The 72,089-nt window shown below is 34.0% G+C and overlaps 1 protein-coding gene and 1 non-coding gene across 2 annotated transcripts; one reads left to right on the forward strand and one right to left on the reverse strand.

Annotated features, from left to right (window-relative positions):
* Positions 1-37,789: 37,789 nt before the first annotated feature.
* LOC121223889 (small nucleolar RNA R71) lies at positions 37,790-37,896 on the reverse strand. Its single transcript, XR_005921355.1, has one exon. It is a non-coding gene; the product is annotated as a small nucleolar RNA R71 (small nucleolar RNA).
* A 21,829-nt stretch (positions 37,897-59,725) lies between these two features.
* LOC107913276 (casein kinase II subunit alpha) lies at positions 59,726-65,302 on the forward strand. The gene is made up of 10 exons (XM_016841809.2): positions 59,726-60,282; positions 60,532-60,661; positions 60,733-60,927; positions 62,154-62,311; positions 63,534-63,624; positions 64,057-64,122; positions 64,347-64,429; positions 64,514-64,577; positions 64,657-64,725; positions 64,896-65,302. Exons 1-10 carry the CDS (start codon positions 59,909-59,911, stop codon positions 64,950-64,952), a joined length of 1,287 nt encoding a protein of 428 aa, XP_016697298.1. The 5' UTR covers positions 59,726-59,908; the 3' UTR covers positions 64,953-65,302.
* Positions 65,303-72,089: the final 6,787 nt, after the last annotated feature.

A 72,089-nucleotide genomic window follows, 5' to 3' on the forward strand; every position in this document is an offset into this window, starting at 1 on the left:
TGCCCACACTATTATGGTATGGGGCTAAAGCTCACACTGTTACTGTATCGGGCTAGTCCCACACTGTACTGATACTGAATAGGGCTCGAGCCCAGACTGTTACTGCATGTTGTATGCTGACTGTTTGGTAGAGGATTACACACTAAGTTTCGTAAACTCACCCTATTCTTTTAACTGTGTAGGTAATCCCTAGCCATAGGCGATTCAGTGCTGCGAGGGACTTGGAGGTGGCCACACAACTACTGTTGTTTACACTTGCTTTTATTTTTATTCAATTTATAAGTTGGGTTTTGTTTTTGTAATAAGACCTTTAAGTTGGTTTAAATTTTTAACTGGGATTTTACTTATATGTTTTAAACTGCTAGATAGGAGAAGATGATTTTTTTTTAAAATAATTACTAATTTCAAAGACACGAGTTTTGAACAATGGAATTTAAAGAAATAAAACTTCGGCGATTTTAGACTAACTTATTAAAACAATATCAAATAACAAGACAAACATTTTGTCTAGTTGATTTGTTAGATAATTAATAAAGGGGTTTATTTTAAGCTTAGAAACAATTTTTTACCAATGAGTTAAATTTTTGAAAGACAATTCAGTGTGACACGTCAAATTCGTCCATAACGTCTATGCTGGGTTTCGGGTGTTACATGGACAATACCAATTTTGGATTAATTACCACCTTGATGATTTCCTAGGGTTGCTAGGCCTAAGGTTTGTATCACGTTCTTCCTTTTCCAAATAGTTTATCCGTTGAGTAACCCTGCAAAACAGTTAATAGATCATACCTCCACTCGTTAATCCTCCATAGGAGGATTAGTTCCTTATGGCTTTCATAAACAATATGGAATAGATGAAAAGAGAAAACATGATAAATCGATTAAAGTGTAGAGTTTAAGAAAATGCCTGCTTTGTATTAAAGATGGAAATGAATCCATGGAGTTTGATGATCTCCACAAATTAGATCTCTTGAAAACAAAGAACAACTGAAAATAAATTCGAAAAACCTAAGAAAGAAAGAAAACTAAACTAAATTTAAAAGAGAGAATCTAGACTAATTCCATGATGTCCATAACATGTGCCAAAAGAGCCTATTTATAGATTATAAGTGGTCTTCATCCTTAACCCTAAGTTAGTTGACGTTCTAGAGCTTTAAGTTTGATTGTGCCCCCAAAACGCTCCTGTTTCATGTTTATCTCTTGTCTAGAGTCGATGTCGCGACACATCAGGACCTGTGTCGCGACATTGCAGATAGTGTACTCCTTTTGGGATATCTTTAAGGGTATGTCGTGACACTCTTGGTCTGTGTCGCAACATTGAAGGTAGTCTTGAGCTTTCTCCATTATGCTCCATATGTTACGACATCGGACATCGCGTGCTGAAACGTAGCGACTAGTATCAATTTAGTATGTCTTCTAAAGGTCTCCTACACACTCACAAAGTGCGTTAGCTCACCCTTAGGCCTCATTCGACCCTTAAGTTCAATAAAAAAACTCAATTTGCAAATTTTATTAACTAAGTGGAAATTTTAAGAAAATATAATTAAAACTTAGTAAAACACTTATCTTCAAGCTCTTAAAGTGTGAAAATTAGTTTAATCTGCTACACTAAAAATTAGTTTAATCTGCTACACCGAATTATGGCAGATCAAACTCCCCCACACTTAATTTATTGCTTGTCCTCAAGCAACACAAACATAAGCAAGAAATAAAAGTGACGACCCTTGATAAAATATGATACAAGTATTGACTTCGGAGCACATGACTTAGGCATTTCACATTCACTAACGACTTTAACATGATGAATAATTGATTTACCACATTTGAATACAAAAATCTAAGTTCAGTATGTTACAAAGTATACAAGCATTAAGGGTCTCACATGTAGGTATCCATCAATAAATCGTACAAGTAGTTTGATTATCTGAGCAGAATACAAATAGTTGTTTACGCGTATGTTTAGTATAATGTCCATTTATGTATAAGGATATTTAGGTCACATAGGACTTTTCGGCTTGTAACGTTTTGAGGCTTAGGATAGGTATGAAGTTAAAAAATAGTAAGCATCAAGAGGGTTACAAACACAAAAATAGTTTGGCACATCATATCGGTCATTATTCTTCCTCCTTAGTAACCCTTACCCACTCACTGCTTTTCTTCTCCTTCTTTCACCTTCCTTGTCTCCCTACATAGGAAATCATAGCATAATATAATAACTACGGGTAACCTACGAGTTTCTAAGCACTAATGAACGAGTTTTTTTATGATTGTAACTTTGTCACTTTCTTTTTTAGCTTATGTAACACCCCTAACCTGTATACGTCGTCAGAATAGGGTTACGAAGCATTACCGTACAAACTAAACATTAAACATACATTTCATTCATTGGCATAGACATGATATAAACCATTCATGCATATACATATCATCCCTAAATCGAGCCCTCAAGGCCCTAGAAAAAAAAGTTAGAAAAATTAGACTCAGGGGCCACACAGCCAAGTGGCCAGGTTGTGTGCCTCACATAGCTGAGACACACGCCCGTGTCTCAGGCCGTGTAACTTTCTGAGTTTGGTTACATGGTCAAGGCAAAAGCCCGTGGCCTAGGCTGTGTAACTCTCGAAATAGCCACACACGCCTGTATGTCAGGCTGTGTCACCTGGTTGTGTGTCACACACGGCTGAGTCACATACCCGTGTCTCAAGCCATGTGGACATGAATTTGGCAACAATCAAGCACTTTCCATTACCAAATCAAGCTTGTACCTAAAAGTATTTTGTGCATACAATCAAAGCATCGAAACCTCACCAAAACATGCATGAAATGACCAATTCAATAGACCAAATTCATTCAACCAATATGTCGTACAATGCACCTCAAATGCATTCATTCAAATCTTATTTGAACATGTATACGTTACCACATTTCAATCATGCACATCAAGTCCAATACCTTTTCAAAACATACCATATTAGTCATTGAAACATTCATTACCATTTCCACATTAACACATACTAATCAGGCATCAAAAGTACCAAGATGACACAAACCAATTAACATCACATGGTGCCAAAACAACTTATACATGCCAAAATCATCAACCAACATTCAACTAACATCAAACACAAGTCCACCTATACATGACACTATAATATTGGCCAAAACATCAAAAACTACCAAAATTTATGCTAGATAGTGTGATAGATCTCCGACGAGCTCCTAAATTGATCGAGCTTCCGATTATCTATAAAACATAGGAAAGAAAACTACGTAAGCACGTAAACCTTAGTAAGTTCGTAAAATATGAAACATAACTTACCATTTCATTAATTAACACAAGTATAAGCATAATGTAATCCAACCACAAGCTTGGCTCAAGCCTAAGCACCATCATCAATACACAAGTTAGGGCATTCATACATAACTCAATTGAATTTAACATATGGTAATTCATTTCCATGGAACATGCATCATTTGATTCATTCTTCATTTTCATTTTCTGAACATAAACATACTTCCATTTGGAAGCTTATATTTCAATCATTTTCATAAATACCTGATATAGTTCATTTTGAACACTTACCATTCCTGTCCTTTTTATGCCCATTGAACCACTTAGAATATCATCGGGTACTCAGGAAAGTTCACATGAAGTGTGCTAAAACATATAACTCTAACATTTCCTTTCCATCGTGCTCACACGAGCTGTGCATAGGCTTGCTCACACAAGCTGTGGGTTGAAATGTAAGCTACACGATGCTGCTCACACAAGCTCACTTATATGACAATTAACATAATAACATATAGTCAAAAATAAAATTTAAACGATATTTATTCATACGAACTTACCTCGACGACCAGGGCATAAAAACGAGATCGAATAATCCGAGGCTTTAGCTTTTCCTTGATCTAGATCCATACGTGGTTTATCTTGATCTAAATAGAAAAATTCTTTCCATTTAATACTTCTATTATTTAATTCAGTCCATTTTTCATATTTTTGCATAATTATTATTTTACCCCTAACATTTTAACTTTTTCACAATTTAGTCCTTAATTCCATAAATTGAATATTAAACATTTTCATCCCTCATTCAAGCTAACCGATTTTATTAAGTACCTATATCGACTTATAAAGACCATCATTTCATGAATTTAACTTGAAATTTTACTACTTTTACAAATAAGTCCCTAAATGTCATTTTTATAAAAAAATCACATTATAAAACTTGTTTATTTATCAACAAGGACTCATAATCTTTCATTAAACATCAAGAATCATGCCAGAAAATTTATGGCAAAACCCTAAATCTTTAATAGTTTTGCAAATCAATCCTCCGGCTAGCTAGGTTAAGCTACAACGATCCCGAAAACATAAAGATCATTAAAAGTGGGCTTGAAAAACCTACCATGCATTAATAACTTCCATGTTTGAAACCTAGCAAGCTTCCATGGCCATTTCCGATTAATTTTTCAAATTAATAAGATGATACCATCTTTTTCTTTACTTTTGTTTTATGATTTAATTACCCCCTTTTTTACTATTTTACCCTTTAAAAACATTAATAATTTCAATAAAACCTTACCATAAACATCCACTAACAACATAAATGGTATAATTACAATCTAAGTCCTCTTACGTTAAATTTTCATATCCATTTGACACATTTGACAAATGGAACTCTACTTTTGTACTTTTTACGATTTAGTCCTTTTCACTTAATTAAGCATGCAATCGTCAAAATTTCTTAACGAAATTTTTATACGACCTTACTAAAATCTCATAGGAATTAAAATAATAAAAAAATAATAATAATTTACTTGTTGGATTTGTGGTTCCAAAACCACTATTCTAATTTCACTGAAAATAGGTTGTTACAACTTAACTCACTCAAGAATGTTTTGTTTCTTTTCAAGAACTTTTTTCTACTCGTATTATTTTTTTTCTTTTTAAATAATTTTTCTTTTGTTTTGCACTTTCAGGCTAACCTATAGTTCTTATATCACACCAATATTTCCTATTTCACTCTTTTTTTACAAACTTTGTCATGATGATTTACTTAACCCTCAATACGTATCGCCAGACATCTATAGTTAGGCAGTGCAGGACTAAAGAAAATAAGGTAAATACAAATTAACATTTTTAGGCTTAATTTTTGTAATGAGGTTCATCAAGAAGTGTCAACAAGCTCAAAAGTTGGTACTAAAGGTGAAATACAAATAGATCAGATTTTTGGCTCTAGATGTGTTTCAAACAATGCCTTAGGTCATCCCTGAATATCTCAATATGCACAAATTTAATCAGCCAAACAAACTCAAATTCAAAAATTTATCATTCATACTAGCATACTCATTTTCTTGTATTTTCTATATCATTTGGTACAATTTATTGCTTAATGCTTATTTACAGTGTAACATATAGAACTTAGTAGTATAATAATAAAAAATTTCAAATCATCTACCATCATGTCAAATTTATTTGTAAACACATGCAACCTATGTACATGCTCTTAACTAATCACTTATATTTCTACAAGCTCAAGTGCACAAAAGAAAAGAAGAAGGTAGAAATTGATAACAAATAAACAAATTTTCTATGTTACCCCCCACACTTTAGTTGACATATTGTCCTCAATGTGTAGCTCATAAACAGATAAGGGAACCAAGTTACCTAATTGATCGTGGTAGCTCCAACTACTAATGGTGGGTGGTTCCTCCTTGGTTCGTGTAAAGCTCGAATTGTTTGTATCTCATTCGTGTTGGGTTCCTACATAAAAAATTTGAACAAACTACAAAAGAAAAAGTTTTATATATATTCCTAATCCTAAAAATAGAATTACATCATCCCTAAGGTAATTAATACAATCCATAAAATAACTATTCAATTTAGTAATGAAAAATACAAATCCCTAATAAGAAACACATTCAATTTTCCTAAGTTCATCTACTCCTAAAACTAAAATCCTACTAGAGTAACTCTAAATATTAGTCCTCATCTTCCTGAAATCCTTTTTTTCTCCTTTCCATTTTTTTGTTTCATTTGTAGAAGAACAAATTTCTTGAATAAATCATCACCAAGTACTTTCCTTAGGGGATTCATGGTTTTATCCATTCACTCGATAGGTACTCTTGCCCTTTTACACAGTTCGATAATTAGATGAGGGAAAAATATTCCATTTCCTATATTCCTTGTGTAGTCAACCATATTCTTGTACATCCATATGTTATGATGGCTTGAATTGGGATAATCTCGGACATTTTTCTTATAGGTCATATTCTCGAACAGATAAATTTCATCCACATCTTGGTTTTTGGTGTCATTAGCTCTTGATTGAATGTTTCAACTATTGTTGTTCCCATTCGATATGTCTAAATCTCTTTCCCTTCCATTAGAAATCACTATAATAATATGACACATCACAACATTAGAAAATAATCATTTAAGTTACCGAAACATTAACCCCTCTGAATTTCACAAAAGAACGCATTTCGTAGAATGGTCTGGTTGCTTCCCTTTGTTTTAATGCTAGATAAAATTCTTGCTCCATAGGAATTATTATAAGCTCTTCACATGACAAACAAAATTTTGTCTATTCTCTTTCAATTGCATTCTCCCATATTCCTTTGCAATTCCTCTTTGGAGGATCAAATCCCTACTCTTGACTAAATGTATACAACTGTAGTTGTTGCAAGTATTTATCCATGTCGCCTTCTTAGAACTCAACAGTTGGTCTTGAAGCGCTTACACTAAAACTGGCCATTTGATAACTTGTTCTTGCTGAAATTCCCTGCAAAATCTATTATACCTGCAATTTAATTTTTTTCTTTTCTTTTTCCTTTCTTTGTTGGTGATAAAAGAGAGTAGTAATGTGGTTTATTTGTATATTAGAAGGAAAGAATAAATTATTTAAGATTTATAGTTCATTTCTACTAAAGAGTTCAATAATAAGGATCCTAATGTAATTAAACTACCAAAAATGTCAGCAATTATTATTAACTCAGAAAACAGAGTTACGCAGTGGTGTCGCGACATACAGGCTAAATTCCCCTATATTTTGTGAAATCAACACCTTGGTCTTTTTCATCATCATCACTCTTTTCGTTTTTTAATTTTCCCTTGTGTCCCTATAAATCCCATAGAGCGCTACAGTACAACATCTATTCATCAACTACTATATTGATCATTCCTCCAAAATAATGTTTTACTCTTTGGCCATTTACCAGAAAAGTTGCCCCCCTTTTTCCAATCAACTCTATTGTACCATGAGGAGTTACCTGGTGTATAGTGTATGGACCTGTCCAGCTTAATTTCAGTTTGCCAGGGAATAATTTTAATCTTGAGTTGAATAATAGAACTTTCTGTCCAGGTAGAAATTTGTGCATTCTAATCTTCTCATCTTGTCGAAGTCTACTCCTCTCCTTATACATTTTAGTGTTTTCATAGGCTATAAAACAGAATTCTTCCAATTCCTGGAGTTGAAATAATCTTTCTTTCTTGGCTACCTCCAAGTCCAGATTTAATTCTTTGATTGCCCAATATACCTTCTTTTCTAATTCAATTGGTAAGTGGCAGTTCTTACTGTAAACTAGTTTATATGGAGGCATATCTAAAGGAGTCTTATATGCTATTCTATATACCCACAATGCATCGTCTAACTTTGCTGCCCAATCCTTTCAACTTGGGTTTACTATTTTCTCTAAAAATTTATTTTATTTCTCGATTGGACACTTCCATTTTCCCATTAGCTTGTGGGTGATAGGCGGTCGTCATTTTGTGTCTTACACTATATTTAGCTAAGGCTACTTCAAACTGCTTATTACAAAAATGAGATCCTTCGTCACTGACCAACGCACATAGTATACCAAATCTAGGAAATATGTTCTTCCTCGGGAATCTCACTACTAATATTGTATCATTGGCAGGTAAAAAGACAACTTCAACCCACTTCGAGACATAATCTACAACCAAAATAAGGTATTGATTCCCAAAAGAACTTGGAAAAGGTCCCATGAAATCAATCCCCCACACATCAAATACTTCTGCCTTAATTATCCATATTTGCAGTATTTCATCCCTTTTTCATATATTCCCAGTTCACTAACATCTATCACACCCCTGTATGAATTCATAGGCGTCCCTATTCATAATTGGCCAATAAAATCCTGATTGTAGCACTTTTTGGATTGTCCTTTTTTCCATCGAAATGACCTCCGCGTGGAAATGTATGGCATCTTTGTAAAATTTCATATATCTCTTCCTTCGCTACACATCTCCAAACCAATTGATCTTTACATTGCCAAAACACGTATTGTTCCTCCCAAAACGTAATTTTTTGATTCATGGGCTATCCTATTTTTCTGTTGCCAAGATGCCTGAGCGAGAAAGACCCCTCTTACAATATAATCGACATAGTCTACATACCATGGTGTTATATTCTTGCAAATAATTGTTCATCTACGACAGTCTCTTTAATTTCTTCACTATTCTCTACTTTTAAATTATTCTTGATTCTAGATAAATGACCTACAATCTGGTTCTCAGTCCCCTTCCTATACATTATCCATAAATCAAATTCTTGAAGCACTAACACCTATCTCATTAGCCTGGCTTTTGTCCCTTTTTTCTTCATCACATATTTCAATGCAAAATGTTCAGTATGTACTCTATTCGCCATTAAGTAGGGTCAAAATTTTTCACAGGCGAACACTATCCCCAGCATCATTTTTTTAGTTGTAGCGTAGTTGCATTGTGTTAGATTTAATGTTTTGCTTTAATAGTTAATAGCCCCAAATATATTATTCTGCTTTTGTCCCAAAAATGCACCTATTGCATAATCACTACCATCACACATAATAATAAAATGTTCTAACTAGTTAAGGGTGATGATTATTGGAGCATTAGTTGCTCCTTACTCTGCCTCCACCAATCAAGTTGGGATGCCATGTGATCAATTTCTTGCTCAACACTATCTCCTTATTCTATTTCGTAATCATTTGATTCTTTTATAATTAACTCAAACTAGTTACATTCTTGCTCTTTTCCATTTTTTATGTTTCAGTCCTTTAGTTTCTTCTTCATGGTGTTCTTCCTAGGTAGATTCATTAATGCTAAATTTCTCCAATATTTCCATAACTTCCTCCTGGGTTTTAGTCCAAATACTTCTACCAGTCATAATGTCAAATTTCTGTCTATTCTGATTGCCCAACCCATAATAAAAATGTTGTATCTGAACTGTAAAATGTATACTCCCTCCTAGTATGGATCTGAAAATTGTTTTAAATCTTACGCACGTCTGTCCCATTGTTTTAGTAATATTTTGCTTCAAATAAAATAATTGTGTATAAGTACTTAGTACCTTAGACATGGGTACTTCTCAGCGAAGAAATAGCTACACAAACTCAGTCCAGGTGGTTATGGTGCCTGGAGAAAGTGTTTCTAACCACTCTTTTGCCTTCCCATCTAGTGCAAATAGGATTAATAACAATTTGATAGCATCTGGTGGAACACCTGTGTAAGTGATAGTACTGCATATATGATCAAATCTCCGCAAAAATGCTATAGGGTCCTTAGTTTTTCAACCGGTAAACCAAACATTTTTAGAAATTCATGTTAGTAAAGAATGATTTAGTTTAAAATGTGAGTTCTGAATGATAGGATGTGAAATACTTGGTCAAAAATAGTCTATATCAAACAATGTTCCCAACACTTGCATGATGTTAGTAATTTAACTTACAGCTAAATAAATCGTATCTATGATCTAAGATTTCCTAATTATTATTTTAAAAGTGCAAAAATAAAAATAATACTAGTGACATTGCCTCCCCAGCAATAGCACCAACAACTTGATCGCCTGTGGACATACTGCAATAAAATATAGAAATATCAGGCGGTATCCGTAAGTGTACGGGTCGAGTTGTAATATAGTTTTACAATGAAGTAGGCGAGTACTTCGAGGATCATACCCAAGGGAGGCGAGTGGTAGATCAATTTTAACCTAAACACTAAAAGATATAATTAGTAATCTAAATAAGTTATAGTACGAGAACATACTAAAAGGGTTTTTAAGGTTTCTATAATGATAAAATAAAATAACATAAAATAAAATTCAAGTGATAGAAGAGTAAAATGAATCAAATATTGATTATGAGTTATTAGCTCGCTTCAGTGATCCCTATCACCCCAAAACTACTGCATCCTGCTTCTTTCGAGAGCTAGAATTAAAGATATCATTCTAAGTCTTTGTATGTCTACAAGTCTCAAGAAAAATACCTAAAAATATTCTTCCTTACTCTGTACAGGTCACAACTCTATATTTAGGGTGCTACAAGTATTTGCTCCAGTGCTCGCTCGTATCATTCGGTTATGATCCAACTTATTTAACCTTTTTAGAAATAAATCAAATCTATTGATATACTATGCATTCATCTATGTCTAAAGCTTGCATACAAATATTCAGAATAATTCAAACCGAATAAAACAGTAGATCTACTCAAAATATCACCATGATCATTAAATGTATTGTAACGTTGGGATTTGTGCAAGTGTACACAGTCATTATCAAGTAATAAGTAAGTATCGAGTTATCGTCTCCACAGGGATTTTATTTGTGCTAAGTCACTTAATTTGTAAAATTATATTAACAATTTGATAAATTAAAACATAATATAGCTGAGAAATGGTGATTAAAATATATTAAACTAAATGCAATGATCCCTAATGCAAATTATCCTAAGTATGCAAACTTTAAGAATGAAATAGATTTTAGTAAAATTAAACACAATTTGCAACAATTATAACATAAATAAACTAGGATAATTACTTTAAGTAAACTCAATTTATTATCAACATGCTTAATAATATTCGGAAAAACATTCCATGGCAACTCGATCTTTCATGAGTTTGGAAACCACATTAGGTCCTTTCGGAATCCTTTACTTAATACATACTCATTTTACTTATCCTTATTTACTAAGGGTTTCTTAGCATTCGTGTGAGGTAACTGGGACGTGTTAGGTTTGAAACAATGTAATCACACAAATCTAAAAACTATGCAGATAACAGAGCTTCGTTAGAGTTTTTATGCAACCTACAATTCAATCGGGTTAGGATCTAAATTGAGCATGCACATTTCAATTATGCGTCCATTAGCCGTCGTCTGGTTAGGATCGCTCAGCTAATTCAGGTGCATTTCAATCATGTATGAACGAAATACATACTTGATTTTAATTGAAAACATGATCGATTGAGGCTCAAACATTATAAGCATGAATCAAATAAATATTATTTAATCAAAATAATCATCCTAGCTTAATAAAATTAAGCTATCATTTTTGTAAACAAGAACAAAAAACACATAGCAAACATCTTTAAATTAAATTTAAAGAAATGAAAGATTAAACTCAATTCAGAGTGGCTGTCACCTAAGACTCTGACTGACGAGGCTCCTTCGCTTCTTTGCGTTGCTCCTTTGCTGATGGCTCTCCAAGGTGGCCGACCAAGGGTTATTTAATAGGCTTAATTGCTAAAATTCTTATGCAAGGATGATGAAGGGGAAAGATAGCTAAAAGAGTTGAGAGAATGATGAATGAGTGAGAGATGATGGGATAAGGGATGATTGAAAAAGTGAGAAATAAGCTCTTATTTATAAGTGAGGCAAGAAAGCTAGTTTGCTAAAAATAAGAGTGTCCATCCTTTGAAACTTCCTCCAAGAGTGGCCAGCCATGAATTGAGGAAAGGTAGCTGATTTTTCCTTGATTTTTGGTTAATTTGAGTGCCACAACAACTGAAGACTAAGACTCGATCATCAGTAAATCTTTGGGAAAATCTCTGGTTTCTTTAACTCTTCAAGGACTTTGTATAATTAAACCAAAAAATGGTTTATGACATCCATGTGCAGCCAAAAATTGGGTTGACTTGGTCCCCAATTTGGACGGTTTTGCAATTAGAAAAAAACTCTCAGACCTGTCCAAAAATAGTAAATAGTTTAGAGGACCAAATAATATAATTTAACCACTTTAATTAATCAATTTAGTTAATTAATTAAAACCCAATTTATTAATGAATTATTCAATATAACTTTATATTTTATTATTTAATTTAATCATGCATGGCTCACTTTATAGCTTAAAAATATAATATGCTCAAATTAATATAAAATAAGCCATTTTATGCATGAAAACTACATAATAAAGTATAAAATCACATTTTAATAATTTCTATGTCCTAATTTCATATTTTCGCATATTTCATTAATTTATTAAAAAATTACTTGGTTTTAACAATAAATTTAAGTAAAAAGGTAATGAATTATATAGGAAAAATCCTATATATTTTTCAGTTTACATGTATCAAGATAGATCCAGTAATTCCAACCCAAATGAAATTAGCTCATAGGTTGGGATTTAAAATCCAAAATCAGAATAACATTCAACACCATTGTTAACAGTTTAGAAATCACAAAAATTAATTAACTGTTGTGCGGAAGCGTGTAAAAGAGTAAAATTATTGTACTAAAAAATCACATTAAGTTCAATTCCCAGGAAAGAGAGGTGGATCGCAAGGATCGCTTAAGTACCAGGTCTTTCCTAGCCAGAATATCCCTCAATCGTAATTTAATAGCACAATAAATCACTACAATCACACACACAATTCATGCAGAATAATACAATAAAGAACACAAGAATTTAACGAGGTTCAGCAAATTTTGCCTACGTCCTCGGGCACTACCAAATATATTTCACTCCAAAATACAAGTGAGAATTTACAAAGAGAGAGAGAGAAAACAATGCCCTAAGTAGAGAATGGCAAGTTTGAGCTACAGAATGAGAGATGGTTATGCCTATTTATAGTTGAGGTTCAGGGATCAACTTGCAAAGTCACTTTACAATTAGGGACCATATATTGCAAATATTCAGATTTTATTATGCCAATATCTCGATACCCATATCTTTGACTTTCCAATATTTGATACCCATATCTTTGACTTTCCAATATTTGATACCCATATCTTTGACTTTCTATTATTTGATACCCATATCTTTGATTTTCCATAAATATGGATAATTCCCAATAATCTCCACCTTGAAGATTTGATTCGAGTAATCTTATCTTCACACAATTCTCTCTGCCTTTGTCAACAACACTTGATAGTGCCTTCTTCAACTGTTAAACATGCAGAATATTGATCAAGTTCAAACAATGTTCGAACTTGATTGTTGTTACCACCTTGGTCATCATATCTGCGGGATTATCTGGAGTCTTAATCTTCTGAAGGTGAATTTTCCCCTCATCAATAATTTCCCGCACAAAGTGGAAACGTACATCGATATGCTTTGTACGTGCATGATAGACTTGATTCTTTGCTAAATGAATAGCACTTTGACTATCACAATACACATTAATATGCTCCTGGACCAATGCCAAGGTTTTAACCATACCTTGTAACCAAATAGCTTCCTTTACAGCCTCTGTTACAGCCATGTATTCAGCTTCTGTGGTTGACAACGCAACTGTAGACTGCAGTGTAGACTTCCAACTTATTGGTCCTCCAGCAAGAGTAAACACATAACTAGTGGTTGATCTTCGTTTGTCCAAATCACCGGCATAATCAGAATCAACGTACCCAACAACACCTTTACCAAGTGTAGTATCCTGCTTGAACAGTAATCCAATATCCATGGTCTTATGAATATACCGTAGAATCCATTTCACAGCTTGCCAATGTCCTTTTCCAGGATTATGCATATACCTGCTCACTATACTAACTGCCTGTGAAATGTCGGGTCTTGTACACACCATTGCATACATCAAGCTACCTACTGCATTAGAATACGGAACTTGTAACATGTATTCTTGTTCTGTATTTGTCGAAGGAGATAGTTGTGCAGAAAGCTTGAAATGAGAAGCCAACGGGGTACTTACAGCTTTAGTCTGCTCGTTCATGCCAAACTTCTGTAGTATCTTCTTTAAATATTGCTTCTGAGATAAACTAACTCTGCCATGAGCTCTATCCCTACATATTTCCATGCCAAGGATCTTCTTAGCTTCACCTAGATCTTTCATCTCAAACTCAAGGTTGAGTTGAGTCTTCAATCTCTCAATTTCAACTTTACTCTTAGATGCTATCAACATATCATCAACATATAAGAGCAAGTATACGAAAAATCCTTCTTGTAGCTTCTGAAAATACACACAATGATCAAATTTACTTCTTGTATACCTATGCCCTTTCATGAACTGATCAAATCGCTTGTACCACTGCCTTGGAGATTGTTTCAATCCATAAAGCGACTTTGTCAGTTTGCAAACCCAATTTTCTTTATCAGCAACCTTGAATCCATCTGGCTAAGTCATATAGATTTCCTCTTCCAAATCACCGTGTAAAAATGCGGTCTTCACATCGAGCTGAACTAGTTCAAGATCATATTGCGCAACCAAGGCTAGCAAAATCCGAATAGACGAATGCTTCACAACTGGAGAAAATACTTCATTGTAGTCTATTCCTTCTTTCTGAGCGTAACCCTTTGCTACCAATCTAGCCTTGTATCGAACTTCATTTTTATCAGGAAATCCTTCCTTCTTTGCATATACCCATTTGCATCCAATTGCCTTCTTTCCTTTAGGTAGTGTCACCAACTCCCAAGTCCTATTTTTATGAAGAGACTGCATTTCTTCATTCATAGCTTGCTTCCACTTTACACTATCAGAGTTACTTCTTGCTTCTGTGTAAGTAGAAGGAACATCATCATCTGCAATTGGAAGTGCATAGGCCACCATATCATCAAAGCGAGCAGGCATACGAATCTCTCTTCTTGGCCTTCTATATGCAATTGAATCATGTTGTTGTAGAAGTTCTTGGGTCGAAACTTCTTCATCATTTGTTCCTTCAATATTAGCTGGATAATCATTAACCTTTTCAAGCTCCACCTGCTGCAAAGTGCCACTGGTTGTGTTATCCTTTTGTGAATCATTGTTCTTCATCATGGTTGATTCATCAAAAGTCACATCTCTACTGAAAATTATTTTCCTTGTATCAGGACACCAGAGACGGTATCCTTTTACTCCACCAGTTATACCCATGAATAATGCTTTCTTTGCTCTTGGGTCTAACTTAGATTCTTTTACATGATAATATGCAGTGGAACCAAAAATATGTAAAGAATCATAATCAATAGCAGGTTTACCAGCCCACCTCTCCATAGGAGTTTTTTCCATTTATTGCAGCTGATGGCAACCGATTAATTAGATGGCACGCATATGTAACTGCCTCAGCCCAAAATTCTTTGCCCAATCCAGCATTGGACAACATACATCGAACTTTCTCCAGTATAGTCTGATTCATACGTTCTGCCACCCCATTCTGTTGTGGTGTATCTCAAACAGTGAAGTGTCGTACAATATCTTCATCGTGACATACTTGTAGAAATGGATCATTCTTGTACTCAGTACCATTGTCTGATCGAAGTCGTTTGACTTTTCGACCAGCGTAGGTCTCCACCATCTTCTTCCATTTCAAAAATACATCCAAAACTTCATTTTTCCTTTTCATTAGATACACCCATACTTTTCTTGAATAATCATCAACAAAAGTAACAAAATAGTGATTACCTCCCAAAGAAGCCACTTTAGTAGGTCCCCACACATCACTGTGAACGTAGTCCAGAATTTCTTTTGTATTGTGAATTGCTGAACCAAATTTTATCCTCGTCTGCTTGCCCAGAACACAATGTTCACAGAATTCCAATTTGCAAGAATTTGCACCTTTCAACAAGCCTTGCTTCGCCAAACTCTGCAAAGCTTTTTCACCAGCATGTCCCAATCGCATATGCCATAACCTGGTAGCCTCTGAATCTGCATCTTTCGTAAAAGCTGTTGATGTTGATCCAATAACTGTACTTCCATTTAAATAGTATAGATTATTCCTTCTTGTGCCTTTCATCACCGTCAATACCCCAGCTACTACCTTTAGTAATCCATCTCTCAAAGTGATTGTGAGCCCTTTAGATTCTAGGACCCCTAATGAGATAAGATTTTTCTTCAAGCTAGGTATGTAGCGAACATCTGTCAAGACTTGAATTGAGCCGTCGTGATTCTTCAATTGGATTGTACCTACTCCCATTGTCTTACAAGCGCTATCATTGCCCATAAAAACAACTCCACCTTCTAGTTCTTTAAGACTAGAAAACCAGTCCTTATTAGGACACATATGGTAAGTACATCCCGAATCCAAAATCCACTCATCTGTATGACATGCCATTGCCATGCCAACCAAGCTAAAGTCTGACTCCTCATCATGCTCCGCTACACATGCATCAGAAATAGCTTTACCCTTTTGTAACTTAGGACAATTCTTTTTCCAATGCCCTTTCTCACGACAAAAAGCACATTCATCTTTGGCAGGTCTCCCTTTGGACTTACTCCTTCTACCAGATTTGTTGCTGCGCGAACGACTTCTTACTGTTAAGACTTCTGTAGTTGTATCTCTGTGATCTTTTTTATCTTTCTTTCGAGTCTCAGATCTATACAACGCACTACAGACTGCATCAAATGTGATTGTATCCTTCCCATGAAGCAATGTGGTGGTAAGATGATCATATTCATCAGGAAGAGAATTCAACAACAGTAATGCCTTGTCTTCATCTTCAAATTTCTCATCCAAATTTAGCAAGTCTGCTAAAATTTTATTGAATGAGTTCACATGGTCATTCATCGACATACCGGGTGCATACGTGAATCGATAAAGTTTCTTTTTCATATAAAGCCTATTTTCAAGACTTTTTGTTAGAAACTTTTCTTCCAGTGTATCCCACAACTTCTTCGCTGATGTCTCCCTCATGACAGAGTACTTCTGCTCTTTGGCCAAACATAGGCGAATTGTTCCACATGCCTGTCTATTGATCTTGGCCCACTCCTTGTCATCCATCTTGTCAGGTTTTTCTTCAAGGGCTATATCCAGCTCTTGCTGACATAAGACATCCAGGATCTCACATTGCCACATACCAAAATTATTGGTACCATCAAATTTCTCTACTTCAAATTTCGCATTGGTCACAGTAGTCTTTGACGATGACTTTTCCATTTTTTTCTCCTCAATCCCAACTACAGTACGTGAACAGTGCCGTGAACGATCGTATTCCCCAAGTACGAATCTAGCTCTGATACCAATTGTTGTGCAGAAGCGTGTAAAAGAGTAAAATTATTGTACTAAAAAATCACACTAAGTTCAATTCCCAGGAAAGAGAGGTGGATCGCAAGGATCGCTTAAGTACCAGGTCTTTCCTAGCCAGAATATCCCTCAATCGTAATTTAATAGCACAATAAATCACTACAATCACACACACAACTCATGCAGAATAATACAATAAAGAACACAAGAATTTAACGAGGTTCAGCAAATTTTGCCTACGTCCTCGAGCACTACCAAATATATTTCACTCCAAAATACAAGTGAGAATCTACAAAGAGAGAGAGAGAAAACAATGCCTTAAGTAGAGAATGGCAAGTTTGAGATACAGAATGAGAGATGGTTATGCCTATTTATAGTTGAGGTTCAGGGATCAACTTGCAAAGTCACTTTACAATTAGGGACCATATATTGCAAATATTCAGATTTTATTATGCCAATATCTCGATACCCATATCTTTGACTTTCCAATATTTGATACCCATATCTTTGACTTTCTATTATTTGATACCCATATCTTTGATTTTCCATAAATATGGATAATTCCCAATATTAACAGAATGAAGGTAGAACTGAAGGAAGCTTTCGCCACTCTAGCTTTCACTTCGATGCTGCTGAATCGTACAAGACCCAAGGCTAATTGCTCGTCTCATTCCTTGCGTCTCTGCTCTCCTTTTAAACTACTACCCTCTCATTTTCTCTAGAATTTCTCACGATTTTTCTAGAGAGAAATTTGCTCTCCCAATTCCCCTTTAAAAACCTCATGTAAATTCCCCTCCAAAATCTAATCTTCTCTTTCTTTTCTCTTCCCTCTTTTATAGGGTAGGTCCCCCTCTCTCAGCACACACCTTTCTCCCTCTGTTTCAGGTGGATTTATCTGGTACACATCCAGCTGGTTAAGAGTGATGAGGACTGATTGTTGCGTCAGCATTTTCTTGAAATTGCCATGGCATTTGTGTTGAATCCATCCAACCTTTTGCCATGGAAATATTTCACTTCCTTCATTCATTTCCTCTTTTCCTTCATCATTCCTACACCTACAGCATACAACAACCAATTCTCTTTTCAAGAGTAAAAGTAACATGAAATGACATTTAAGGCACAATCCAAGCGTTATTATGTAATGTTCTAAAAATAACCTAAATTTGCAACTATATCTTATTAAGTATAGGCATTTAATCAAGCTTAAAGGTTCAAGATATTACTCTTTTCAAGAGTTATCACACCCCCAAACCTGAGTTCTTGCTTGCCCTCAAGCAGAATATGTATGAATGCATTAATGCATGAATTTGTCATAACTATACAATTACCTCTTGTACTAGTAAACCAAATGAAACATATTTTATACCTCCATTCTCAACAGTCTTTTGTCTAAATAAAGAAAAATTGGTTCAAATTTTATAGGTTTGTTTAGCATACGAAGTGCAGAAAATGTTACCTAAAAACAAAAGTTCCTAAATATTCATGCAATTCTAACTATAGCAAGCACCTCCTAATGTACTTAGTTTATCTTTCCACTAAACTCGATTTTTTCTTCTCATATTTATTTTATCATTGAATTATATAAAAAAATTCTAGGGAATTCATCTTGTCACTTGATTTCTTTTCTTGACAATCTCAATGGAGCATACACTAGATTGCTAGGTATTACATCACGCCACAATTTGAATGTAATTCACTCATTAAACTAAGGCTTTTGACTAAAAAGATTGATGGAGCAAACAACTACCCCATTAGCTACTCAGCCTACTACTACAGTGGAGTGCCTCTGAACTTTTTTTTTACTCACTCTTATTTGATATTACTTTTCTGATCAATAATACAATGAAGCAAATAGAGTATTACTAGTCTACTCAACAATTTCAAACATTGGAGTGCTTTATAGTTTCTTTTTAAATTTTATTTTATTTATTCATTTGCCCTCAGCTTTTCTGTGATATTTATTATTACACAATGCTAATTTACTGATCTTGGTTTCAAGACTTCTAAGTATATTAAAAGAATCCTACTATAGACTAATTGCAATTATACTTAGGTCATTCTACTTTTAGGCATCAAATTTCACATGACTATCCTAAGCTAAACATACCTAATCAATTACCACAATTTTCAAAGTTTGAAGAGTTGTTATCCTCATCGAACATCACAGATAGGAATATACTTCTCATGGTCTAACAGTCATTTATCATTTTTAAGTCATGGAAAAATGAGTAACAAAATGATTTAATTTTTAAACAAAATATCTCATGCATGCAATATGTACAACACACCCCCAAACCTAAGGGATTTATTGTCCTCAATGCATGATCAGACACAAATTTTCACGTATGCAAAACTAAATATATATGTAGAAAATGAAATGAAAATAATTATGAATGCATGAAATACACATGTAAAAATGAAAAAAATGCAAATGAAAAGTAAAAACAAAAGCTTGGAAAGGACTTGTATTACTTTAGTTAGGTCGAGTGGATTTCCTAGTAGCGTGCTTGTAGCGCTGCTTCCATTTGAACTAATTGATTGGCACCTCTTTATTATCATCATCAAATTTCGTAAGATCATCAATCAATTGATTAATCTCACGATCTTGCTTCGATGTGGGTGCAATGGTTTAAGGTGCAGTAGCAGGTCCTGTGGTGCAAAAGTTTGATTCATGTTATCTCCTCCTTATCTAAGTTCATGTTCACCGATTTTGTTTTCTCTTCCTCCCCCTCTGTTTCTTTGTTCTTCTATTCTACAGTGACTAGATGTGTGGTAGTGTTCATCACAATGACTTTGACTTCCTCATTATCTTCATCCTCTGGCTCTGATAGCAACTCTTTGGGAATAGTAGGGAATGCAGGCATAGGCCTGGTAAAATTTTTTCGAAGAGATTTCTTGATGGAATTATCCCTTCTTCTGACATAGCCCAAAAATAAAGTCATTTCTTCTTGAGCCCTTCTTAAATCAGTAGCTATCCTTAGTTGTTGCTTCACCACCAAACGAAATTGTTGTGTTAGCATCTCAAAAGCACTGAGCATTTTACTACTCGAAATCATTATGAGATGTGGATGGAGTGGCATGTGTACCAGTAGGTGGAGAAGAGGTTGATGTAGAGTTAGGATGTCGTGGCACTTCTTCCCCTAAAAATCTCATGGCAATTTATTTGGTGATGGCCCCTTTGTTAGGGATTTTGTTCTCATTTACTTGGATAGGGACATTGACCGTTTGACAAAGTGCAATAATGAGAGATGGTTCAGGGTGCCTGTTTTCTTTTGTGTGCAACGATAAACTTCTTTAAAAATAATTTTTCCAACATTTATCTTTCTTTTAGTTATAATAAAGTGCAGTAACAAAATGCGTTCCTTTGAAATAGTAGAGTTATGAGTTGAAGGGTTAATGTGAGATTTAAGAAAATGGTATCATACCTTACAATGGGCTTTAAAGAAACACAGTCGAAGGTATAGCAGACATTCCGAGAAACTGTCCATTTAGTCCTTTCCACACATAAATCCGCAAGAACTTGATTGAGTCCTTCTATTGTTATTATAAATTGAAAATATTCATCAAGGCCTTTAGGTAAACCATATTGTGCGTTGATGGAGTATTCATCAAATAACACTGAAACCGTGTACATAGAAGAAAGCATTATCTGGAGAGATTAAATGGGCATAAAATTCATTTACAACTTTTATGAGAACATCATCAGGATAAATGCAAAAAATTCATGTTTCTCTACCACGAAAGAAATTGTTTTAATGTATCCCATAAAGGCTGCATCTTGAAAAAAAAGCCTTTTTCCATACAAAAGGGTCGTTTTGATGTGTTCATGTTGTACTTTTCTTCAGCGGCTTTGCTGAAAAATTTTCTCAGAGGCATAAAGTTTGATGGAGATGGCATACATCGAGAAATTTAAAGAAAAATAGTAACTGTAAAAAGAAAAAGTTAAGACCTTTACAGTTATGGAGGAAAAACTAAAAATGATGAAAAAGAAATAAAAACTGAAAATAACTTGGAGAAAGAAAATGAATCGACTAGGGTAAAAATAAGAGAGAATATAGCGATGGTGTGGGGGATAAGATTAGCTTGAAATTATGGCCTGAGATGGTAAAATAAAAATTAGGCAAGAAAAGAGAAAAAAATAATATAAAATTAAGCTCAAAATTCGCAAATATACTAAGTGGGCTACCTATGACAAAGCCTGGGCCAAAATCTACCTACAACAAAAGAAAGAAATAAAAATTACTTAAATCTATAAAAGAAAGAGACAAAAACAAATTAATTAACTAAAACCAAGCAAAATAAAACACTACACAATTCGAAGTGCAATGGAATGTTTATCACGAAGTATGGGAGCTCCCCAATAATGTTTCAAACATTGGCCATTGACTTTGAAATTAAAACCAATCTTGCCATCTTTGACTTCTACAGCTCCATGAGGGTAAACATGAAATATGTCGAATGGGCCAAACCAATGAGACATTAATTTGCCAGAAAACAATTTTAACCTAGAATTGAACAACACTTGTTGTCCAGGTTCAAATTGCCATGGCAAAATCTTCTTATCGTGCCATCGCTTTGTCTTTTCTTTATATTATTTGGTATTCTCATAAGCTTGATCTCTGAATTCCTTTATCTCATTCAGCTCTAGTAGTCGATTATTTCCAGCATTAATCTAATCCATGTTTAATTTCTTAATTGCCCAAAATGCCTTTTGTTCAAGTTCAATAGGAAAATGGCAAGGCTTCCCATAGACCAGTTTGAAAAGCGACATTCCCAATGGTGTCTTGAAGGAAGTACGATATGTCCATAAAGCTTTGTGAGTGAGATTGACTATTTTCTCCACAATTTGCTTAATCTCTATATTAGAGACCTCAGCTTGTCCATTTTTCTAGGGATAATATGTCGTGGCAATTTTATGTTTAACCCCATATCTATTTAAGGTAGTAGCAACTAATTTGCAGTCAAAATAAAAACCTACATCACTAATCAAAGCACGAAGAGTACCAAACCTAGTGAAAATATTCTTATGCAGGAACTTTAGTACCGATTTGGCATGATTCATAAGGAGAGTGATAGCTTCAACCCACTTAGAGACGTAATCTACAACTACAATGATGTATATATTTCCCACGAGAGTGGAAATGGACCCATAAAGTTGATTCCCCACACATCAAACAATTCGACTTCTAGAATGTTTTGCAATGGCATTTCATACCTCTTTGATAAGTTCCCAGTTCGTTGACAATGATCGCAAGCTTGGAAAAATTCACGTGCATCTTTAAACATGCTAGGCCACTAAAAGCCATATTGGAGAACTTTTGCAGTAGTTCACATTCCCTCAAAGTGTCCTCCATATAGTGCTGAATGTCAGTAGTGTAAATTACTCTAAATCTCATCATCCGAAACACACCTCTGAATTATTGGATCTTCACAATGTTTGAATAACAACAGGTCATCCCAATAATATTGCTTAGGATTATGGAGAAATTTTCTTCGTCTTTGACTGTTGACCTCAGGTGTCAACAATCCACTTACTAAGAAATTTACAATATCAGTATACCAAGGTAATGACGTGGCAACAAACAATTGCTCATCTAGAAAATCCTCCTTAATGAGTTGAATATTACCGTCTTCATTTCCTACTTCAAGTCTCGACAAGTGATCAGCCACTTGATTCTCTATGTCTTTCCTATCTGGAATTTCTAGATTAAATTCTTATAGCAACAATATCTACCAAATTAATCTTGGCTTGGTGTCTTTCTTGGTCACCAAATACTTAATCGCAGAATGATCTGTATAGAATGTAACTTTGGTGCCAACTAAATAGGATATGAATTTTTCGAATACAAATACCACAACCAAGAATTCCTTCTCAGTAGTGGTGTAGTTCAACTACGTATCTGTCAGTGTCCGTCTTACATATTAAATGGCATGAAACACTTTCTCCTTGCTTTTCCTAAGCATTTCTTCTACAGTGAAATCACTGGCATCGCACATAAGTTCAAAAGGTAATGTCAAGTCCAGTGCTATGACAATCAGTGCTGTTAGCAATTACTTTTTCAATTCCTCAAACGCTTGCACACAAGGTTCATCAAACTTGAAAGCTCTATTATGTTCTAACAATGCACACAGGGGTTTAGATATCTTCAAAAAATCCTTAATAAATCGTCGATAAAATCTTGCATGGCCAAGGAAACTTCCAATACCTTTAACTGTAGTAGGTGGTGGCAATTTTTCAATAACCTCAATCTTCACTTTGTTTATGGCAATCCCTTATGTTCAAGTTCAACAGGAAAATGGCAAGGCTTCTCACAGACGAGTTTGAAAGTCGACATTCCCAATGGTGTCTTGAAGGAAGTACAATATGTCTGCAAAGCTTTATCCAATCTGGATGACCAATCATTGCGAGTGAGATTGACTATTTTCTCCAGAATTTGCTTAATCTCTATATTAGAGACCTCAGCTTGTCCATTTGTCTAGGGATAATATGTCGTGGCAATTTTATGTTTAACCCCATATCTATTTAAGGTAGTAGCAACTAATTTGCAGTCAAAATAAAAACCTTCATCACTAATTAAAGCACGAGGAGTACCAAACCTGGTGAAAATATTCTTATGCAGGAACTTTAGTACCGATTTGACATGATTCGTAGGGAGAGCGATAGCTTCAACCCACTTGGAGACATAATCTACAACTACAATGATGTATATATTGCCCACGAGAGTGGAAATGGACCCATAAAGTTGATTCCCCACACATCAAACAATTCGACTTCTAGAATTTTTTGCAATGGCATTTCATACCTCTTTGATAAGTTCCCAGTTCGTTGACAACGATCACAAGCTTGGAAAAATTCGTGTGCATCTTTAAACATGCTTGGCCAATAAAAGCCAGATTGGAGAACTTTTGCAGTAGTTCGCATTCCCCCCAAAGTGTCATCCATATGGTGCTGAATAACAGTGGTGTAAATTACTCTAAATCTCATCATCCGAAACACATCTACGAATTATTAGATCTTCACAATGTTTGAATAAAAACAGGTTATCCCAATAATATTGCTTAGGATCATGGAGAAATTTTCTTCGTCTTTGATTGTTTACCTCAGGTGTCAACAATCCATTTACTAAGAAATTGACAATATCAGCATACCAAGGTAATGATGTAGCAGCAAACAATTGCTCATCTAGAAAATCCTCCTTAATAAGTTGAATATTACCGTCTTTATTTCCTACTTCAAGTCTCGACAAGTGATTAGCCACTTGATTTTCTGTGTCTTTTCTATCTTTATTTTCTAGATTAAATTCTTATAACAACAATATCCATCAAATTAATCTTGGCTTGGTGTCTTTCTTGGTCACCAAATACTTCATCACCGAATGATTCGTATAGAATGTAACTTTGGTGTCAACTAAATAAGATATGAATTTTTCGAATACAAATACCACAACCAAGAATTCCTTCTCAGTAGTGGTGTAGTTCAACTACGTATCTGTCAGCGTCCGTCTTACATATTAAATGGCATGAAACACTTTCTCCTTCCTTTTCCTAAGCATTTCTCCTACAGCGAAATCACTAGAATCGCACATAAGTTCAAAAGGTAATCTCAAGTCCGGTGCTATAACAATCAGTGCTGTTAGCAATTGTTTTTTCAATTCCTCAAACACTTGCACACAAGTTTTATCAAACTTGAAAGCTCTATTATGTTCTAACAATGCACACAGGGGTTTGGATATCTTCGAAAAATCCTTAATAAGTCATCAATAAAATCTTGCATGGCCAAGGAAACTTCCAATACCTTTAACTGTAGTAGGTGGTGGCAATTTTTCAATAACCTCAATCTTTTCTTTGTCTATGGCAATCCCTTATGTTCAAGTTCAACAAGAAAATGGCAAGGCTTCCCATAGACGAGTTTGAAAGTCGACATTCCCAAGGGCGTCTTGAAGGAAGTACGATATGTCTGCAAAGCTTCATCCAATCCAGATGACCAATCTTTGCGAGTGAGATTGACTACTTTATCCAGAATTTACTTAATCTCTATATTAGAGACCTTAGCTTGTCCATTTGTCTAGGGATAATATGTCGTGGAAATTTTATGTTTAACCCCATATCTATTTAAGGTAGTAAAAACTAATTTGCAGTTAAAATAAAAACCTTCATCACTAATCAAAGCACGAGGAGTACCAAACCTGGTGAAAATATTCTTATGCAGGAACTTTAGTATCGATTTGGCATGATTTGTAGGGAGAGCGATAGCTTCAACCCACTTGGAGACGTAATCTACAACTATAATGATGTATATATTGCCTACGAGGGTGGAAATGGACCCATAAAGTTGATTCCCCACACATCAAACAATTCGACTTCTAGAATTTTTTGCAATGGCATTTCATACCTCTTTCGTAAGTTCTCAGTTCGTTGACAACGATCGCAAGCTTGGAAAAATTCATGTGCATATTTAAACATGCTTGGCCAATAAAAGCCAGATTGGAGAACTTTTGCAGTAGTTCGCATTCCCCCAATGTATCCTCTATATGGTGTTGAATGACAGTGGTGTAAATTACTCTAAATCTCATCATCCGAAACAAACCTCCGAATTATTAGATCTTCACAATGTTTGAATAAAAATAGGTCATCCAAATAATATTGCTTAGGATCATGGAGAAATTTTCTTCATCTCTGATTGTTTGCATCAGATGTCAACAATCCACTTACTAAGAAATTAACAATATCAGCATACCAAGGTAATGGCGTGGCAACAAACAATTGCTCATCTAGAAAATCCTCCTTAATAAGTTGAATATTACCGTATTCTTTTCCTACTTCAAGTCTCAACAAGTGATCAGCCACTTGATTCTCTGTGTCTTTCCTATCTCGAATTTCTAGATTAAATTCTTATAGCAACAATATCCGTCGAATTAATCTTGGCTTAGTGTCTTTCTTGGTCACCAAATACTTAATCATAGAATGATCCATATAAAATGTAACTTTGGTGCCTACTAAATAGGATCTGAATTTTTCGAATACAAATACCCCAACCAAGAATTCCTTCTCAGTAGTGTTGTAGTTTAACTACTTATCTGTCAGTGTCTGTCTTGCATATTAAATGGCATGAAACACTTTCTCCTTCTTTTGCCCAAGCATTGCTCCTACAGTAAAATCACTGGCATCGCACATAAGTTCAAAAGGTAATGTCAAGTCCGATGCTATGGCAATCAGTGTTGTTAGCAATTGTTTTTTCAATTCCTCAAACACTTGCACTCAAGGTTCATCAAAATTGAACCCTCTATTAAGTTCTAACAATGCACACAGAGGTTTGGATATCTTCGAAAAATCCTTAATAAATCATTGATAAAATTTTGCATGGCCTAGGAAACTTCGAATACCTTTAACTGTAGTAGGTGGTGGCAATTTTTCAATAACCTCAATCTTCCCTTTGTCTATGGCAATCCCTTACTGTGAAATTTTATGTCCCAGAATAATGCCTTCACAGACCATGAAATGATATTTTCCCCAGTTTAGAACAAAGTTAGTCTCTTAACACCGACAAAGAACTAGCTCTACATTTTTTAAACGACCTTCAAAAGTATTTCCATGTCTAAAAATCTTCCAAAAATTTCTCCACTATGCCCGAAAATATTGCCATCATACAACGTTGAAATGTTGTAGGGCCATTGCACAATCCAAATGGCATTTGTCTGAAAGCGAAGGTTCTATAAGGACATGTGAATGTGGTCTTTTCTTGGTCAGTAGGAGCTATGGCAATCTATTTATACCCCGATTAACCATCCAAAAAGCAATAAAAGGTTTTTCCTACTACTCTATCTAATATTTTATCAATGAATGGAAAAGGAAAATGGTCATTCCTGGTTGCTTTGTTGAGCTATCGATAGTCTGTACAAACTCTCTATCCCGTGACAGTACAAGTTAGAATGAGTTCGTTGTTATCATTACTAACCACAGTAACACCCTCTTTCTTAGGTACATATTGAACAGGGCTCACCCACAAACTATCAGAAATAGGATAGATTATTCCAACATCAAGCCACTTGGTAATCTCCCTTTTAATGACTTCCTTCATAATGGGGTTCAGTCTTCTCTGCTGCTCGATAGGATTTCCATGGTAATCCTCCAGCAAAATCTTATGCATGTAAATGGTCAGACTAATTCCCTTACTATCCACATTCTTCTACTTACCCTTCTTAGATGCAGTATTTTTTTCAGTTAGTTCTGGGATCTTTACCTGGTTGTTACTTGCATTATCCTCTCCTACCGTAGTATCATGAACAACACCACTCAATTGAGTCCCGCTTCTAAGGGTGATAGCCTTGCACTGCTCCTTGCCTTATGTTCTTCAATTCTCGGTATCACTTGGCAATCCTTCTTGTGGCCTTGAATTTAGAGCATTCGCTATTTGCCCCACTTGATTGTCAAGCGCTCGGAGAGTTACAGCCTGACTATAAATTATACCATCATTCTTGGCCATATATTCCTTTAACAAAACTCCAATAGAAGTAGAATATGATGCTTGATTGTATTGAAAATTTTGCCTCAGCATAGGTTGAACATAACCAAGCGGTATATTCTTGACATTTTGTCTTGCGACATTGTTGAAATTTCCTACACCTTGATTACCTCAACTAAAATTCGAATGCAGCTTCCACCCTGAATTATAGGTGTTGGAATATGGATTGCTATTTCGATTGGAATTACCCATGTAGTATACTGACGCTGGGTTTGATGGCCATTCGTCAAACACATGATTTTTCCCACAATAAACACATGACAACTCTGTTGATTTCATCCCATGGACTATAGTTGGATTTTTCATGGTTTTAATCATATTAGCTAGAGAAGATACCTGGGTCGTTATTGAAGTGATTACATCAAGGTTGATAGTACCAGCAGCTCTCTTACCCATCCCAACTCTCATGATCTGATATTGATAATCATTGTTGGCAATCTTTTCCAAAATCTCATATGCTTCATTATAAGTTTTGTCCAACAACGTACCATTGGAAAACGCATCAACTACCATCCTTGTATGCGTATCAACCCATTGTAAAGTATCTCTATTTAAGTCCGGTGTTAGAATCTATACATCGTACATTTCTAAATTAACTCCTTAAATCGTTCCTAAGCTTCATATAGTGTCTCATCCTCCATCTACCGAAAAGATGTAATATCGTTTCTCAACTTGGCATTCATAGTAGGCAGATTATACCGTAGAAAGAATCTCTGGCAAAGATCATTCCCTGATGCCACTGTTTCCTGATGGCAAAGCATTTAGCCATGCTTTTGCACGACCTCGTAAATAATACGGGAATAGCTTAAGTCTTAAGGCAGCTTTAAGAACACTCTGTTGTTTGAATGAATCACATACTTCTAGAAAAAGTCTTAAATGTAATCGTGAGTCTTTAGTAGGGAGTTCACTGAACTGCTCTACAATTTGTAACATTTGAAACATTACCAGTTTCAACTCGAATTGTTGAGCTTGTATATCGGGTCTAACTGGAACGATGAAAATGTGCAAGTGTACACAATCACAACAAGTAATAAAGTGATAAGTAAAAGTCGAGTTATCGTACCTACGAGGACTGTAAAAGAATTATTTATGAAAGTAAGTTTAAACACTTTGGTGAAAGAAAAATATTTGGATTTGGGAAAATAATCAAAAACTAGAAAACAAAATGAAATAAAATAAAATAAAATAAAGTTCTAATACACGATTTCAAAAGTTGATTTTAATCAAGATGATATAATTGTGTTGGATTAATTACATTGTCTTACCTTAGAATCATTAAACTTATGCTTATACTTATTACTAATAAATCACGACAACTCGGTAATTTGCTAACTTATGAACATATTTACAAATAAAAAATCCATTCATTTCTCGTACACATTCCTATGTCAATTTGACCGATAAAACAGATTTATAAAGATGAACATGTTATTGCACATACATACTTATTAGATCAAACAATCTCTCGCATATTCCTATGTTGATTCAAACGATTAATTCAACCTAATAAACATATAAAAGACTATGTGAGGTAACAAAGTATCCTTACCTTGAAACAATTTAATCACAATAATCTTGCAAGTTATGCAAGGCATATGTATCGCCAAATACAATACTAATCTAATCTTCAGCTACCTTAGAAGAATTAAACATGCACTGATTAAGTACTGTGCCCATTAATTACAATTTCAATGCGTTTAAATAATTAATTCTTTAGTTATCTTAAAATTGTAATGCAAGAATAACTTAATCATGGTTTTACTTAATCAAACATTTTACCGAAGCCTATAACAGCATAAACATAAATTTAACAAATCAAGAGGACGGAATGCAATCAACCCAACACGAATTAAATTCAAGCTAAGCTGATTAAATTAACCATTCCAATAGCATAAATATTCATAGATATGTTCATCATAAAAACAAAAAAAATTAAATAAATAAGGAATAAGAATCAAATTCAGAGGTTTTCTGTGGCTTGACTAGGTTGCTCCATTCTTCCTTCTCTGTTGTCCTCACCGGTCAAGGCCACTATGAACACTCAATTGCTGCTCCAAAATTTCTAAAGAATACCCCTTTCCCAAGAGGAGAAATTGACACAAGAACAAAGAACTTTGAGTGGGAAAATGAGAGAAAAAAGTGAGAGAGGAGAGAAGAGTTGTGAGAGAAGAGATGCGAATGAGGGATGATTTGAATGATCAGCAAGGGGTGGCTTTTATAGCTGATTGTGGCTGCTAAAAATAGCAAAGTCGATCAGCCAAAGAGACCCCCCTTGGCTGGCCACACACATGGAAAACTTGAGAGATTCAACTTTGCTAAAAATAGCCTAGGGCAAATCCATAAAGCCATATTTTTGGAGGGGTTTGAATGCAAGGTTGAAAGTTCTTCAAGGGCTTCTTTGCAAGCTTATTTAGTCAGCCAAAATGCTGATTTTGGTCAGCATATGGACGGTTCTAGGCAACCCAATTGGTGGCTGGTTCGGTTCACTAGATTCGATTCAACCAATGCGGTTCAACTAGACCTTTTTTTCATAATTAATTAATAATAATTTATTTAGCCCAAATTAAATTAGGAATAAATTAAAATTATTTATATTATGAATTAACACACATTTTTGGACCCTCTTAGGCTTGAAATAAATTTGCCTCAATGCTTCAAATTGCTTCGCGGTTTTATTCTTCGAGTCTGTTGAACCAATTTTCGCCCTTTGTGCGAATCTGTCAAAAATAGTCAAAATTAATCAAAATTAACTATAAAATTAATTAAAATTTATCATGTTCATATTTTTAACATAATTTAATTATTTTATAAGATTTAATTATTTTTCGACAAGAATTTAACCGAAATAGCATGATTTTAAGTTAAAAAGGGAATGTAAAAACACATAAATTTTCGTGTTTCCACTAACTATCCCTGGATTCAGATCATCCAGCATTGGGATGACATGCTCTCTAATTGTCCTATCTCGATCATCCACCACACGTCGAATGGAAGAATTTTCATTGCGATCATTTGGATTACCATTAAGATCATTCCTATTTCTAGCCATTTTTCTCAATTTTTTTCTCTTTCTCCACAAGGTTCTATAAATCTCTGGATCAAAAAGTTATTTTATGTTAGCAAGAATGTCTCTTCTCATGCATTGATGGAAAACCTATAAAAATTAAATACACCAAGTTAAATAAAACTACTAAGTAAAATAACCAAACCAAATTTCACCAAATTGCTGATCCCCGGCAACGGTGCCAAAAACTTGTCGTGTGTAAAATGATATGTGATTTTGTGCAAGTATACATGTCGGTTCAGGTAATAAAGTGATGAGTGAGTGTCGTTCCCAAGAGGATCGAATTGAGGCACAAAAGTGGTCAAGTTATTATAATAAAATGCAATTAATGCTATGGTAAAGCTATAGTAAGTTTGCAGTGGCAATTAAAAGGTATAATGATATATGCGATATGTGGAATTAGTGAATACTTGGAAATGCTATGGCAAAATGAGAGTAAAAGTGCAATGCCAATTACGAAAAAGATTATATGAATAATAAGTAACTGAACAAGATGGTAAAAATACTACGGCAAAGAATAAGGATAGCGTGATGTTGATTCGGAAGGTCGAGATTACCCAGAATCAACCCTTACTGTCAATAATGCCTTGGCAAAATTGTATCTACTTTACTGCACAGAAGAGTTCTAAAATGGCATGCCTGAGAGCAAAAACTCAAGTTACCTTGCCCGTGTCTATAGGCTTTTTAGATATCTTGCATAGGCTCCATCTGTATGATCGTGATTCTATGTCTAGATTCGACCACAATATTCTATCGAATACTTGCTCATTTCATTTAGTTTTAATCCAACCAATCCAACCCTTTCAGAATTAGAATCAGTTTATAAGTATACGAACAGCCTTCTATGTCTAAAGATCATTTTCATTTTCATTAAGAAATAAGAACAATCAAATGAAATAGTAAAGTAAATTAGATATATACTGCATCCATAAAAATAGTTTAAGGTTTCATTGAAAGTAATCCCAACCCTATGAGATTTAGCTGATGGGCTAGGAAATAAAATTCCAAACCAAAATATTGTCTGACATTATGTTTAACTACTTCAATTCAATTTTTCAAACGAACACTAATGGAAATAACGAAACAACTTTGGGAAACAACTTTGGCTTGCCCAATCCACACTTTGGTAGCACAGCGTCCTGTGATGGTTAAGGAGGACTGCCTTCGACTTTTTTCCTTTTATGCAGCCGAACCCTTATTCATGCCTAAGGATCTCTCCCAATTTTTCTTGTTCGTGCTTTTTGGGTTCCTTCCTTTGGCTTTTTATAGGCTTTTTCCCTAGAGTAAATCCAACAACCCAAGATTATCTTCTCCTTTTCTAAATTCTCTTTTTCTAGGATAAAAACCAACAGCCTAGGATTTTCTTCCCTCTTTCTTAGGAAAATTTTTCTAGTACAAGTACAGTTGGGCTGGGAATGTTATGCGTAAAGTGCTGACTCGATTTCCTGGCATTTTCACAATATTCATACTGATAAAATGTCCAACTCTTTGCCTCGGCAAACCTTCACTCCTTTAATTCTCATTCCTCAACCTGCACCTGTCAAACCACCAAACACATCCCTACCACAAGTGATTAAAAGTACCTAATATTTAAACACAGCCCAAGCTCCTAATGAAATGATGAAAATACGAACAAAATGTCCTATAATGCAACTAAATGTACCTAAGTACAAGCAATTAGCTAGGTCTAAAGGCATGAAATATAACTCTTTTCAAGAGTTATTACATGATTAAAACAATGAAAAATCCAACTGCAGTCTAGGACGTAAAATCAGCCGAGTTGTCATGCATTTATTGTGGCGAAGATCATGTGTTTGATGAATTCCCATCAAACCAAGAATCAATATACTACATGGGTAATTTAACCTGGAATAATAACCTCTATTCCAACACTTACAATCTGAGATGGAAGCAGCATCCAAATTTTAGTTGAAATAATCAAGGTGCGGGTAGTTCACACAATGTTGCATGAGAAAATATCCACAACGTACCACCCAGTTATAATCATCCTATACTAAGGCAAAAATGCTCAACAAGGTCAGGCATCATCTTCTAATTCTATTTGTGTGATTAAATACTTTATTTATGTGATTGAGGTCAAGGGTTCCAGCCTTGTTTTTTAAAATTCATGTTATTCTAATTTGATTTAATCTTTATCCTTGAACTATCGATTTAAGTTTAATTATGTGTGAATTTGGCTCAAGAATGAGCCTGCTAGTTCGATGGTTAACCTTTTGTATTCTCTCTAGTCCTATGTTCGAGTCTTGGCGCATGCGTTAAGAAATATTTTTGCTAACAGCCAGAATTTTAGTTATTGGTTTTAATTAAAAAAGTCTAGTTAACGTTTCTTCTTCTTTTTTATTTTTTTAATTTCTTCTTTCTATTTCTTTTTTTCTTTTTCATTTTTTCTTCTTCTTTACTTTCAATTTGCTTCGATAATTTTGCTACTGGGTCTAACTAAGGGTTTACGTTGTTCACTACATCAATCGGAAGGTGATTGAGTAAGTTTTTCCTATTATCTCCTCCTATTTTCGCGAAATTTTTGTTGTTCTTCGTTCGTGTGTTCAGAATTGGGTTTTTCTATTGTTTCACTTGAATTATCTATTAAATAACCTTTTGGCTTTCTTTTTAGGCGTAGATATCGAAGGTAGTGATTCCCAACACGCTAATTTGAGTAATCGCTGGTGATTCGACGGTAAGTGTTGGTTTCATTTTAGGTCCCGGGATTTTTATGCATCATTCCTAGTTTAAAATTATATCAGGAGTATACTGAAAACCCGATTTTTCGCTATTTTCAAATGTTAGAAAACATGGCTGTCAACACTACATGGTCGAAATAGGAGCGTGTGACGATGGGCTTCTTTAGTGGGTTGCCTTTGACACCCACTAAGAATGATTCAATTTGGGTTATCGCTGATCAATTAACTAAGTTTGCTCATTTCCTACCTGTTAGGACAGATAATTTGCTTCAAAAGCTAGCTAAGTTGTATGTCTTTGAAATTGTAAGGCTGCACAGAGTTCCAGTTTCGATTATTTCTATTAGAGATCCACATTTTACTTTCTGGTTTTGGAAGAAGCTTCACGAGGCTTTGGGCACTGATAACTCTTGAAAAGAGTTATATTTCATGCTTTTAGATCTAGTTAATTGCCTATATGTAGGTACATTTAGTTGTATTTTAGGACATTTCATTAGTATTTTTCTTGTTTTAGCATTACATTAGGAGCTTGAACTGTATTTAAATGTTAGTTATCTTTAATTGTTTGTGGAAGGGTTATGTGTAATGGTGGATTGGTAAGTGCAGGTTGAGGAACAAGAAGTAAAGGAGTGAAGGATTTTGGGGCAAGGGGTTGGAAAATTTACCAACACAATTGCGTACTGATCTTAGGCCCTGTTGAACTTGTACCAAATATATCTACCTGAAAAAAAGGGAAGAAAATCATGGGTTGTTGGATTTACCCTAGGTAAAATGATTATCAAAGCCAAAGGAGGAAACCCTAAAAATGGCAGAAGACAAAAAAAAGAGAAAAAATAGAGGGTAGCGACTGAATAGAAGAGGTAGACGAAGGCAGTCCCTTTCAATAACCACAGGACACTGCATTGCTAGAGTTTGGCATGGATAAGCGGAATATCTTCCTAAAGTTCTTTCATTATTTCTTGATTATTCTTCGTGAATTGATTTGATGAAAATGATGTTGATTGATAACTTTGCATTTGAATTTAATTTGCCAAGCCATGAGCTAAATCTCATAGGGTTGGGATTACTTGATGAAACTCTTAATGGTTGAAGCATAGATCTGCTTTAATACACTGTTTCATTTAATGGTTTTTTACAAAATTGTATGTTTGCAAACTCTAGACATGGATGTACATCATGCTCATTAAATTAATCTAATTCTGACAAGGTTAGGTAAATGAGATTGAAATTGAATGATATGAAAAAGTGTTTGACAGAATACTTGTAGCAGCCTCTAGACATAGAACAACACTCATACAGAAAGAAAACAAAATAGTGCAAGGTATCGTGCTAAAGGCCTATATACATATATTACTTAAGGCTAGGTAACTTGAGGTCTTGTTCTTGAAAGAAGCAAACAATTTTAGAACTATTCTGAGCAGTAGATTGAGTATGGTTTTGCCGAGGCATTACTGTCAGTAAAGGCAGATTCTTAGTAATCCCGACCTTCCAAATCGACATCATAGACCCTCTACCCTTTGTCGTAGTATCTTTGCCATAACATTTTTAATTGTTTACTTCTACGTTTGCATATTATTCACGTAATTATTCTTGAATTTTCCATTGCATTATTACTCTTGTCTTGTCAGAGCATTTTCTATTATTTATCAGTTACACATATTGCACACATCATTATTACTTCAAATTACCATTGCATTCTTATCATTATTTTTGTCATAACATTAATCATACTCATTTTAATAAGCTGACCAAATTATACTGTTCTAATCCCTATGGACACAATCTCACTTATCACTTTATTACTTGATTCGACATGTATACTTGCACAATTCGTATATCATTTCACATGCGACAAGTTTTTGGCACTGTTGTCGGGGATTGGCAATTGGGGAAATTTGGTTTTGTTATTTTCTTTTGTTTTCTTATATTTATTTAACTTAGTTTTATTTAATTTTTACAGGTTTTTCGTCAATTTATGAGAAGAGGCATTCTTGCTAACGAAAAATATCCTTTTGACTGAGAGATTGAAAGAACTTTGCAAAAGAGAATAAGGGAGTTACATAGTATGGCTAGGTAAGGAAATAATCCTGGCCTCAGTGATCCTGGTCTCAATGATGATACCATTGGTCAGGAAGTTAATTCTCTTGTTCATCATGTGATAGATAATTGAAACAGACCAATTCGAGAACATGTTGTTCCAATTTTGGATGATTTTAATCCAGGAATAGTAAAACCATACATACAAGCTCAGTAATTCAAGATGAAACTAGTAATGTTTCAAATGTTGCAAATAGTAGGAAAGTTTGGTGGATTACCTATTAAAGATCCAAGACTGCATTTAAGACTCTTTCTAGAAGTCTGTGACTTGTTTAGACAATAGAGTATTCCTGAAGATGCCTTGTGGATTAAATTGTTTCCATATTCTTTAAAAGATCATCCAAGAGCATGGTTGAATGTGTTGTCGTTGGGAACAGTGGTATCATGGAATGATCTTTGCCAAAGATTCTTGCTACGTTATAATCCACCAAATATGAACGCCAAGCTTAGAAATGACATTAGATCTTTTCGGTGAATGGATGATGAAACATTATATAAAGCTTGTGAACGATTTAAAGAATTACTTCAAAAATGTCTGATGCATGGATTCCATCATTGGACGCAGATGAAGATATTTTATAATGGGTTGAATGCGCATACAAGGATGGTAGTTGATGCTTATGTAAATGGTACCTTGTTGGATAAATCTTATAATGAAGCATATAAGAAAGATGTTGGAACCATAGAGCTTGATGCAATCACTTCGTTGATAGCCTAGGTATCTTCTATAGCTAATATTATCAAAATAATAAAGATGCCTACTACAGTTCAAAAGATGAAACCAACCAAACTATCGTGTGTTTATTGTGGTGAAGACCATGTCCTTAATGAATGCCCATCAAACCCAGTATCTATATACTACATGGGTAACTTTAACCAGAATAATAACCCTTATTCCAACACCTACAATCAAAGGTGGAAGCAGCATCTAAACTTTAGTTGGAACAATCAAGGTGCAGGGAATTTAAATAATGTTGCGAGACAGAATGCTAATAGTGCACCGAATGTTCAACAGGGTCAAGCATCATTTTCTACCTCCATTGAAGCATTGCTGAAGGAATGTATGGCTAAGAATGATGCTATAATTCAGAGCCAGGCTACGTCCCTTAGAGCTCTTGAGAATCAAGTGGGGCAGATGATAACTCTTGAAAAGTGTTATATTTCATGCCTTTAGACCTAGCTAATTGCTTGTACTTTAGTACATTTAGTGGCATGTTAGGAAATTTTATTATTATTTCTATCATTTGTATTAGGAGCTTAGGTTGTGTTAACATAGACCAGGTAACTTGAAATCTTACTCTCAAAAGCAGCAGGTCACTTTTGGTCTCTTCTGAGCAGTAGGTTAAGTATGATTTTCCTGAGGCATTACTGAAAGTAAGGGCAGAGTCTTAGTAATCCCAACATTCCAATCAACATCGTAGAATTTCTATCCTTTGCCATAGTATCTTTGCCATAGCATTATTAGTTATTTATTTATTCACTTGCATTTTATTAACATAATTATTTTCATAATTGCCGTTGCATTTTTACTCTTGTTTTGCCTTAACATTTTCCAATATTAGTCAGTATACATTTAGCACTTATCCTTATTATGTTAATTTACTACTGCGTACTCACTCAGTTTTGCCATAACATTAATCATTATCATAACTTGACCATTTCTATACCTAATTTGATCCCTGTAGAGACGATATCACTTATCACTTTATTACTTGATTCGATGTGTATACTTACACAATTCGCATATCATATTTACACGCGACATATCATATTTACACGCGACAAGTTTTTGGCGCTATTGTCGGGTATCAGCAATTTGATGTAATTTGGTTGATTATTTTACTTAATTTCATTACTTTATTTAACGTAGTTTAATTTAATTTCTGTAGGTTTTTCATCAGTGCATGAGAAGAGGCATTCCTGCTAACGAAGAATATCCTTTTGACCCAAATATCGAAATCTGTAATGTTTCAAACTGGTGATGTTTCAAATGTTGCAAACAATAGGACAGTTTGGTGGACTACCCACTGAAGATCCAAGACTGCATTTACGACTTTTTCTAGAGGTTTGTGACTCATTTAGACAATAGGGTGTTCTTGAATATGCTCTACAACTTAAGTTGTTTCCATATTCTTTAAGAGATCATGCAACAGCATAGCTGAATGCTTTGCCGTTTGGAATAGTGGCATCATGAAATGATCGTTGTTAGAGGTTTTTGCTACAGTATAATCCCCCAAATATGAATGCCAATCTTAGAAATGACATCACATCTTTTCAGAAATTGGAAGATGAAACACTATATGAAGCTTGGGAACAATTTAAAGACTTAATTCGGAAATATCCGATGCATGGATTTCAACATTAAACTCAGATAAAGATATTATATAATGGGCTGAATGCACATACGAGGATGGTAGTTGATATTTCTGCCAACGGTACTTTGTTAGATAAATCTTATAATGAAGCATATGAGATTTTGGAAAAGATTTCCAACAATGATTATCAATATCCTACCACAAGAGTTGGGGTGAACAAGAGAGCTATTGGTACTATGGAGCTAGACGAAACCACTTCGTTGACAGCCCAGGTATCTTCTTTGGCTAATATGATTAAAACAATGAAAAGGCCTACTGCAGTCCAGGAGATAAAATTATTCGAACTATTGTGTGTTTATTATGCTAAAGATCATGTGTTTGATGAATGCTCATCAAATCCAGCATTCGTTCGTTACATGGGTAATTTCCACCGAAAAAATAACCCCTATTCCAACATGTATAATCCTGGGTAGACATTCGAACTTTAGTTGGAATAATCAAGGTGCGGAGAATTTTAACAATACGGTAAGACAGAATGCCATCAACGCACCGCCTGGTTATACTCAACCTATGTCGAGGAAAAATGTCCGGCAAGGTCAAGCATCGATTTTGTCATCATCACCTATTGGAGCCCTGCTAAAGGAATATATGGCCAAGAATGATGTTGTAATTCAAATTCAGGTTGTGTCTCCCTGAGCTCTTGAGAAACAAGTAGGGAAAATAGTGAATGCGTTAAATTCGAAACCACAAAGAGCGTTGCCAAGTGATACCAAGAATTCGATATCACAAGGAAGGAATAATGCAAGGCCATCACCCGTAGAAGCGGAACTCAGCTTGATGACGTTGCTCAAGATGCCACAGTAGAAGAGGATAACTTGAATAACAACCAGGTAAAGATCCCAAAGTCATCTGAAAAACATACTGAACCTAAAAAGGGTAAGCAGCCAAATGTTGTGGTAGAACATGTTGTCAATAAGAATGCCATGACAAAACAATAGCAGCAACCTGGAGGACAACCACCTTTACCTTTTCCTCAATAATTTCATAATTCTAAGTAGGATATTCAATTCAAAAGATTTTTGGAAGTTTTGAAGCAACTCCATATCAAGTCTTGAGGGCATTGAATAATATCGCATTCATATTATTTACCAAGTTTACATTTTGAAACCCCTATTAACCTGACCCGGACTTGGACAGATACTCGAATCATCCAACCAACACACCAAAGTGGAAAAGAAATGCATCATTAAAAAAATCAAAGTAGGGTAACTGACACATAAAGTGCATACTTGTAACAACCCGGTTTTCACTCTAATCGGACATAGTGGTTTCGGGACCACAAGTCCGAGTCAAAAAAATATTTTAATATTATTTTGTGTGTTTATTATGTGTGAATTTAATTGTGTGAAATTTTCGTGTTTTAATTTTGTCATTTGAGTGTCCGATTAAATAAAAGGATTAAATCGCTTAAAATAAAAATTTAGGGGTTAAATCTAAAAGTACCTAATTGTTGTTGTCTTTTTAAAATGGGGGATTAATGATGCAATTAGACTAAAACATAGATAGTGGGTGGCAAAGGACTAATATGACCTTATTATATATGTTTTGTTTATTAATTATTAAAGGTTAAATAAGTAAATTAATAAATAATGTATAGTATAATAAAACAAAACATAAAACAAGCCATTATCATCTCTTTTGTTGGCCGAATGTTGCAAAGAAAGAAAACATCCATGGCATTAAGGGTTTCGGCACTTTACTAGCTTGATTAAGGTATGAAATTGTTTCGGTTTTTGATGATTTTTACGTTTTGAGATCGTTGCTTTGAATACTTCAAAACCCATGTCTTAATTTTGTGAATTGATGAATATTTTGAATTATGCCATTGATGAATATTTGTGTTTTGGGATGTTTGATAATGAATAATGGAAGATATGTCTTAGATTAACATGTTTTGTCTTGGGATTTTTGATGAATTTGAGTATTTAGGGCTAGATTGTGAAAATAAATTTTTGAGGGACTAAAATGTGAAATAAATGAAATGTATGGACTTGTATGAATACAAGGAAGATTCGGCCTAACTATAGTGTTGTGAGATTTTGTGTATTTTGTGTTTTATGCAATAGGGACTAAATTGCAAAAAGTGTAAACTGTCTGGGGCAAAATGGTAATTTGCCCATTTAAGTGTTTTTGGATAAAATTGAATGATTTGATGAATAAAAGGGTTAAATTTGACTATGTTTAGATCAAGGAACGAAGAAAACGAATTTGGATCGGGGGAAATCGAAGGTAATCGAATAGTCGATCGTGTTTGCTGATATCCGAGGTAAGTCTATTAGCAACTAAAAGTTATTAAGTTAATATTTATACATGCATACTAATTTTATCTTATGATTGAGCTATAATTTAAAGTATAATAGTTGAATAAACTTTGGACTATAGATATTGTATATAAAATGTTCGAATATACAAGTATGATCTTGTAAAATTATTGGATTAATCAAAGGTATGTATAAGATATAGGTATATATATATATATGGTTTGAATGATTATATAAGTATGTATATATATATATATATAAAGTCGAATAAGCATGCAAATATACATGTATGCGTTGTGTATTGAATTTAGTTATGTCATTATATAAGTATGCGAGGATTGATTGTGCATTTATATATGTACAAGTTTTTGTTCTGAAATTGAGTATGAAATTATACATTCATATGGTAGATTCGAATATGTATAAATGCACATGTATAAATTCTTGAATCGAAATTTGGTATGGAATTATATATGTATGTGAAAGTTTCGATTTTGTATGTATATTCACGTAAAAGTTTTTGAATGGTAGTGAAGATATGAAATTGTTAGTTTGAATTATTATAAAGTGATTGAATATAATACAGACGTTACGTCTAGCAGGCTTAATGCCGGTGAAGTATTTCAGACTTTAAGTCTAGCAGGCTTAATGCCGGTGATACATTTCAGACTATATGTCTAGCAGGCTTAATGCCGGTGATACATTTCAGACTATATGTCTAGCAGGCTAAGTGCCGGTGTACTGAATCAGGCTTTAAGCCTAGCAGGCAAAATGCCGGTGAATCTGTTTAAATTGTGTTAGAATATGCAATGGATATATCTATGATTTGTGATTATATGAAATCGATGAATACATATGTACATTAGATATATGTGATTGCTGAATTTATAAATGCATATGGTGATATGTGGTAGTTAAACATATATATGTTGAGCCTATGTGTTTGATAATTAATCATGTATGCATTTGAGATATATATATATGTGTGTATTTCGAATGTATGTGTTACCTAGGTATTCAGGTATAAATTCATAATGAGTATATTTATATACAAACAAATATAAGATGTGATTGATGTATATATATTTGTGTTAGATTTGAATTGATTTAGAACATACCATGAGTGTACATATACAATCGGTTTGATATGTATATAATATGTATATATATGCTCGGTGGTATACATTCAATTGTAATGTTGTTTTGTATAATATATATATTAAACTGAATTCATCCGACAGGTATACATATCTGACTATAAATGAAATGGTCTGAGTAGAATAATGTATGAATGTTAGTTGGTTGTGTTAGTTGAAATTTCAGTAGAATAGATTAAAAAGGTTATAATAATTACGTGTTTATAATTATACATTTAGTTATGCTGGAGACTTACTAAGCTATAAAAGCTTACTTCGTTTGCTTTCGTTCATTCGTTTTTATAGATTTGGAGACGCGTTACGAGCTCGGGGATCATCAGCACAGTCTATCACACTATCGACTTCTTTTGGTATTTTGTTAAATATTTGAACTCGATCTTATGGCATGTATAGGCTTGATAATGTTTTGGTTAGTTTTGAATCCTATTGTGTAAATAGCAATGGGAAAAGAGTTTAGTTTCCATGCTTGAATTTGATTATATATGTTCATGAATTGGACTTGCATTTGGAATTAAATATTAAAGTTATGTTTATGTGAGCTTGGTTTCGTAATGCCTCGTAACCCTGATTCGGCGACGGAGACGGGTTAGGGGTGTTACAATACTAGCGCACAAAGTGCATTCTGGCACACAAAGCGCATATTTGGCACACAAAGTGTATTGCGTGCATCCTAGCACATAAGCGTATAATCCTGTACACAAACCAATCCTATAGCATGCCAACTATATCTGACTCAGCCCGACTAGTTAATAGGGTACCAATGTTGAATTCCATTTACAATTTAATACAGATAACATTTTTCAAACATATTCACTATCACAATCTAATATATTAACATATCACACATATACTTCATGTCATTCAATACATTTTCACCCAATCTCATAGCACATATCATATTTTGAGCAATTCATGTTACTTTACATATTATTCATTTTAGTCCCTTAGTTTGGCAATTCACAATCAAGCTCAATTCAGTAGCCCATATTATCACTAAGTACTTACCTTGATATTTCCAAATGCAATTAACATGAAAATGTAATCAATTAATAAGACCCTAAATCATAAATGTACAAACCATGGTTTCGCATCATTCGTTGAAAGCTCTTGCTTTTCCTTTCCCTCTCAAAGATTTCGCGTCAACATTAGCTATGAATAGCCACAAAACATAACACATTATCAATTTCAAGCCAATTCATAAAAAAATATCAATTTAGACATATTTTTTAATTTATTCAATTTAGTACTAAAACCAGGACAAGCACAACTTTCAATTTAGGGCTTTAGATTAAAATTTGATTTCACCAAAATTCATTAGGGACCTTCCATTTTCTATTCCTATCAACATTTCATAATATTTTTGCATTTTATTCAATTTAGTCCCTAATGTATGAAACCAACAATTAAGCTTTACAATTTAGTCATTTTCTTACTCTAACCTTAATTTTTAACAGTTTCACACCAGTTTCATCTAATTCTCAACAATGGTAACTTTCAAAAACTTCAACAATTTCACAAATTGGTACATGGGCTAGCTAAATCAAGCTCTCATGGTCTCAAATATATAAAAACTAAAGAAAAATGGCTAGAAGACTTACTTGAAATCAAGGGTCGAATGCTTCAAGTAGATTTTAAGCTTTCTTTCTTCTTCTAATATGGTGGACGATGGTATTGGCAAGAAGGTGAAAACCTATGTCATCTCTTTTCCACTTATTTAACTTATATACCTGAACTAAGTTTAATTGATTAACTTAATCATGATTAATTAGGCTTAAATATTTAATTAACCTAATCTAATGATAATTAACATCACATCCTACTAAAGCCTATCTCAATTTAGTATATTTGCAATTTTTTTCCTCTGATAATTGCTACTAAGTCCCGAAGCTTTTTCCTAATTAAGAATCTATAGAGATTAAACTTTGACAATTTAGTCCCTAGGCCCTAATTAACCATATTTTCGACTAAATTGCTTATCCAAATTTCAATTCATCAATATAATAACTCCATAAATATCTCTATTTCATATTTACAAACTCATTTTACAAAAATGGAGTTTCAAAACTGTATTTTTCGACACCATTGGAAACTGGATCGTTATAAATATTTTTGTAATTTCCCTAATCGAGTTAGTGCCTGGTTGACTCATGACACCAACTCAGTTAAGGATTTTATTAATAGTATAGATATATACAATTGATGGAGAAAATAAATTGTGCTGTTAAATAAAAATGTATAAAATAAATTAAAATGAAGGTTTGATTTAGTGGTAAATTTAAGGTTTTACCAATGCAATTGGTTTGGGTTTAAATCTTATACATATATTTTTATTGGTTTTTCTTAAAATGAAAAGACTAAAGTACTCTCAAATAATATAACTTATTTAATTAAGGAATGGTACTTCGTAATTTTCCTAAGCAAGTTGGTGCCCAGTTGACTCATGATACCAACTCAGTCATGGACTTTATTAATGGTATAGATATACAACTGATTGAGATAATAAATTGTGCATATTAAAAAATGTATAAAGGAAATTAAAATAAATCTTTGGTTGAATTGTAAATTTAAGATTTACTACTCCAATTGATGCAGGTTCAAGTCTCACCATATACATATTTTTCTTGGTTTTATGTTAAAATGAAAAGACTAAAATACTATCGAATAATAGGACTTATTTTTAATTATGAAAGTAAATTTCCATAATTTTCTAACTGAGTTGGTATCCGATTAACCCTTCACACCAACTCAGTTAGGGGTTTTATTAATAGTATAAATATATATAAGTGGTGTGTGATAATAAATTGTGCATATTAAAAAATGTATAAAAGACATTAAAATAAAATTTTAGTTGAGTGGCAAATTTAAGGTTTTACTATTCTAATTGGTGTGGGTTCAAATCTTATCATATACATATTTTTCTTGGTTTTTGTTAAAATGAAAAAACTAAAATACCCTTGAATAATGACTTGTTTTAGTTACGGAAGGACATTTCTATAATTTTCTAACCAAGTTGATACATGATTAACCCGTGACACCAACTCAGTTTGGGGTTTATATCAGTATAGATGATAAACTTGAGTTGATAACTTATTTAAAGCCTCAAAATTTTCATTTTGAAATAAAAATAAAAATTTGACTTTTTAATATATTTTTAAGATTTTTTAAAGCCTCGAGTTACCAAATCATTGGATTTCACAGCAATTGATGCTCATATCACTAACAAATCATCCTTCTAGTAAGTTGTATGGTCATCATGGTCGGATCACTATTAAGATATAAAATGTCAATACAAATATAAAAATATTTAGAAGGTAATGGATTTTAAGGTTTAGAGTTCTACTTTACCTTTTAGCTAAAGGAAACTAAGAGCTTGAAATGGTATAGGCATAATCCATAGAAGTTAATATCACCCCTACGATTGTAAAATCACAAGGCAACCATTTACTTCCTCATTCCCCACTATACACGCTTTGTGTAGCGCCTTGTATAGGCATGCCAAAATGAAAGACCCTCAACTATATGTACTAATCGTTTGGAAATTTGATAACAATGAGAGTACATGGTATGGATTAAGTTTCAAGATTTTTCTGACATCATTACACCTTAGATCAAGTGAAGAATGTATGTTCTAATGTCATAGGGCTGGACTTTCAATCTCATAATTCGTATTACCTTAGGCGATTTTATCATTTCAAATACTGCTAAGTCAGCCTAACTCTCATAAAGTGAGGATTTTCGTAGAATTCTCCAAGGCACCAATTTATATAGCGGAAGTAACTCAAGCCAAAAGAATGCTCAAAAGAACAGAATAGTCATAGAAAAACAATTCATGAGAGGCGTTTAGTAAATGCTCTCAAAGAATTCTATTACTCTAAGAATTCGGGATACAATGGATGATTTACAACTAAGGGGAAGGCTCTCTATTTATAGTTGAGCTCCCTCAAATCCAACAATCTAGCTAAATTTACATCAACGAACGAGATGAAGCCTATCTCTACAATTAAGGGATTTACAAGATCAAATCTAATCTAACCTAATCTTATCAAATATTATTCCCATCAATCTTCTAAGATTGGTTTCCTTATTTACCAACGTGGCTTACTTTTCCATATCTACTTCATTGGGCCACCCAGGCATCTTCATAAGTTCATTGAATCAAGCCAGTTATCATAGGTCAAATGATCCCCATCTAACCGATAGACCTCCATGGGACACATTTTGTGTAATGGTCACGGGTTTTGATTGCAGCCCGTGACATTCTCCCTCACCCATTCTCGTAATGCCCTAGTTGCGCCCTTAGAATGGCACTAACTTGATTCACCTCAGAACTTTCTCAATGCCTTAGCTCTTTCCTGACTAGTCTCACCCTCGAATAGTCTCACCCCTCGGAACCTTCGCCTCGACTTTCATCGCCACTTAGGTTGACCCCTTCCATTTGTTGGTCCATCTTTTGGCAAGAAGCCCTCGCTCTCACTTGCCTACATTTTAAATCGCCTCGATCGAGATCCTCTTGATCTACAAAACTAGGCTTCGGCTTGCCCACAGGCCCTTGGCTTCCCAGCTTCAAAACTTTGAAAGGGCCCCTACGTTCTTTCCAAGCCAATGGTAAGTTAGAATGTAAAACACTACCACAGTGTTTGAGATTTACCTCTCTCGTTGCATTTACTTGACTCGACTATCCAATTTGCATTGCTACTTTATCCTCGAATTCTGATGCATAACCCACCTCTCTCTTAACTGGTAGCTCCTCCGATGACTCAATAAAAATGAGCCTTATTGATCCTAGCTTCAAAGTTTGCATGGCTACTTTTTGCCCCTGAGTCCGATGCACAACTCACCTCTTCCTTGGGTGGAAGCCTCTCCGACGACTCAACAATCTCTGTCACTTTCCCATAATTGATCTTCATTAATCCTAGATTTAATATTTCCATCGCTATTTTTCCCCTAAGTCTAATGCACAACTCACCTCTTCATGGGTGGAAGCCTCTCCAATGAGTCAACAAGCTTTGTTGTTTTTCTCTTGACCACAAATAACTTGGATTTTTCTAAACAATTCCACAACTTATCTGGACCCCAACACAAGAAACATTTCACTCACTTCTTCTTGTTTCTCTTTACCCTCATGACTTCAAATCTTTACACGATCGAACCAAGTCTCATGGGCACCCTGTGAAGCACTTCTCTAGCTTCTTCTCATTCTCTTTGGACTCATTGGATTTGTCATCACTTGCGCTCGACCTAAGTCTCTCAACCCCTCTTTTGAGTTTATCATTTCTTGAAAGCACGGTTCTCTCCGGACATCTCTTCAATATATGTAAATCGTCACAAAGGAAGCATTTCATCTTACTCCTCTTTTTCTTCGGGTTGTTAGGTTTCCTCTTTCCATTTCGTGGATTTCTGTTACCATATTTGTCATTGCCATTGCCATTATCTTCCTCGTGGTCCCCCTACATATGCCTTACTCGTCGGACTTGAAAGACTCAAGCTTATCTTTTGTTAGACTAAGCTTGACTATGGACTCCGATACCATCCTGACTTTCGATAACTCTTAAATATCTTCACGTTCCAATCCTGTTTGACCCACGATTTTAACCCATTCTTAAATGCAAAAAATGCCTCATTCTTATTCCCATCCAAAATTTAGAGAATGAGTTCTATAACGGGAAGCTCATTGAGCCTTGTACATGAAGCTTATCTGGGAAATATAACGGGAAGCTCACAAAGAGCCTATAACAAGTAGCTCCGAAGAGCAATTAACGAGTAGCTCCAAAAAGCAATTAATGGGTAGCTCTGAAGAATACTTAATCAGGAAGCATCGATAGTCATATAACGGGAAGTTAAAACGAGCACTAACGAGAAGCTCACAAAGAGCCTTTAATCGGGAAGCTCAAAAAAAGCCATATAACGGGACGCTCATAAGAGTTGTGGTGTGCCCACAACACATGTAGGGTCACAACCGATCGAGATGTTCCGAAGAGCATTTAACGAGAAGCTCGCAAGAACACCATATAACGGGAAGCTTTAGAGGGCTTGTAACGGGACGCTCTTTCGAGCTACGGTATGTCCACAACATATGCAGGAACACTACCATTTCGGGAAACAGAACCCTATATCCATAGAATCTCATTATCCAAACGGGACTTCTTTATTTATTAAGGATTTTCATTTATGAGATCAATTACATACACATATATGACATTTACACAATTGACATATTCAACACTCAATATAAGCATATAAATATACACAATTAAGTTACATGAATTTACCTCGACAATGTTTGTGAGTTGTAATCTACTAATCCGTTACTTTTTCTTTACCTCGATCTAGCTTCGAATTTTGTCTTTCCCGATCTATACGAGTAAGTTAACTCAATTTAATACAATTTACATTCAATTCAATCCAAGTCACATCTTAGGTAGAATTACCGTTTTGCCCTTATATTTTTAATTAATGACGATTTCATCCATAGGCTCGGAAAATGAAATTCATGCAATTTAATCCTTATTCCAAGCCCAGTCAAATTTTACATGTATCAGTAGCAGCCCATGTATTTCAAAAAAATTAGAATTTTTCAATAAATTTTACATTTTTACAATTTAGTCCCTAAATCACATTTTTATCAAAATTCATTTAACAAAAGTTGTTTCTCTATCAACAACTTTTCATTTTCTACAATAAAAATTTATAATTTAACTATATTGATTCATAGAAAATCCTAGAACTTTGATAACTTTGCAAATTAATCCCTAAAATAGTTTAATTATGCTAATACAATCTCGGAAACATAAAAATTACTAAAAACGGGACAAGAGTTCATACCTAATTAAGCCAAGAAAACTTTCTTGAGCTCTTTTCTCTTAGCTAGGATTTCCATACAAAAATTTGGGAAAGGTGGTGATAAATGATTATATTTTCTTTATTTAATCATTTATCATCTTTTAATATCTTTTATTTCTAATTTCATCATTTTCTTTAATTAAATTTCCATGGATGAATCATCATCCTTATCTACTAACTTCTTTTAATGGTCTATTTGCCATATAAGGTCCCCAAACTTTGAATTCTATATATGTTTGATACTTATTGCTACTAGAACCCAACTTTTGCATTTCATGCAATTTGGTCCTTTAATCAATTAAACATGTAATCGGTAAAATTTTCTTAACAAAAATTTCATACGATTTTCCTATTATAATTCAAACCCTAAAATAATATTAAAAATTTTCTTTTTGGACTCAAATTTTTGGTCTCGAAACCACTATTTCAATTTCACTAAAAACGAACTGTTACGACTATCCCTCTTAAAGAATTTCCGTCATCAAAAATCTTACCAGTAAAGAGGTTTGGATATTGCTTCCTCATTGTTTCCTCCGGTTCCCAGGTAGCTTCTTCGATTCCGTGTCGCTTCCAGAGGACTTTTACTAACGCTACCTTTTTATTTCTCAATTCTTTTGTCTCACGTGCCAAAATTTTGATCCATTCCTCAATGTAAGTATATCAAGCTGAATCTCCACATCTTTCAGAGAGATAACATGTGAAGGGTCTGACTGATACCGTCGTAACATAGACACATGGAAAATATTATGAATTCTCTCGAGTTCTGGTTGTAGTGTAACACCTCAAACCCGGCCTAGACGTTACAGTCAAATCTGGCGTGTCATATTGGAGTGTCTTTCGAAAGATTGATCTCGTTGGTAAAAATTTGTTTCTAAGTTTAAAAAAAGTTAACTCCTTTATTATTAAAAAAAATTTTGCGTTGTTATCAGATTTTGTTTTAAAAAGTTAGTCTAAATCGCGAAAGCTTTTTAAAATTTTTTGTTTAAAAACCCGTGTCTTTGAAAACAGTGACTATTTTAAGACTCGTCCTCTCCTAACTAGTAGTTTAAAATTGGTAATCAAAAGCCTAATTAAAAATTTAAACAAACTTAAAGGCCTTATTAAAGAAACAAAACCCAACATTTAAATTAAATTAAAATAAAAGAAAGTGTAAACAGCAGCAGATGTGTGGCCACCTCCAAGTCCCTCGCAGCACCGAATCGCCATTGTGTAATCCCCTTCTAGACAATCACTATGCAACATGCAGAATCAGTCTAGGCCTGAGCCCTATACAATATCAGTACAATGTGGGCCTTAGCCCAATACAGTAAATAGTACAATGCAATAATGCAACCCAACCCATCCCAATCCAACCAACACACGACTCCGTACCACCAACACACCATGTGGGGATAAAATCAATCCACCCAGCCAACACACCAATATTGCAGCAAAGTTGCCAGTAATAGTGATGCAGTAAAGCTGCCAGTAGCAGTAACGTAGCAAAGCTGCCAGTAACAGTATATGTGGCAAAGCCACCAGTACAGTACACTTCTCCTATATCAGAATCCCAACCCCATGCAGTATGTCATGTCATAAATCATACGTGTATGTAGTATGTCATACTCAGTAACAGTCATACAAATAACATAGATCAAATCAGTCATACACTCATTTCAACTCCTAGGGGTATAACAGTCATTTTACCCTATGAGGGTATTTCAGTCATTTTACCCTTTAGGGGTATTTCGGTCATTTTACCCTTCGATGGTATTTCGATCCTTTTACCCTTCGAGGGTATTTTAGTCATTTTACCCTTCGGGGGTATTTCGATGATTTTACCCTTTAGGGGTATTTCAATCATTTTACCCTTTGAGGGTATTTCAGTCATTTTACCCTTTAGGGGTATTTTAGTCATTTTACCCTTCGAGGGTATTTCGGTTATTTACCCTTCGAGCATATTTTAATCATTTTACCCTTCGGGGGTATTTCGGTTATTTTACTGTTTGAGTGTATTTCGGTCATTTTACCCTTCGGGGGTATTTCAGTCATTTTACCCATGAATTGCAAGTTGGGCTTGCCACTCGAGCGATCACACGCCTGTGTGGTCTCAAATGCCATGATTATAGCTTTTCAGCTTTTCGCTGATCTAAGGTTGTAGTGGGTGATTACACACTTTTTTGTGAAAACGTACTAAGATCCACAAACACCCAAAATCTGCATTCATACAAGTTTTCCATTAGTTATTAACAATAGGGTTAATCTCCTTCTTTTACATCCTTAACCAAAATTAACTAATACTGACTGAAAAAAGTGGCTTAGCCCACTTTGACAACCGATGAAGATTGACTTTAATCCTTTTTTACGGATATCTGCAAAACAACGAACTTTATTAAACAGTATTGTTTAATCATGTGGTTGAAAACCACACATGATCATTTATAGAACCATAGGAATATTCGGCCTACACTTAAAAGATGACTAGCCTACTTACCTTGATCGAGGGATGAGAGAGTGGTTTTGATGACTAACAATGCTTACACTGCACCACTCCTCGAGGAAAACTCTAAAATTGCAACAAGCAGCATGTCAAGAGAAAAACATCAGCAGTCGGTAATCAAAGATTATGAAGGAAGGTATTCGGTTTTAGGAAAAGAGAAATAAATAAACAAAGTGAAAAGTATAACACTTACCGGTATTCGACAACACTTGTAGCACTAGAATGAAGAGGAGAAGATGAGTAGAGAAGAGAAAAGAAAAAGGGAGAAAGAAGATGAATGGATTCGATGCAGGAGGAGAGGGAAAGAGAGAAGAATAGAGCAGAAAAGAAAAGTGAGCAACCCGAAAAGTAATTCCCAAGACTTAGCAAAAATCAGCACCAAAAGCTAACAGGAGAACATGAAACTGACCCAAAATCGAAAATCTTTAGTACCTAAAGACTAATTTCGGCAGATGCTACCCCAAGAAGTTCTTCCAAATGCCGAAAATGACAAACTTTTACCCCCTAGCCGAAATCACACATTCCCCCTTCTCAAATTCCTTGATTTTCTCTTAAAATCCTCTCCTTATCCCTCTTTGATTTCCTCCACTCAATCACAATCCTGCAATTCTCTCCATGACTCACTTCTCCATTCAAATTCCACAGCATTTCTATCAAACTCTACCACCTCACTGCACAGGTGATAAAAATAAACACTCCACAGTGCAAAATAGGACTCGAACCTCAGACCTTAAGAGTACTTCACACGCCACCTGCCACTGGACCATTAGGCTCTTTTTTTCATAAAACAAGCACTAAAATTTATAAAGCCTATGTGCTAGTGTCCAGATTCATTTAAGGGAACAATTAAAAATTCTGCCAAGGCCAAGACTTAAACCCAAGCTCCCCAAACACTCCCAAACACACCCAAATTACTTAACCATTGAAGCAAACAAGCAATTTTTGACAAATTATGCAAAAATTAAAGACTTGAACTTTGGGGCATTACAGGTAGTACCAATTGGTATGCAACAGGTCTGATTTTTTCAATTTGCCTTTACGGCCAAACCGAAGAACTTTCTTCCAAGGCGAAACTTTCAAAAATACTTTATTGTCGACTTGGAATTCTATTTCTTTTTGTTTAAGATTCGTGTAGGATTTCTATTGATCAGAAGTTACTTTCAAGCTATCCCGGATCACTTTCACTTTTTCTTTGGCTTCCCAGACCAAATCAACTCCATGTATCTTTTTTTCACTAAGCTCGGTCCAATATAATAGAGCTCTACATTTACGACCATACAAAGCTTCATAAGGTGCCATTTTTATGCTTGATTGATAACTATTACTATATGCAAATTCGACTAACGACAAATATTTTTCCCAATTGCCTTCGAATTCTAATATACAACACCGTAGCATATCCTCAAGAATCTGAATTACATGTTTGGATTGACCATCCGTCTGAGGATGAAATGCAGTACTGAAATATAATTGTGTACCCAGAGCTTCTTGTAACTTTTCCCAGAATCGAGATGTAAATCGCGGATCTCTGTCATAAATAATAGAAACTGGTACTCTATGTAGCTTGACAATCTCAGAAACATACAACTTAGCTAATCTATCCAGGGAGATATTCATACGTACCGGAATAAAATGCGCAGACTTTTTCAAACTATCAACGATTACCCGAATAACATCTTTCTTTTTCATAGATAAGGGTAAGTCTAATACAAAGTCCATAGTAACTCCTTCCCATTTCCATTCTGGTATCGTAACTGGCTATAGCAAACCTGAAGTTACCTGATGTTCAGCTTTAACTTGTTGACATATCAAACATCTAGCTACAAATTCAGAGATATCACGCTTCATTCCCGGCCACCAATACATCATTTTCAAGTCATTATACATTTTATTACTCCCCGAATACACAAACATAGTACCATTATGAGCTTTATACAAAATCTTCTGTATAAGTTCTGAATTCTTCGGTACACAAACTCTGCCTCTGACTAACATATAGTCATCAGATCCAATCTGAAATTCTGAATCAAAAACTGATTCATACTGTATCCGTTTAACTTGCAACTTGTTATCACTTTTCTGAGCTGCGCAAATCTATTGTAGAAATGTCGGCTTAGCTTTTAACTCAGCTATAATCAAACCATCATTATACAATGACAATCGAGTATTCATTGCTCGTAAGGCAAACATAGATTTTCTACTCAGAGCATCAGCAACCACATTTGTCTTTCCCGGATGATAATCAATAATCAGATCATAATCTTTCAATAATTCAAGCCACCTCCATTGTCTCAGATTTAAATATTTCTGCAACATCAAATACTTTAAGCTTTTGTGATCAGTGAATATGTGGCACTTTTCACCGAACAAGTAATGCCGCCAAATTTTTAGTGCAAACACAATAGCTGTTAATTCAAGATCATGTATTGGGTAATTCTTTTCATGTGGCTTAAGCTTTTAGAAGTATAGGCTATTACTTTACCTTATTGCATCAAAATACAGCCTAAGCCATTCAATGATGCATCACTGTAAATCACAAATTCCTTACCAGATTCAGGTTGAACCAAAACTGGTGCTTCGATCAACAAAGATTTCAATCGATTAAAGTTTTGCTGGCATTTATCAGACCATTCAAATTTCACATATTTTTGCAATAACCTTGTCATTAGAGAAGCTATCATCTAAAACCCTTACACAAATCTCTGATAATAACCAACTTATCCCAGGAAACTTCTGATTTTAGACACATTTTTCGGAGGTTTCCAGTTAACAATAGCTAATATTTTACTCGGATCAACTCTAATACCTTCAGCCGACACTATATGTCTTAGAAAACGAACTTCCTCGAAGCTAGAATTCATATTTACTGAATTTAGCATGCAACTATTTTTTACATAGGGTTTGCAGTACAATTCTCAAATGATCAGCATGTTTATTTTCATCTCGAGAATATACCAAAATATCATCAAGGAATACCACCACAAATCTATCCAGATACGGTCTAAAAATTCTATTCATTAAATCCATAAACACCGTTGAGGCATTAGTCTAGCCAAACGGCATCACAAGAAATTTATAATGCTCATACCTAGTTCTGAAGTCTGTTTTTGGCACATCTGACTCTTTCACTAGTAGCTGATAGTAGCGAGAACGGAGCTCTATATTTGAAAATACTGTAGCAGCTTTCAACTAGTCAAACAAATCATCAATTCGAGGTAGTGGATACTTGTTCTTGATTGTGACTTTGTTGAACTGTCTATAATTAATACATAGTCTCAATGATCCATCTTTCTTTTTAACAAGAAGAACGCACCCCAGGGTGAAGAACTAGGTTGAGCAAAACCTCTATCAGTCAATTCTTGCAACTGTGCTTTCAGCTTCTTTAATTCAGTAGGAGTCTTTATATAGGGTGATATATATAGGAGTGGTCCCCGGAATTAGATCTATAGAAAATTCCACCTCTCTAACCAGCGATAATCCGGGTAATTCCTCTAGAAATACATCAGAAAACTCACAAACAACTGGCACTGACTTAATCTTCAATTCAGACACTTTAGTATCCAATACATAAGCAAGATAGGCATTACACCCTTTTCTGATATATTTCTGTGCTGATATAGCTAATATCACATTAGACAACTCATCCAGTTTATCAGATTCAACACGGAGCAATTCACCATTCTGAGATTTTAACACAATGTACTTTTATTTACAATTTACCACTGCATGTTAAGTTAACCAATCCATACCCATAATTACATCAAATTCATCAAATGGCAGTAACATCAAATCAACCGAGAAACAATAACCCCATACCATTAACAGATAATTTTTACAACCTTTATCCACCATTACATACTGGCCTAGAGGGTTTGAAACTTTAACCACGAATTCAGTGAACTCAATAGGTAAATTTTTAATAGACACTAAATTCGTGCATATGTATGAATGTGTTGAACCAGGATCAATCAAAGCAGTAATATCAGTATCAAGAAAAGAAAAAGTACTAGTGATAACATTGGGTGCAGAGGCATCATCACGTGCACGAATAGTATATGTCATGGCTGGTGCTCGTGTTTCAGGTTTGACAGTTGAATCTTTTGCTGTACCTCGACTACTACTCACATTACCAGGGTTACAAGGTGGTCTACCTCTCGAGGTGGGGTTGCTCAACCTTGAAGTCTATATAGTATCGTTCTCTAGCTTTCCTGCGCAGTCTCTGAGATAATGGTCAAAAGAACCACATCTAAAACATGCTCCGCTTTTCACGCAACACTCTCCAAAATAAAATTTATTATAGTGTTTGCACTGGGGTTTGGATTTCCAACACTACCAGTACTTGCTACAGATGTAGCTCGAGATCTTGAACTAGAACACTGAATACTTCTATCTTTCCCAGAGTACACCGTAGAGGTAGTAAAACGATCAAATTTTTTCTTTGATTTCTTTGAGGTCGACGGATATGACTTTTCCGTAAGTCTTTTACTTGAAGTTCGGGCTTCAATCTCTGCCTATCTCTTTCCTCTACTTAGTTTTTCAACTTTATGTGCCTGGTCAACCAGTACAACAAATTCTTTTAATTCCAAAATCCCAACTAACAACTTGATGTCTTCATTTAAACCCTCTTCAAACTGCTTACACGTGGCGATTTCAGTCAAAATGCATTCTCTAGCATACTTACTCAGTCGGACAAATTCTCTTTCATATTCGGATATCATCATATGCTCCTGTTTAAGCTCTAGAAATTCTTTTCGTTTCTGATCAAGAAACCTCTGGCTGATATATTTCTTTCAAAATTCAGTTTGGAAAAATTCCCATGTAATCTGTTCTTTTGGCACAACAGAAATCAATATATTCCACCACTGGTAAGCCGAATCTTTTAATAGAGATACAACATATTTCAGACATTCAGTCGATGTGCATGATAATTCATTTAAAACCCTGATAGTATTTCCTAGCCAAAATTCAACCCTTTTAGGGTCATCTTCGGCTATTGCTATAAATTCTTCCACCCCATATTTACGGATTTTATCAATAGGAGGTTTACCAGATTTAACAAGCTCTGTACCTTATGGCATGTCGAGAACGGGTTAAGAAGCAAGAGGGGGAGGTTGTTGTACAGCCGGATTTGTTCTTACAAATTCTATAAACCACTCATTCATTATTTAGAAGAAGACTTCTTTAGCCTTTCCTCCTTGTTCCTCAGATACGGGCCTTCTACTACTTGAGGCTACTCTTTGTACTGAAGCTTGAACATTATTATATGAAAAACATTATTATATGAAAAACATATTTAAATTAGTCAGGAGATATCACTATCACAGGTTATATAATGGCATGTATAGCTAAACTCGTATTTCGTTACGTTAGTCTGAGAATCGGCTAAACCGTAGCTCTGATACCAATAAATGTAACACATTTGTCCCATATCCGTCACCGGAATAGGGTTTAGGAGCATTACTAGAGTTTTCAGATCAAACTCAGATATTTTATATTACTTAACATTCATATCATAAATTAATTATAATTTAATTATATTGTCCCTTATATGAACCCTTGAGGCCCAAAACATACATTAGAAACAAGTTGAGACTAAATCAGTAACTCAGAGAATTTTTTGCAAAATCTCAAAATTTTTCTAAGGTATAGGGGACACACGCCCGTGTGGCCAAGCCGTGTGGCATTTGAAGTAGAGCACACGGTCATGTCCTCAATCCGTGTAACTCTCTAACTTGCAATACATTTAAGTGCAGAGGCCACACGGCCAAGCCACACGCCCATATGCCAAGCCGTGTGAAAATTCTTGTGCATTCTGTTTTGAATTTTTAAGATGCAGGGGACACATGACCAGAACACACGCCCATGTGCTAGGCTGTGTGTCACACACGGCTGAGACACATGCCCATGTCTCTGTCTCTGCCCGTGTGGAAAAAATAACGTAATTTCCAAGCCTTATTCCTCACCCAATTTCACCTTCCACCTACATAAGCACTTAAACACATTTATCAACCAATTCAAGACATTTAAACCAAGCTAAAACCAAGTCTTATGCATGATACTTCATCACATGTATTCCTATACTCAATCTTACCTAATTGATCAAATTTACATATATGCATACTTTATCAATTATGCTATCTCCATCCATTCATCCATATGTTTACCATCATTAAACCATTTCAATTTCACACATCAAACATGTTTAAGGCCATATATATATACACTTTTCAAAATATACCAAACATAAGTCATACAAATGGCTAGTTACAACCAAAATATTTAAAATGCCAACAATGGCCAAGTTACCCTATACATGCCATTATAATCAAAATTAGTTTCATAATTGTACCGAAATGGGCCGATAGATAGTGTGAGTGATCTCTGCCAAGCTTCCAAACCAACGAGCTTCCGAGTACTATAAAACAGAGGAAATACAACTGAGTAAGCACTTAATGCTTAGTAAGTTTGTATAACGGAAATTAACTTACCATACATTTATACATAAAGTAAGCATACAAAATGCATCCAAAGCAATTTGGCCATTTGCCTAACACATAACTTCACCAAGCATGTTAGTCATTCATTTCATGTAAATATCAATAATAAGGATAAACTCATCAAATATAAAAATCTTGTTTCATGTAATTCATGTATATACGGGTATTGATTCATCTTGGTTTCATATGTTCTCATATTAGAATTTCACCCGTTGAATAATTTGAAATCTCAATGGATACTTAGGTAGTACACCTGAAGTGTACAATACTATAAATCCGCCAATTTATATCCGAAAGTGCTTTAATGAGCACTTAAACAAAAAGCTCTCTCTCAAGCACTATAACGGGAAGCTCATTGAGCCTTGTACAGGAAGCTTTTCCGGGTAATATAACGGAAAGTTCACAAAGAGCCTATAACGGGTAGCTCTGAAGAGCAATTAACGGGTAGCTCCGAAGAGCACTTAATTAGGAAGCATTAAATAGCTATATAACGGGAAGTTCAAGCAAGCACTAACGGAAAGCTCACAAAGAGCCATATAACGGGACGCTCATAAGAGCTGCGGTGTGCCTACAACACATGTAGGGTCACAACTGATCAGGATGCTTCGAAGAGCATTTAACGAAAAGCTCACAAAAACATTATATAATGAGAAGCTTGAAAGGGCTTGTAACGGATGCTCTTTCGAGCTACGGTACGTCCGCAACATATGCAGGAACACTACCATTTCGGGAAACAGATCCCTGTATCCATCAAATCTCATTATCCAAACAGGACTTATTTATTTATAAGAGATTTTCAGTTATGAGATCAATTACATACACATATATGACATTTACACAATTTACATATTCAACACTCAATATAAGCATATAAATATACACAATTGAGTTACACGAACTTACCTCGATAATGTTCGTGAGTTGTAATCTACTAATCCGTTACTTTTTCTTTACCTCAATCTAGCTCCGTATTTTGTCTTTCCAGATCTATACGAGTAAATTAACTCAATTTAATAAAATTTACATTCAATTCAATCCAAGTCACATCTTAGGCAGAATTACCGTTTTCCCTATACTTTTAATTAATGACAATTTCGTCCCTAGGCTCGGAAAATGAAATTCATGCAATTTAATCCTTATTCCAAGCCCAGCTAAATTTTACATGTATCAATAGCAGCCCATGTATTTCAAAAAAATAGAATTTTTCAATGAATTTTACATTTTTACAATTTAGTCCCTAAATCACATTTTCATCAAAATTCCTTTAACAAAAGTTGTTTATCTATCAACAACCTTTCATTTTCTACCATAAAACTTCATAATTCAACTATATTCATCCATGGAAAAATCCTAGAACTTTGATAACTTTGCAAATTAATCCCCAAAATAGCTTAATTATGCTATTACAATATCAGAAACATAAAAGCTACTAAAAACAGGACAAGAATTCATACCTAATTAAGCCAAGAAAGCTTGCTTGAGCTCTTTTCTCTTAGCTAGGGTTTCCATAAAAAAATTTGGGAAAGACGATGATAAATGATGATATTTTCTTTATTTAATCATTTATCATCTTTTAATATCTTTTATTTCCAATTTCATCCTTTTCTTTAATTAAATTTCCATGGATGAATCATCATCCTTATCTACTAATTTCTCTTAATGGTCTATTTTCTATATAAGGACCTCAAACTTTGAATTTCATAGCTATTTGATACTTATAGCTACTAGAAACCAACTTTAACATTTCATGCAATTTGGTCCTTTTATCAATTAAACATGTAATCAGTAAAATTTTCTTAACAAAATTTTCATACGATTTTCCTATTATAATTCAAACCATAAAATAATATTAAAAAAATTTTCTTTTCGGACTCAGATTTGTGGTCCCGAAATCATTGTTCCAGTTTTACTAAAAACGGGCTGTTACAAGTTCCCTGAACTCTCGCACATACTCTCCAATTTTGCCTCGTTCCATTAACAGAGGAATTATTTTTTCATTAGGTAATCTAAACCCATATTACCATAAAGTCGAGCTACAAGAGAATACTCTAATGTTACTGCATTCTTGACAACATGTCATTGTTTGGATCTCAATAAGTGAACCACCATTATGATATGTTAGGAAATTAAAAGTTTGATATACTTATTAATGTAGGCTACGGTAGACTATAGAAGATGATATTTTTTTATTTTCTATGAAAAACTAACAAGTTTGATAGGTTATTTATATGTATTTAAAATTAAAGTTTTATTAGAATTTTTAAACTATTATTCAAAACTCGATATCAATGTATGTCTAGGTAGTGTAATCATTTCAAAATAATTATCATGATTCCAATTCACAGTAAAAAAAAAACTTAGCAATGGAAATAGTCTCACTAAACATAACACTTTTAGATGTTGAGAAATTCTTAAAGCTGTATTCTCAAAAATAATTTTTGTATACAAATATTTTAATAAATAATAAATAATAAAAGAAGAACATTTTCATATAAACAAACCTAATAAAGAGCATGTAAATCTAATAAAATAATTAATTGATTATGAAAGATTAATGGGTTGGGTATTATCCGATGGTTCATCCGAATTGTGTTAGTCCGGACTTTCAGAACCATAAGCATAGGGATAGCAATTGACTAAACGGCGCGTTTGCTATTGTTGTGCATGTTGTTTTTTTAAACAATTAAGTTAGAAAACGTTGTCGTTTAGTAAGAAAAGAAAAACCTGCCCTCCTTTTTCGTGAGAAGCCAAGCTGTAAATGGCCATAAGGTCCTTGAATTTCATAATAATCTCTCTTGACCACCATCATCATCACCACCACCACCACCACCGCCACCACCGTCTTAGCCTCTCCCTCCTCTCCTCCTTAACTTCCGCTCTCTCTCTTCCCTCTCCCTATCTTCTCCGTGGAATCGTCTCCAAAACCTCATACTTTCCCTTCTCTCAACAACAACAGCAACACAAAAAAGGCCTTTGTTTAAAGGAGCTAAAAGAAGCCGAAACCCTGGCTCAAAAGATCGGAAAATCCAACAGGCGCCCTGGCGCCCCATCTAAATCTAGGGTTTACGCCGATGTCAACGTTATTCGTCCTAAAGAATATTGGGACTACGAGCTCCTCACTGTTCAATGGGGGTATTTTATTTTCCTTCCTATTCTCCCTTCTATCTACGAACCCTCTATTTTCCATATACGTATTGCTACCCGTAATTTGTTTTATTTTAATAGTTTGAAACTTTTATATTTAATGCAGTTTGGTTATTGGAAATTTGAATCTTAGGGTTTTTATTTTATATTGGCTGGAATGTTAGATTGAACTTAACTGGTTATTGGAAACATCGTAATGATTTGTTTAATTGATTGATTTGAGTATGGTTTTGGCAGCGAACAAGATGATTACGAGGTGGTGAGGAAAGTCGGACGAGGGAAATACAGTGAGGTTTTCGAGGGGGTTCATATTACGGATAACGAGAAATGTGTTATCAAGATTCTCAAACCGGTCAAGAAGAAGAAGGTTTGTATTACTTAAATTTAATTGTGTTTAATGTAAGTTGGTTTAATTAAGAATGACTGTTTGGAATGCAGATTAAGAGGGAGATTAAAATACTGCAGAATCTTTGTGGAGGGCCGAATATTGTGAAGTTGCTGGATATAGTTAGGGATCAGCAGTCGAAGACTCCAAGTCTTATATTTGAATATGTGAATAATACGGATTTTAAAGTGCTTTATCCGACGCTGTCTGATTATGATATTCGATATTATATCTATGAACTTCTGAAGGCAAGTACATGATTTGCTAGTTGCTTTGTTTATTCAGAGATACTACTGACATTGAATTTGAAGTTGAAATGAGATGCATATTTGTAGGCATAAGGAGCCCTCGCTGCAATTATACATTATGTTCAACTAGTTCATGATGGGGGATGAGAGATGATTTCCTTTGGTTTTGGTACCTAGCCTCTAGTCAAAGAACTAGAAGTATATTTCTGTTGATTAAACTTCAAAATTAGATTAAATGTAGTCATTTTTCCTATGTCAATGTTTTTCTCATAAATCAGGAAGGTATTGTTGTATTGAGATGGTGGGTATAGGCCTTGTAGATGCTACCTAAACTTGAGGCGATTGTCGTATATCAGTATATATCTGCAAGTTTATACTCAATTTTTTCTTTTTCAATGTATTTGAACCACCATATGCCATACCCCATCTGCAAATATGCATCGAACACAAGTACTTCAGGGAAAATAGAGATTCTGTTTAACATAGAGCCCTGTTCATACCTTGTACAGTACATGCTTGAGCAGTTGGATTATGAAATTTGTGAACCACATTGATTTGGGGTAGTCATTGGCTCTAATTTTAAGAAATACTTAGAAAATACCTAGATTTCTTTGCAATATGATAGTGCCATTTTGGCGAGAGATTATAGTTGTTTGTGACAAAATTTAGTGTGCTTGAGTGATAGACCTAAGGTTGAATACGCCCTTAGTGTCTGATTTATTTCTCTCTATTTTGGATTGGAGGATCTTATATGAGGATAGATGCCCATAGACTGGAAGCATCTTATGTGTGCACAGTTGGAAGGATGTTAATTATTTGTAGACTGTTTCTGTGGCATTATTAGTATACATATACAATGTAATGGATGCTGTCGTATTTCCTATTTTTAGGCCTACACTCTTTCCCGTTCTGGTTTATGTCTAATAACTTTTCTGCCTGTTGTGATTGAAAGATCGCATGAGATGTCTGTCATAGTCAACTGTGAGAATTGGTATTTTTTTAATATGAATTTGTTGTCTGCAGAACCTTTTTTGATGTAATCACAATATTTTGAATTTTAACTGATGTTTGTGCATTCTTATTTGCCTTGGCTTCAAAAAATTTCAGCACATCTAGATTTCTTTGTAAGATGGCTATGCATACGATGTGAATTTTTATATTTTCCCCATTGTTTATAAAGAAAAGAGATGGTTCAATCTTTAAGTATTTTGAGATTTTATTTTTAGGCATTGGACTATTGCCACTCACAAGGTATTATGCACCGAGATGTGAAGCCCCATAATGTGATGATTGATCATGAGCAGAGGAAACTTCGTCTTATTGATTGGGGCCTTGCAGAGTTTTATCATCCAGGGACAGAATACAATGTTCGTGTTGCTTCCAGGTTTGTCTCCTTTTTGGCATCTGTCTTTTAAGTTCTCAATTTTTCGAGTGGCCTATGTATATGTATGTTAACAGTCTGCATTATTCCACCTATTTTTTATTAAAACTAATCATCTGTCTTAAATATAGCTTTATCAAAAGTGCTTAATATTTGAATTGGATAGCTGACACAGGTGATGGCAATGGAAGTTGATTGATGTGTTTTAGGGGGAAAAGAGCAATAAATCCATAGAACTAGGCTGAATAAATGAGTAAGAAAGATGGAACTCTTCTCTCTATTACTTCAAGAAAATAATAAGAAAGTTGTGGCTGAATAATTTACAGCTTATTTTTATTAGGGTTACAAATAAACTCTTAATCCTAGCCCTAGATTTAAACCTAAAGATATCTCATAATCCTAGTCCTAGATTTAAATCCTAAAGGTAACTAATAATCCTAGCTATCTATCTATATGTCTAATAATAAACAAGACAAATAATAAAATAACATCATAATAAAAAAGGTTACATGTCATTGATTTACCTAAATTATGGTTACTGGTGCTACCATAAATTATTCATTGAAAATTGTGCTTCCTACATTGGTTGACTTTTTGAGGATAAATGCTCTTTCACTTGTGAATTTATAATGTTCAAATTCATTAAGTACAGCCATGAGACCTAAGGCCACAATCCTCGTTACATGTGATTTAGGTAAGACATAACTGAAGCAAGTGAAACTTAGTGGTGTTCTAGTAGCCTGTACTTGAAACATTAAAAATTAGAGTTGAATAGCTGATGGCATGGAGCTAGAGGCAATCACCAAGACATGCATTCCTCAGTGCAGTTGAGGATTAAACATGATATGCCACTGAACATTTTAAAAATGAATAAGATTATTAGGAGCTGAAGACTTTGTATGTATGGGAAACAAAAAGGATAAAGGGTGGGAAGAGCTGGGGGTAGAGTTTTGTTGTATAGGAATTCTTCTTAAGAGATAAGGTTGCTTTGTATTTTATGTAACTTCTTGTTACTTATTTTAGTGCTGAAAATATGTTAGTTTTAGGGTGTTATTACATAATAAAAGAGGATCTTTTCAGTGGATGTCACATTTCTTGTTACTATTTTTTTTGCAAATCTATCAGCTTGTGCTTTTTCACAATCAAGCTTATCTTGGTATTTGAAATTTATCCTTAATTGATGTGTTACCTTTTCTCTCCTTTATACTTCATTTATGGTTTGCAGATATTTTAAAGGTCCTGAGCTTCTTGTCGATTTGCAAGACTATGATTACTCTTTAGACTTGTGGAGCCTTGGTTGTATGTTTGCTGGAATGGTGAGTACTTCCTAGAATTTTATCCTTTTAGGCTTAGACCACTTCTCCAGAGGTAGGTTTAACAATCCTTGCCCTGGTTATTTATACATCTAATTCTCCTCACGCACATTTGTGGTTTTATGCAAGTAGACCTGGACTTATCTTCTGGAAGGCCTGATTATCTTGATTTCATGGCTGAAAAGCCACCCTCAATATATGGTTATTGACAATCAGGCAAATGGAATCTATTCTCCCAGGACCCTTTAAATATGTTTAAATATCACTGTCCATTTTTATGGGATAGAATATCTCCATAGATGAGTGTATCTTGATCTGCTTGCATATATATCCCGGGGTGGCAGATAACAGAGGAGGATCGAAAGTTGATATATTACCAAGGTTTTAAATTCTCGCTTTCTTGAGATGCTTATTTTTGAGGGTTGTGCTATACAGATATTTCGGAAGGAGCCATTCTTTTATGGGCATGATAATTATGATCAACTGGCCAAGATAGCTAAGGTATGTGAACTCGTGGATGCTTTAAGTAACAATGAGCAGCATAACTGTAAAGATCCTTGTCTTGTTCAGATATTCTCTTCCTATTCATGTTTGGTGTTGGTTTTTTAAGAAAAACCATATTTCTATAAAGCATCACTGACATCTTGGGCGAGAGTCCTTTTATTTAGTTGGGAAATAAACTTAAATCTTTACAGTTCTTGAGTAGTTTCCATTTCATGCCTTAGGTTCTTGGGACAGATGAATTAAATGCTTATCTGAATAAGTACCGCATAGAATTGGATCCACACCTTGCGGCCCTTGTTGGCAGGTTGGTATATAATCTTTTAATCAAATTGATGATGCAGAAGTGCTGTTATTTCCAATTGAGGAGTATATTCTTTTCTTGATACAGGCACAGTCGAAAACCTTGGACAAAGTTCATTAATGCCGAGAATCAACATTTGGCACTACCTGAGGTAGTATATCTAGCAAGTTATACAAATCAGAATGTTCTCTGTATTGTATTTCCTCTTTAAGTTCTGTTTTTCTTGCTAGGCCATTGACTTCCTTGATAAGTTGCTTCGATATGATCATCAGGAAAGGCCAACTGCAAAAGAAGCAATGGTAAACTCCTGATCTTTATGAACCTATTGAAGAATACTTCTGTATTTAGTGGACACAATTTTTGGATAATATCTCTGCATGTGCATCTGTAGGCCCCTAGTAATGGTATTATATTTTAACGTCTTGAGTCTCGACGAGTTTCCTAAGTAGCTGATTTTATTGTCATTCAGGCTCATCCTTATTTCAACCCAGTTAGAAATGCGGAAAGCAGTAGAACTCGTCCCTAGCATGCCAAATTTGTGAGGCTGTCAAGACATGGCATTTTATCTTCTTTGTGCTGGGCTGGGTAAGGATCCTGCCTGTGTAATCTGACTGAAGATTATGTGTATGTGGTGCTTTAGCTTTTGAAGTTGAGAATTCTTTCAAAAATGTTTTATTTGATTTCCTGGTGTCCCCCAACGGAAACTTTAGTTCTTATTTCAGACTTTCATATTTCCCGTAATATTGCTGATTAATCTTTTGAGTTCTTCAGATGGGAACAGTTCCTAAATCTGATTTCAGTGTGCTCCTTACTAGTAAACTGTACATCTCATCTTTGGCCTCAGATATGATACTATATTATTGTCTTTTCATTTCATCTGGTCTATTCTTGTGCTTTCCTTTTGGCTTTCCTAGCTAGTTCCTTTGATGTAGGTCCATTGGATATAAGTTAGGCCGCTGCTATTTTCTAGATCTGACAATTTGTGTATTTATTTCATGTTTGTGCAATTTCACTTGCCTTAATCATATTCTAAGGTATTTTATATTTATCTGAATTTTGATACGTTAATATTTCGTGTTATATATGTTTTTCTACGTTTGTTTATTAGTGTCATATTTTCATGTGAGAGTGTATCATGTTCGAACTTGTCATGTTAACTATGGATATAGTTGTTCTATTCTGAGTTGGAGTATTAGACCCCACCGTCTGAAAGTGTTATATAAATGAAATATTAAAGACAAAGGTTAGTGGGGAACATAAAGATTGAAATTGTAGTTCAAGGGTTGGTTCTTGAACTTACACGTACCTAGGTTTTCTTTTTATGTCCAATTTTATACCTAAGCTTTTTGTTAGTGTTGTTTTTTCGGACTGGATCAATCGGTTAGACCAAGAGCCGATCAAGATACCGGTCTGGTAAGAGGTAAAAAACCAGTTGATTGGGCTCAAAACTCAGTCGAATTGGTTGAACCGATTTTTATAATTTCTTTTAATAATTTTTATTTGTTGAAAATTTTAATAATTTATTTGTTTTGATTTGCCTGGACTCGGGAACTGGTGGTTTGACCTATTTGATCAACAGTTGAGTTCCAAAACAGTTATTTTTTTTGTCCAATTTGGCACTTGAATTAAACACGTATTCCTGATATGATACCTAAGCTTACATTTTATCCAATTTGGTACTTAAACTTGTCAAATGTTGTACAATTATTTTAATGTATTAATAGTATTATTCTTTATAAGGTAGCAAAAATATCAATGAATGATAACATGTTAATTTTACGTCAAGTGGCACACGTTGGTCATATATTATTATTTTTTCTTATTTAAACATGATCAGTGTTTTGAGATTATTTGTATAACATTTGACATCTCAATTACCAATTGGAAAAAACAGTTTAGTATCAAATTGGAAAAAACAGTTTAGGTGTATCAAATTGAAAAAACGTAAGCATTAAACTGTTTTTTAGAAATTTTTTTAAATTTTAACTTTCTTTTACATATTCTGTAGAATTTTTAAAAATTTTTAAAATATAAGTTTTAGGAAACTTTATAAATATTTTGAATTTTATAAATAATTTTGAAATTTGAAAATTGTCTTGAATTTTTTTTATAATTTTTGTTGAGAGAAATTAATTTACTCATTTTTAAAATTGACAGAGACCAAAAGGGTATTTAAATTTATCTGTAATTTAAATTATTTGAGTTATTCGAATTATAAAATTTAACTTGACTCGAACTCAGAACTCGAATTATTTATTCAAGTTGACTTGAATAACTCAAAATTTGATTTTTTTCGAATCAAATAGAGTTTTGTTTATCCCTAATTTTGTATCATAAACTAGATTTTTTTAAACATAATATTAAGAGAAGGATGCGGTTGGGGGTTACATAATTTGAATTTGTATCAAATAAGTGTTTGAAAAGAACTTTAACCACCATTTTATACAAATAAAGGCTATTATAAACTTGATAGTGCAATCCTAACTCCAAAATATTTTAAATTTCATCGTTAATATTATCAATATTGAATTCATTAATCACCAACAAAATATGTAGGTGATTTTTTATTAGCATAATAATACAGTTAGCTCTAAATATTTATATATTTTCTCTTTTCGGTCTCATTCTAAAAAAATAAATTTAGCTCTCCCTATTTATGTAGTTTATTAATTTTATCTTCGTTCTAAAAAAATTATAAAGTTAAAAATAGAAAAAATAGAAAAGCATAAAAGTTATAAAACCTTCCCTCTTCTTAAATGGCTTTATTCCAAAACTTCGGATACTATTTTTTTTTTTTTGAAAAACTGAATGCATTTCGCACTGAAAATTAATTAACTTTTACCACCTAATAATATTGGCTTAGGTGATGTTTATAAAAAAAATGAACTGATTATTTCTTTTCATTTACGAAAAGTTTTTAGATTGAAGATATAACCTTTACTAAATTTAGAAAAAACCAGCTAATGCATTGGTTTTACTTTTCTTTATATAAATATAACACTATTGGTTAACATTAGATTTGATTTTAAGTTGAGTTATTTGTTTACGATTGAAGACTCACATGAAATTTGGGAGGATTTGAATAAAATAATTAAACTCGTTTAAAATTTGGTTCGAGTTCAAGTTTAAAAATTCAAGGTCTAAGTTCTAGCCCAACTTGTTTTTTTAATTTTTAATATCTTATATTATATTATTTTTATATATTATGTAATTTATAACACATAAAAGAAATAAATCCATAGTAATATATAATACTATAATGTAAACTTTAAAAAATGTTAAAAGATACCTATAACTTGCATACTAATACAGCCACCTGACAATGAACTTTTATTAACTTAACTACATAATTGTATACGCCGCCCCATTCATCGAAAGAGGCACTTAGGCGTAGTCTACTCCGCCAATTATATTACCTTAGGACTATACATTAAACCCTGTACCCGCCAGAGTTGGGTTGTTACATAGTCCTTGGCACATACTATCGCATAGCGGCTATCCACCCCTCTAGTTCATTGTATGACGCATCTCAATCTCCATACAATTGCTCCACGATCATTTGTTTAGCTATCTATGTTTTTCGGTATGACACTTGGTACTAGAATCGTTCTTGCATTTTGGCAATCAGTACCAAAATAGGAATGGTTGGCATGTCCTTCACCATTGACATGATGCAATTGCAGATAGTTTTGGCATAAACTTTGCGGTAATCTTGTGTCATATGTGTAAAAGTGCATGTTCGAGACCGAACAAATTTTCGGATCTCTCACATTTGCGACCTCTAGATAAATGTAGCTTGTACCCACCAATTGCACCCTTCTGTCGACCTCCAACACTCCTTAATATACAGTGTTTGTTTAGACATGGTGACTTTGTAGTCAATTGACACTTTTATGCTATACCGCTTAATGGAAAATACACAATCTTCCTTGGCTTATGAACAACTCCTTACGTTCGGGATCTGCTGCCAATTGGTGAGCAAGTAGTATATTGAGGGTACTTCAGGAATTCAAATGCATTCGCTGTATCAGGATATACAATTCACATGTGGCCCCCATATCATTGCATATGACAATGCCTCAACTCGGGTTCTCGACTAAAGACGTGTAATATTTCTATCGTCATTCGTACATTCATCGTCAATATCATCCGGGACCTCGTCTAGATCCGAATCACTATAATCTTCAACCTTGTTATCAGAAGGATCATTATTATCATATACATCATCACCATTCGTATCGATCTCAATCACCACTGAATGTATTTGTAAACGGGGACCCAAGTTAAGGTTTTTAGATGTAGATGGAGAATTAAGATCGATGTCGAACCTACATACAACCGATTGCCTATCAACAAACGCTCTCGGAACCTCTTTACATGAATCTTGAACTCTATGTTCTTCACTTAATGGAGTGAAATCTTCAGTTGGCTCCACATCAGCTAACTCAACAAACAACTGAATTGGTTCAGTGTGACAACTTTAATTCCTACAATAAAATGCGACCATTGTCTCCACATCTTCATCATCTATAAGTTCCTTATCAATGAATTTGATGTGATTTGTCGAAATTGGGAATTTGTAGAATAGTTTCGAGATCCTCCTCCCACAATGTCTAATAATTTTTGCACTGCTCCTTTCTTTCATATCATCAACCGACACATTTCTACTAAATCTCATTACTATTTGTTGGTGACATTCAAATATACATCAAACTGTTGTTGTTAAAACTACTCTATCGACATAAACACATACGAAGAATTAATTATCTACCTTCAATACTAAATCAGTGAAAAATAATTAAATTTCTAAATAAATTATTGGGAAAAAAATCTACTGTAAAATAAGATAGAATTTATATTGTACTAACCTTACGAATTCTTCTTTGTTTTCTCTTAAATATTTTTTCCTCTTTTCTTCTTATCTGCTAAACCGTTCAAGAAAACATCGTTTAAATAGGGCCTAGTGTCGCCTGACAACACCCTTTCACCATGGGCTTGAGTGTCGCCTGACACATACCCTCCACCTCTCCAACTTGTATTTTAATCCGATTTTTACCCATATTTTCCACCAATAAAATATATTTTAAAAAAAAAACCCAATTATGGCCTAATCATGGCTTCATGACTGTGGGGAATTTTGGGTGGTGCCGCCACTTTCTCAGGCACCACCCCTCAGTCACTATTCATTTCATCGTATTTTGGTAAATAATGCCATGGGGATGCCATTTTGGAATATAATTAATTTTTATTTTAATGGGGTAAAAAAGTAGTAAAAAGGTTTTCATAATTTATTCCATCCTTCCTTGGGTACGATCCTCGGAATACTTCCAAGTGTTTCGTTGTAACTAAACTATATTACCATTTGACCTGTGCACTTGCGGACACCGTCGTTCTAAATTATTATATATTTTTGGTGTTATATTTTACTATAAACGATAACTCGTTTATAGGTGTCACTGGTGACATGAGTTCAAACATCGACAATTTTAAATTTTTTATTGTTTTTAAAAAAATAAGAAAAGGATAAAAGTATCGTAATAATAAATAATTTATTTAAATTATATAACATTATTTTAATAATTTTCTTGACTGAGTTGGTGTCGAGTTGACTTGTGACATAAACTAAATCACACATTGATATACAACCAACGTGGGTAAAACAATGTGTCAAGATAAGAAAAAAAGTTTTTATAGATATTGGTGGCATTAATTCAAATCTTAATATTTGTAAATTTTTATTGATTTTTTAAAAATAAGAAAAATACAAAAGTATCCTTATAATAATATAATTTATTCCAAATATATAAGCTTATTTTAATAATTTTCTTAATTGAGTTGATATTGAGTTGACTTGTGATACTAACTCAGTTACACACTTAAATAATAGTATAAATTAGTTTGAATCATCCTAAAAATTAAGGTTTTTAGACTCCAATAAAATTTTGCCACGTTAATTTCTTAAAAAAAAATTATTGTATACGGGTTTATATATGATATAATCCTGAATTCAATTTAACTTTAATCAAATTATTTATGAGAAAAAAATTAAGTTATTTATAAATAAGTAATTAAAATTTGAAAAAAAAATAACAATTAAATTTAGAGTAAAATACATCCAATGTCACTAAACTATTAGTAAGTTCACATTTTGGTCACTCGACTTCAAAAAGTTACAAAATAGTCATTGAATTATTCAAATGTTTTCATTTAATTCACTGGACTATTAAGTCTTTTTTTTTAAAAAAAGTTTGGCCGGCAAGTTTCGAGCGATGATTTGATGATTGGTATAGTGGAACAATACACATCGATGAGTAGAAGATCATATATTATATCTAAGTTGATCTGATACATAGTGTCAGAGGTCATAGAAGAATGTTATTCGAATTTTGGTTTGCAAACTCATCAAAGTTGTTTCATAACTGTAGTAGAAGAGGGGAGGTTTACCCTTGCAATTGGTTCCAAAGGTGAGAATGAAGAAAGTTATACAACGGCGATTTTATCAACTCATGACTTAAATGAAAATTTTCGAATAGTTTAATAACTGTTCTATAACTTTTTAAAGTTGAGTGATCAAAACGTAAATTTACTTTAATGTAGTTTACCCTTATATTTATCAGCGATTTAATGAAAAAAAAAACTTAAGCAATCAAAATTGAGTTCCGAAAGTTTAACCATCCAAATATTGTTCCTCCCTTTACTTTAGATGTGACTGTGAGGCTTTGAAATGCAGAAATGGTTTCATTGTTTTCATTGCATAAGAACGATTTGTAGCTTGATTTCGTCACGCCTTGCTAATCGGTTTTTTTCGGCTTTTTTATAAAAATAACCCTAAAAATTAATTAATTTCTTAAATAATTTATTTTTTTGATAAAATTAAAAATAATCTAAAATCTACGGTAAAAGTTTGTGGAGCCAAAGTGTTTCGTGTCACTAACATGTCACGTCAGTAATCTACATTAAAAAAATAATTTTTTGGTAGAGCCATAAAATAGTGCCACTTGTATAAATACTAAAAAATATTATGATTTTTGAAAGTATTGGAAAAGTTTAAACAATTTTACCTTTTCCTGATGGAGCCAAATAAATTGGTGTCAGCGGATTCTAAGAGAGTAGCAGCTTGTCTCCTATTTCCCTATTGAAACAGGTAAAGGGTAATTTTTATTTTCATTAACGTTACTTTTTTTGATTTGTCCTTTTTCATTTTTTTTTCTTTTTAAGTTTTTATTTATTTAGTTTTTAAGTTTTTTTTATTTGTCCTTATTTATTTATTTATTTGTTTATTATTGGTTTTATAAAATTTGAAATGTATATTTGAAATGTTTTATAATATTTTTTAAAAATTTTAAATATATATTTTTTAAATTATTTTTTAAAATTTGAAATATTATTTTTTAAATTTTAAATATATATTTTTTAATAATATAAAACATTTAAATATTTTAAAGATATGACCTTTCAAATTTATTATTTGTTCTTATAATATTTTAAATATATATTTTAATTTTAAATCTAATTTTTATAAATTATTAATTTTTTAAATTAATTTTAAAGATATTCAAACGTTCTTTTAAATTATATTTAAAATTTTAAAAATTAATATTTTATTTGGTGGAGTCGTTCACTTTATTACAAGTGTAATTTTTTTAATGTTTTTTAATATAAA

This window comes from Gossypium hirsutum, chromosome D11 (genome assembly GCF_007990345.1).
Source record: "Gossypium hirsutum isolate 1008001.06 chromosome D11, Gossypium_hirsutum_v2.1, whole genome shotgun sequence".
NCBI lineage: Eukaryota > Viridiplantae > Streptophyta > Magnoliopsida > Malvales > Malvaceae > Gossypium > Gossypium hirsutum.

Excerpts from the sequence above, each read along its gene's own strand:
- LOC107913276 (XM_016841809.2), top strand. The coding sequence starts at position 59,909 with ATGGCCATAAGGTCCTTGAATTTCATAATAATCTCTCTTGACCACCAT. Across the intron at positions 64,123-64,346 it reads AACTGGCCAAGATAGCTAAG|GTTCTTGGGACAGATGAATT; the intron begins GTATGTGAACTC and ends TTCATGCCTTAG. Across the intron at positions 64,430-64,513 it reads CTTGCGGCCCTTGTTGGCAG|GCACAGTCGAAAACCTTGGA; the intron begins GTTGGTATATAA and ends TTCTTGATACAG.